This window comes from Alosa pseudoharengus, unplaced genomic scaffold (assembly GCF_046254945.1).
Source record: "Alosa pseudoharengus isolate Yale_2024_CS ecotype anadromous, Long Island Sound unplaced genomic scaffold, YU_APseudo_1.1 YU_APseudo_1.1_scf_12, whole genome shotgun sequence".
In the NCBI taxonomy this organism is placed as follows: Eukaryota; Metazoa; Chordata; class Actinopteri; order Clupeiformes; family Clupeidae; genus Alosa; species Alosa pseudoharengus.
The window spans coordinates 36,638,171-36,707,330 of record NW_027468587.1 but is presented as its reverse complement, the minus strand read 5'-3'; the positions used below and the strand labels follow the sequence as shown (position 1 = coordinate 36,707,330).

Sequence of the window (69,160 nt, the reverse complement as noted above, 5' to 3'; positions counted from 1 at the left end):
TGCTGGAGGAAATCGAATTAAGCATTTTACAGTAAAATCAACAAATGGAATCATTTCAAAGAACTTTGACATCCCTGATGTTTCAGAGTAAGATAGACTCTTTAATACTAAATTAAATTTAATACTAAATTACACTTTACACTTTTCTGCTTTTTTGCACTTCTGATTAGAGGCACAATGCATTTAGTTGTCTCTGTACTTGTACTCTGCACAATGACAATAAAGTTGAATCCAATCTAATCGAATTACATATAATATTATTTACAATGGCCTCAGATTATACTGCTGTTACACTTACTTGCACCAGTTAAACATGGGCATCTGTCAGCACGTGATGATCACACACACTCATTCTTATGTCCTCAACCCTAGGCCTGGAATATGGAGGATTAGTGCACACTATGAAGGGGATGAGAAAAAGGCTGCCACTCGAGAATTTAAGGTCCAGAAGTTTGGTAAGACGGAATTGCTGCTCTCACTATACTGTGATACAGACATCACATCACATCCAATTTGTTCTCTTTTTAAACACCTACATAAATAGACCACACTGTGAGCGAGAACCACAATTAAATGGTCTGGCACACAGAGTACTGATGGTCTAGAGAAGGTCTCAGTTTTGTCATATTTGCAATGCTGTGCAATACATCAAACAAGGTCAGGTGATCATTTCAAATACTTTCAAGAGTTTAAAGGTCTTAAGTAAACTGAATGGAAAAATGCATTACCTTCTCTTGCTTTATTCATTTCATTTTCTCTATTCAGTTCTTCCCAGCTTTGTTGCATCCATTAAACCAGAGAGAAACTTCTACCTGGCCAACTCTGAGAACTTCTTTTTTTCCATTGAGGCTAAGTAAGATGAGTTGTATTGGTCAAAATTATAATTACTGATGGCATTTAAAACTCTAAGCACTGCAAATCAGCATGCATGACTCATGATGTATCTTCTCCAAGGTATTCTTATGGGGAGAATGTGGACGGAGCTTTCCATTCCCGATTTGGATTGAAAGTCCGAGGAGAAGACGGGTCAAAAGAAGAGAAAAGTGGACAGAAAGAAATAGACTTTATCAAGGGCATGGAACAGACAGGGACGGTAAAAGCCTGATCATGTTCAACATTTGGTTCAGTGAAATCATGAGTTGAAGTAAAATCAACCAACCCCCTGGCTCCTGGCATCTCATTTCAGATTAAGAATGGGAAGGCGCAGGTTGTGATCCCAAATTTTGAAGAGCTCCTCAAGGCAAAGAACACGTCAACACGTCAACTGGCTGAAGCAGAGGCAAAGCTTTATATCGCCGTCACAGTCACTGATATAAAAAGTAAGAAAAGACAGTATGTTTGTGATTCTGATATTTCTCAAATGTATCATATATTTTTTAGAATAGATTGATTTTGCCATCTAGTTTCCTTGTGTAGTATGTTGATGCTCCAACTGGTTTCTCTGGCACTGCTTGAGGTGGCGAGCTCCAGGAGGCTGAGGCTACTCTTCCCATTGTTCTCCATCCATACTTGGTGGACCTGTCACGGGTCAACTCCCACTTCATCCCTGGGCACCCCTTTAAGCCAGCTGTAAGGAAATGTTAATACTATTAGGAAGCAACATTTGTGTTGAAACAAAGTCAGTCAACCCATTATGACTACAAAAGTAAATGTAGCCTAATGATAGCACATTGGCTTGATAAATTTAGTAAAGATATATTTATATTACCGGTACATTTAAAATATGGGATTTTAGAATATTCTTTGATGGAATAAACCCATGCTTTAGTGGCTTTCAAATGATTGTTTAGAGTTCCTTAACTAAGCATTTTGGCCTCTTATTTTGCAAGAATTTTACCATATTCATCTTTTTTTTTACTGATGTTTTTGTTTTTGGAAAGGTTGTTGTCCGGCTTCCAAACGGCTCTCCAGCACCTGGGATCCAAATGCAGATTGAAGTGTCAGAATCCCAAGAGAAACGATGTGAGATGAAAAGTAATAATGATGGAGTTGCATATTGTGCTTTTAACATCCTGCATAAAGCACATTCCATTACTATTAACGTAAGTAACTTATTTATTGTTTCAGAATATCAGTGACCTTTTAAAAAAAAATTCCTTAATGGTGTTAAATATTTTAACAATAATTGAGATACTAATAAAATCAACCCCCTGTAAGTATTTCAGTTGAAATGCACATGACATGCCTCTTTCTGTTGTGCCAGGTTACTGTAGAGGGCGCAGCTCATGAGAAGATTGTGGCGCGTGCCTCCTCTCCCAGTGGCAGTTTCCTGTATCTCAGTGCAGAAAACAGTGTTGTGAAGATGGGAGAGCCAGTTAAGTTTCTTTTCAAAGCTATCAATGCAGCCCCAGCAGATGGCTTTTTCTACTATCTGGTGAGTGGGTGCACATATCTGGTGGCTTTATAGGGTGGGACTATGCCTATTATCCATGATGTATCATGTCATGTCATGTCTTGCTGATTGAAGGCATTGCATCGCTGCTCAGAAGGCATTGCATTGCTGCTCATATCTTGCTCATAGAGGGCACTACAGTGGCATCTGAGAACAAGTCTGTTTGTGATGTTCCAGATTATCAGCAAAGGAGAACTCAGACGTTCAGGCTCAGAGAGGGCCACATTGCTAACGCAAGTACAGATATCGATCACCCACGACATGGTCCCATCGTTTCGTCTCGTCGGCTACTTTTACCACAGCAATGGTGAAATAATATCAAACTCAATATGGGTGGACGTTGAAGATGTGTGCCAAGGAACGGTGTGTAAAGCATTTTGATACTGTATGTATTAGTATGTTGATCCAACATGGATTTTACCGCATAACCAATCACCCAGTTGTCAATGACTGGAAGGTGTGTTGTACAAGGATACACCCTTGCATTAGCCAGAATTATGCTTTGAACGCTGAGCCAGTGTAAAAGGAATCAGTCAACAGTTGTGCAGCACTATTGAAAGCTAGTCTATGGTGAAGGAGGGTCATTCAGGGGATTGTGCATCTGTAAGACATTCTCCTCCCTTTACTTGGTTTGCACAGTACTCTTCTTTGATATTTGAACTTTACAACATAATTGTGGTGCTAGTTTATATGTTTATTCATTTCCAGATAAGCTATGGGTGTTCTTGGATAGTGTTTTCTTAATATTACTACTACTAATTGCTAATTAATAATATTACTATTTCTTTTGGCATCTTTAGATTGTATTGTCTCACAGTGGAAAAAAGGTAGAACCAGGTAGATCTACCAAAGTGAAGATTGATCTCGGGAACCAAAAGGCTACTGTAGCCCTGCTGGGGGTTGACAAAGCCATCTATGGCCTGAATTCACCCAATAAACTCACTCCCAAACAGGTAGTTCTTTTGAGTGATGATATCTGGTATTGCTCTGTGCTGTAACGCTAACTGCAGTAAGTTTAAACGTTAAATGGGCTTTGTCTTGTGGGAAGGTGTTTTCCTCTATGCAGTCCTATGACTTGGGATGCTCTTACGGTGGAGGTTCAGACACAGCTACGGTCTTCAATCAGGCTGGACTCTCCTTTATCTCCAGTGGCAACATGGCATCTCAGATGAGGATTGGTAGGATTACTGACCACACTCTGACCATTTCTGTGAGGCAGAATATTCCATCCCAGAGGTGTGGTTGAGAAGAACCGTTATTGTCTGCTATATTCCTCAGGGTTCAGCTGTGAATCAGGATTCAGGCGATACACACGTTCCCTGGACCTGCAGATGAAAATGTCAGAGAGAGGTACTCTCTAACCCTAACCATAAACCTACCTCTTTTGAAAAAGTAATGAAAGAAACCATACTGGCCTCAATCTATCTGCTTTGCATTTCTATGAAATAAATGAACTGATTTTACCCAGAACAGACAATTTGTGAACAGACCCTAACACTGTAAAAGATTGCTTCTGGACTACTGGAAATCAGGATGATGAAGATGGGTACATGGTTATAGCTGTGATTTAGGGATACTCTTTAAGCTGCAGCTTTATTTTATAGTTACAGTGCGTGAGTCCATTTCTGAATGATTTTCATTTGAATCATTAATGATATCACTCACCCTATCTTGATTTGTAGAACAGCGCTACAGCGACAAGAGGCTGCAGAAATGCTGCCACAGTGGGTTGGTGCAAATCCCCATGCAAATGTCATGTGAAGAGCGCGCCAAGAGGGTTGAACTGAGGCACGCTAAGGACTGTGTGGATGCCTTCCTTGACTGCTGCCGTGAGGGCAAAAGGCTAAGAGAGCAGAAGATACAGGAAGACAAGCGGAAAGGAATTGGCAGAAGTATGAACTGTTTGACTGACTAGAACGCAGTAGTGAGCAGTTTGAGGACAGTACACATAGATTCTAGAATTCAGTGCCCAGGGGGTCATTTGTTCATCTTTATGTAAAATTGTTAACTCAACCTAAAAACAAAAGAACACAGACACATTAGCTTCCATGGTCTCTGAAATTACATTTTCTGAGACTAAAATTCATACAAAATGTTTCACTGCTGATCTGTACATTTAATCATCTGTTCTAAATTTCTATTAATATATGATATGTTATATTTTTTTCACAGCTGCTAGTGTTGAAGATATTGAGGATTTCTTTGATAATGAGGTGCAAATGATTCGCCAGTACTTTCCTCCAAGCTTTGGCTTTGTTGAAATACCTGTGGATAAAGCGAAAGAGTAAGTTGATCACCTCATCCTATCAGTGGTGAATGCTATATGCTGTGCTGTCGTGCCCTGACTTGGCCTTGTCTGCTTCTCAGATATCTGTTGAATATGCCAGATTCTATCACAACATGGGAAATTCAGTCTGTCAGTCTTTCTCAAAGTGACGGTACCATCACACACAGTCTTCTTTACTCTCTCAGTGTATAATGTACACATATGTAGTATTCCTCAAACGGTATTACAATAGCACATTCTAAACGTTTCCTATATGTTTTGTTCATTACGTTTATAGGTATCTGTGTAGCAGAACCTTTGGACATCACGGTTTTCAAGGATGTGTTTCTTTCTTTGAGATTACCTTACTCAGTGAAGCGTTTTGAACAGTTGTCCATCCCAGTGGTGGTTTACAACTATGGAGAGACGTCTAGAGAAGTACATTGTACAATACCTCTTTATGCTTTTATGTGTGTTTTTGTACCATACCTCTTTATGCTTTTATGTGTGTTTTGGACTAAAACAGCCTTTGTTTACAAAGCCTGTTTGTCTTCCAATTCAGTTAGCTGTTCACATGAAGCAAGTGGATGGACTGTGTTCTCCTGCTGCCAAAACAGCCAACTCCTATCAGAACATTCGTGTGGAAAACGCATCTTCCCTCGTTGTCACGTTCACTGCGGTCCCAATGACACTGGGCTCAATTCCAATCATAATTCAGCTTTATGATCGAGAAGATGAGCTTGGTGTGGATGCCATTGAGAAGATGCTGTCAGTCAAGGTCATATACAGTAGAGCTTTGCTTCCTTTGCTTTGCTTCCTTCACTGTCATGGTCATATACAGTAGAGCTTTGCTTCCTTCACTGTCATGGTCATATACAGTAGAGCTTTGCTTCCTTTGCTTTGCTTCCTTCACTGTCATGGTCATATACAGTAGAGCTTTGCTTCCTTCACTGTCATGGTTCGCTTCACATTCTCCTTTTCTCTCTAGACAGAGGGATTGCTGAAGAGAGAGGAAGAGACATTTTACCTTAACTTAGATGGTGAGGTGACATCTATTGATTACAAACTGACATTTTCTCATGTAAATACTAAGTCAGTGATTAATCACATGACATGGTACAAAAATACTAGTAAAAACTATCCTTTTGTTTTAACTCTTTAATGTAGGGTGATGACAAAAGTTAAATTATTCCTGTGTAGTTTTTGCCCCATCTGGTGATGGTGATTGATCATTTTAAGCACTCCAGTAATGCGTTGTGGTGTAATGTTGTAAATGAGATCTGAGGCCTAGAGACTGGAAGATATTCTTGTGTTCAATTATAGCTACAGCTAAAACAAATGACCACGATATCCTTCTCCATTTCTAGGAACGTCCGAGAGGAGTTTGACCATTCCGGGGCATTTTCCAAACAGCACCATCCCTGACTCTGGCACCAATGTCTTTGTCAAGTTAGAAGGTTCTAGATTCCATTCTCCTTCCTAATGAAGTGTTGATGTTTCTGTGAGGCTGTTGTCTCTGATACGCCTGCATGGTCTTTGCTGCAGGAGAGGTGTTCGGCCAAGGCACCGCTGTGCCCATGCTCTCCGCCTCCAAAGTGAAGGACCTGATTAACGCCCCAATGGGGTGTGCTGAGCAGACCATGATGCTCATGTCCCCAACTGCCCTCTCTCTGCGCTACCTGGACCATGGCAACCATTGGGTTCAGCTACCACCAGGGAAAAGGGATAAGGCCATCGATTTTATTGAGAAGGGTAGAAATTGAGACATTGTAGTACATACCGGTACATACCTGGACATAATAATAAATGCTAATAAAGGGTTGGGCAGACAGTAGGTAGTGAAATCAGTGTTTCATCTTCTCAGGTTATGAAAGAATTCTGACTTACAAGAAACCGGATGGATCATACGGTGCATGGCTTCACCGTGAAAGCAGTACCTGGTGAGCTTTCTCTTATCTTCCACAATTCTAAATATAATACCCCCCCCCTTCATTTCAGCACTATATTTTCCACTTTTATTTGAAGGATCTAGGGACCTATGTATTGTGCTGTACATTTGACTGGGTATTTTCCAGTCTGTCTTTCCAAAGATTCCAATATAAATCAGAATAAATGTGGACATGGCGATATGACCTAGATGTGCTCTTATGCTGTAGGCTCACTGCCCTTGTGGTGAAAGTGTTGTCACTAGTGGCTGGGCGTCAGACAGACGTCACTGGAGAGCAGGGAAAACGAGAGAGAGTGATTACAGAAGAGGACATCCGGCTATCTGTTCAGTACCTGGTGGATGTGCAAAATCCAGCAGATGGCTCTTTTTCTGACCCTAAACCAGTTATTCATCGAGAAATGCAGGTGGGTAGCCATCTCTGATGCTAAATGTTAAATGCAGTGATATTCCGTTACGGTTCTATTCCAGTGACATAATAGACAGTATCCCTTGTGGGTGTTGTAAACGTGATTGTGTTCTCGGCCCACAGGGAGGGATTGGAGGTGTGGAGGAAGAGGTGTCACTGACTGCGTTCATCACCATCGCCATCAATCACTCTCTCCCTTTCCTGACAGGTACAGGAAAGGCAAAGGCGGTAAGAGGATAGAAATGGTCTTGCATAGTTTGTGATGAGTATTGGTTCAAAAGTACAAAACACAAAAGAGCTATACACATGGATTTGTAGTGGCTGCTCTCTTGTAGCTGAATTTTTTGTTCTCCTGAAATTCTGCAGGAGGCCAGCATCTCTGAATCTACAAATTACCTTGTGTCCCGTGTTGGTGACCTGAAGAGACCTTTTGCCCTGGCCATCACAACCTACTGTTTATCTACTTGTCTTCCTGACCGCACACTGTCACAGTCTGCTTGGGAGAGACTTAAGAGTATCGTCACAAAAGGCACGCTGTGTTATGCTTTGAAATCTGTCTGGAAACACACAATTATTCAGAAGCTAAAAATACAATTTAAGTTGAAGTCTTTGGTTGTTTGCTTGAAAAAGATGGATCTTACAAAATCATACATTTGTGGAATTCTTATTTTGTCATGAGAATGTGCTTTGTGTGATACATTCAGCAAATCTATGTTTTCATTCCATCAGAGGGAGAATGCAAAGTGTGGCGTGCAAATTTTGAGTTGGATGATAGAGGGCGCCGTTATATGTCTGCCGAGGCTCTGACTGTGGAGACCACTGCCTATGCACTAATGGCTGCTGTGGCGCAGAAGGACTTTTCATGGGCAGAAGATGCAGCCTGCTTTCTGGCAACCCGGGAGAAGTACAGTGGGGGCTGGAAATCCACACAGGTTTGCCAATCATTCATTCTGTTAATCTGACCCTAGTCGCTGGTCACCACTCTATGCCACACTGACCCCTCTGATAGATGCTTTAGCTCACAATCTCACAATCACCAGTAAAAAGATTTGTAAGACTGTGTCCAGTGCAATACATTTATTTTCTTCTTGTTGAAGAAAAAAAGGGAAACCTCTCATTGTTTTGTAGAAAATGGTGTCAGATATGTTCTTACTTGAATATGTATGAGCCAAAAGTACAAGGCTATGACTATCACGTCTTTTATTTGCTTCAGGACACCATCGTGGCCTTAGAGGCTCTTTCAATGTATGCTATGAGCAGGCCTGAGTCTCCCTACACTAAAATGGCAGTGTTCTTCCATGTCCCGGGAAAAAGTCAGACTGAGTCCCTTGCCATGAGTGGCAGTAGCCTTCCTGTAGAGGCAGACCTGAAGGTAACCCAGCATCAAACCCCTCACACACTCAAGTCCCTGCTATCATCTACCTTGTGAAAATCAAATTACCATATTTATCTTTCTGTCTGTCTCATTTTCTCATTTTCTGGCATTTTACTAGAGGTTAGTTGGACATAGAATAAGTGCAACGGTTAAAGGAGAGGGCCAAGCCAAAATGAAGGTCAGTATTCATGTGTGTTTCTTACACTCGACTCAGTGTTGTAGCACCCATACACTACAGTACTACATTCCTCCTCAACTTCCTCCTTATTGCTTGATGCATATAAAACAAGGTACATTATAAAACATATCATATAAAACAAGACCAGACACATTTTAAGACTCATGGTTTTGCATTCAAATCAAGGTTGTGAAGGTCTTTCATGTCTTGGATCAAGAGATGAGCTGTGATGATGTCTCTATCAGTGTGACTCTAACAGGCAAATTGGACTACACTGGTAAGACAGACTAATACAGCATTGTTAATATTCCATAATGGACAGCAATCATAAACAAAAGCTGACTAGGGAAAGGGAGTATGTCAAAGTTTGTCATTGTCATTGGCAATCAACTGTATTCTTATAATGGCATCTCCAGAGGAGGTTGTTCAGAATTACAACTATGAGTATGCAGACTATGGAGATGAGAGACGTGAAGAGGAGGATGTTCCCCGAACTGCAATTGAATGGTTTGATGCTCGCAGCAGACGGAAGAGGGACACGAAACAGAGTGTGAACTCACAAGAGAATGTTATGTACACTGTTTGTGTAAGGTCAGTAATCACTAAAATGTAAAAGATGAATGTTGTACCATTACTAGATAAACGTTATACCATTACTAGATAAACATTATACCATTACTAGATAAACATTATACTTTTACTAGATAAACATTATACCATTACTAGATAAATGTTATACCATTACTAGATAAACATTATACCATTACTAGATAAATGTTATACTATTACTAGATAAACATTATACCATTACTAGATAAACATTATACTTTTACTAGATAAACATTATACCATTACTAGATAAACGTTATACTTTTACTAGGTAAACATTATACCATTATTAGAGAAATATTATAATATTACTAGATAAACGTTATACCATTACTAGAATGAGGCTATGTAACTCTGCCAATAAACCACAGATGGTATTTATGACAGTGACATTTGAAAAAAATTGCATTCATAGAAGAACATAAAGTCATATGAATGGTGTATCTGATCAAAGTTACTTGCTTTGAATGAAATGGAATTTGTTCTCAGTTACAATTTGGAGCGGAACCTCACAGGAATGGCCATTGCTGATATTACACTACTAAGTGGCTTTGAAGTTGAGGTTGCAGATCTAGATAAGGTGACACCTAACCTATTCTTTTCTTTTTTGAAAACATTGCATTCATTTACACACAGTTCTAGACCTCTATTTGCAATGCTTTGTTTACCTTACAGCTAAAAGAAGGAACTGATCAATACATCTCTCATTACGAGGTCTCATACAACAGAGTGCTCTTGTATTTTAATGAGGTAAGATGGCCTTACAAAACCTGACCCTCATTTGTGTAAACTCATTTATTCTGGTAAAGACATATTCCATTGCATTCTAACTGGGGCACACAGCAAAATGGTCATTGCTAACTATATTTGTCGCATGGCATTATGAAGCTAAAGGGATACATGCGAGACGCCTTCGTCCTCATAATGCATCCAAATATCCAAGTTCTCAGTACATGCATTATTTTAAAGTCACACCATTTCAATGAAACAAATTGTCATTTAAAGTCAACCTGTTCATTGTGCATTGTTTGTCTGTAATGACGTAGATTCACGGTGGAAGGGAGTGTGTCTCATTTGGAGCCAGACAGGTAGTCCCCATAGGCCTGATCCAGCCTGCCCCAGCAACGTTCTATGACTACTATGAGCCTGGTAGGCCCTGTTTGGTTTCTTTATTATTGTGAAACATTCCATTGTTGTTATTGGTGATATTCATGAATTAGCTTGATTGTTATGCTTTTGTCTTTTACTTGACAAATAATCAATTCCCAGCAATGTGAGCATATGCATATATGAGGGAGTCATGGATTTACTTTTCTCACCTACAATTTGCTTGTCCAGAGATTTTACTATTTAATTACAAGGACAAAAATAAAGGGCACCAGGTCACGTTCAATGTTTATAAAGCAACACCAACATTTCCCACAAGTGTTGCTAAATTGGGAATTATGATATTCTACTTTATTGTGATTTGTGATTTTGTGATTCTACCACTGCATGAAAATCCACAAATTTCTCCTGTCATGTCTTGTCTTGTTTTTTGAACCTTGGTTGTGTCTTCTGTATTCCACAGATAGGAAATGTAACACATTCTACTCCGCACCAAAGAGAAGCAAGATGATATCCAAGCTCTGCTCTGAGGACGTCTGTGAATGTGCTGAAAGTAGGCGCTGAGATCCTTACAATAAGTCAGTCTGAATGGCAGGAATACAGTACAGTATACAGATTATCATCAGAAACTCTCAGATTGATTGATAGATTGACACGCTAAGATAAAATATACATTGTGATTTTGTTAATCACTTGGATAAGGATAGAGTGGGTAGATGCGTTGCAAATGACAGCTAAAATACCTAAACCATAACCATATTCAGAAACAGTTTGCTCACTAAGTAAAATGGTCATTTAGCATGTTTTTATGTATGAAAATTGTTTTCTCAGGACCATGTTTCAGAGAGAAGAAATTTTCAACAGAAAATGAGATCAAGAAGTCCCACCGTTTCGATCATGCTTGTTACAATCCAGTCGTGGAATATGGTTTGTGTGTTTCGCATATGCATGCATGCATTCCAAATAGGCAGATATAGCCTGCTGGATAGATGGAAAGATCATGATCAGGCCTATGCTTCTTATAACCTGTGTCTCTCAGTGTGAGCAGCACGGCTGTCTGAAACAGTGCAGTATGTTACAAGACCTACAGTGTACATCTAGCATTTGTCTGATTTGACTTGTTTTTTTTAGGTTACAAAGTCTTCATTAGTTCAACCACGCAGAAAAGCAATTTTGAGCTCTACAGTGGCATTGTAAAAAGCATTTTCAGAGCAAGTATGTACGCTTTTTATTTTATTTATTTATTTTTTTACTTTTTGAAAACTGTCCATGAACTCCTGTTCCGTGTTGTTTTGTAGCTGGGGACCTGTCAGTGGGTGTGGGAGGCACCCGTGTGTTTGCCAAGAGGATGCAGTGTAAAGGAAGCCTGGAAGTGGGGAAGACTTACCTCATCATGGGCTATGACGGGACCACCAAAAACGCACATGGCCAGTAAGAGCGCTCATTTCAGTGGATGAACAATTGTAATTGCATATAATTGTGCATGTGAACATTTAGATGTGTTTTCGATTTATAGTTCATTAGAATCCAATGCATACATCCAATACATGGATCATTTAAACATATAAAACAAGATACAGAATGTGAATATTACATGAATGTACTGCAGTGGCAGGTGATGGTTGCTGTCTTTCTGTCTTTCCTGCAGAATGCAGTACCTACTGGATTTTAGAACATGGGTTGAACAAGAGCCTAATGACTGCAGAGCAACAAAGAAAAGGCAGTATTGTAGGGAATTTAAGGAGTTCATAAAAGAATATGAGTTGGATGGTTGCACTCTGTAATCTGCCGAAGGACACAACCGTAATATCTTATTTGAGTTTTTGTTATTTGTTTTGATAATACTGTACATCAGTATCCTCCTAGGACAATATCCTACTTCAGCTACTTCCTACTACTTGTAATGTGCCATATAATATAGCCTACTTATAAAGAATGTACAATGGCAAAACATTATTGTCTTGATTTTTGGTCCACTCATAGCTAGTAGAATTGGTTACTTTGGTGTCTTTAACTTTTTTACTCACTGATGAGAGGGTCATTACCCTGACAAATAAGAATTTTGTCTTTATGCTGGGGTACATGCACATGGAAGCCCAACTAAGGGAGAGGCGCAAAAGTGCACATAGCTCTACAATGAAAGAGTTCCATCCAATTGAAATAATATTGACATGGAAATCATTGTGTGTTGGTCAATGTTGATATTGTGGTGGGCAGCCACAAATAAGTCCATGTATGGGAAACACTGGTGTCCCTGGACTGCCATACTGATGGACCTGAAAAGCACTTTCCCCATAATTTTATTTGTTGTAAAATGAATTCTCTCCAGCAAAACTGTCCCATAGATTGCTTAAGTTCTGCTCATAGTCTCAAGTTGCAATGATCAGGTCTCCATACCTTGGCACAAGTGAGTTTTCACCCTTAAAACACAATGGTGTTTCATGGCTATGAACTAATTTAAAGGAGATTTTATTTCTTCATAGTGATTGTGCTGATTAATGTCAGAATTAAAGTCCTAATATTTATATATTTACATGTTAATATGAAAGGTATCTGATCATATCAGATATAATTGTATCTGATCATATCTGATATTATCTGATATCTTGTAGTTTTTGGTTTTATATATTTGAAAGTGTGAAGGTCACTGTTTGTGAATGTTATACCCCCAAATCCAAATTGCACACACAATTAGTCTAATATGCTCCTGTGTGACAATAGATTCCTTTCGCTTGTTCAGTGTGTGAAGAACCACTTTTTACTGACCACACACATGTAAAGGAATACACACACACACACACAGGCGCACGTCGTGTGGCAGGGGGTCATGCATCTACCCACTCCATCGTTTTCAAGTCCGGCCAGCACTCAACTCCATTCCTTCAGTGGGGTGATTCAGTTTCTTCTGCCATACCTATTTATTTATTTTTTTTCTAATTTTTTATTTTTTTACGTTTCCCCCTTTTCCCCCCTGTGGCAGTTTGAGTCCTGAGAGAGGCCTCTGTGCTTTGAGTAAACTGCTTGACATCTGCAGGCCATCACTGGGGGAGGGGGAGCACAGGGTTAAAGCAGTGCATGTATGCTAACGGGACGGAGTCTGACCTGGCCTTCTCTCACACACAGTAGCTCTCTCTCTCTCTCTCTCTCTCTCTCTCCTGTTTTCTCCCTCTATTCTATACATGCAAGTATATGATCACTCACCTACAATATCTCTTACCTTTTAATATCTTTAATATCTCTGTTTCTCCCACCCAGCGTCAAAGACAGATTGGTCCATGACACACGTACACAAAGACCTTGTCAGGACTGACTGACTAAGAGAATAAAAGGGACAGTAGTGCCTGCTATCATGCAGATACGTTAGAGTGGGTGTGGGGCTGGTGGCACAGAGGGAGGAAAGGAGAAGAGAGGAGAGGAGAGGAGGGGGGGAGAGGAGAGGTGGGGCACGAGGAGAAATGGCAGTGGGGTGGAAAGGCGGAGAACAGACCTGGCCTTTATGTGCTTATATTATTTCAATCTGTGAAGAGAGGTCCAATGTAAGCAGCACAGGAGTACTGGCCATCACTTCAATCAGAGCCGAGTCAAAGGCGCCTCTGTTACTGCCATCACCATTAAACTTCTCATTAAGTTTGAATCAATGAAGGCCAAGCAAATATGAATACCCCTAAACTCAACATATTTTCGTTTAAAAAAAATAGCTTGTTTATGTAAATGTTTCTGCATTGCTTAACTGGCTGTGCAGCGTAAACCTTTAACATATCTCAGATTCTTGTATGTTTGCTGTTTTTTTTTTCCTCTGCAAATAGATTTGCAACTTCAGATTATTGCAAGCGTTCTTGTCTTGCTGTTGTCTCTGTGTGCCATGCTCAAAGCCCACCTCACTATGTTCTATTAAGGGCCATGCTTAAAGCCCACCTCACTTTGTTATATTAAGCACAAATTCAATATGGTGGGTGCCACAGAGGAGAGATTTGAAGATAGGATGACTTCACAGAGCTAATCCGCACAAATTTCACACTCTAAGGTATTTACATTGATTTAAATAAAGATCACTGAATTTGAATAAATATCTTTGGCATTAAGTAAGGCATGGGTAACGCCTTGAGATAAGGATTTTCCTTTTTAAGCTGGAGCTATGTTCAGTTGAGAGTTGCCTTTTTAAAAAAAAAAAAATAATAATAATTCTAGTATTGGTAGAATATTTGAACCATGTAATTTAACAAATAAGTCATATATGAGTTGGAAAACTTATAGAAGCAATGAAAATCCAGTCATCCAAGGGATCATCATTTGGTCATTTTCACCAACATGATTTAAATCATTCAAAGCAGGCACCAAAAAACTGTCCAACAGCACAACATGGTTGTTAGCACATCTTGGACTTAGTAACCCTAGAGCAGTGTTTCTCAAAGTGTGGTCCGGGGACCACTGGTGGTCCGCAAGCTATCCCAAGTGGTCCGCGGGCAGACGTGGTAAAATATAATATACTGTAGATGAGTTGTTTGCAATATTGAACCAACTTGTATGTAAATCCAAACAGTTCTGCAACACTGTGTAAGCTACGCCAGTTTAAATCATATGAGTCCTCTGACACAATAAGCAAGGTGCCAAGACAATAAGCAAGGTTGTTCAGTGATATGTCTATTGTGTAATATAGCTGAAGTAGGTCTACTGTTTTTTATTTTTAGCTAGGTGGTCCGTGAGGTTTCTATTTATTGGTTAAGTGGTCCTTGGTCTGAAAAGGTTTGAGAAACACTGCCCTAGAGCTATCAGAATTCAATTCATCACTATTGATAAAAACATTCAAACTAAAATCACTTCCCCATTCACTATGCTTGGCACTCAACAAGTCCCAGTGCTGCAGCGTTTGTAACCTGTGGCAGAGGTGTTGTGAGATGAGCCTGTGAGCTTTGCTGTTTGGTTAGGTGTCCGTAGGACCATAGCTGCTGAAGGCTTGGCATCCCTCTCGTCCAGAGGCCAAGGTCGGGTCAGCGGAGGGAGGGTGGTCCAGCAAACATGCAGCTTGCCCTCCGCGGTGGCCATATGGCACCATGTGGGGGCGCTACAGAGCACAGACCACCCATTGTGCAGCCCACCGCTGAGTGACAAGAAGCCTTTATTTCCATGTGCATCTGATGGTCACCACCAGCAGTCAGGCACGAACATCAAGGCCTTCAAAGGAAAAGTACTGAGCTACGTGCCCAGAAACCAGTCCACAGTTTAGCATTTTGACAGTGGCCACAAGCTTTTTGATCTCTGCTGCAATGTTTGAACTCTGCTGTAGGATGTATAGTTCATGGAGTTATCAGTTAGTTAATGCCAAATGAACAACTTTTAGCTTTGAGGCTTTAAGTGTTCAGTGTCTTGGTGTGGACAGAAGATGGACAGAGGGAACACATGTGGCTGTGTGAGGGACAAGATGCCCTGGTATAGTTTGCGTATAGTCAGCACATGTGGTTCCATAGCCCCAACAGAAAGGCCATTCATCTCCACCCACCTGAAGCACACACTACCTGTGGTTTTGCATACCTGTGGAGTCAACGGAACATCAGGTTTATCAACTAAGCACTTTTTTCAGGCACAATGCACAATGACAACAATAAACAATGACAGGAAAAGTATTATCAATCACAGTAATTTTTAATTAATTAACAATGTTGGACACATATTTTTTTTTTTAGGTTTTCATGGTATTATCAAAATAGCACACCAAAATGTCAACATAAACACATAAATTGTTGATCAAATTATCCAGATTTATACATACTACAGTAATACACTGTGAGCCATGTTTTGTCAAACTGGTCTTCTAAAGATCTTCTAAATGTTCAGGATTAACCTTGTTTCTGAACATGATTTGTTAATCCCACACCAGAGTCCAAGCAGGATCTGACAGGCAGGCAGGCAGGCTCCAGAGAGCAGCGCAGAGGAGAGGTGGGGTGAGGGGAGATCTTTAAGTATGGGTCCATTTGCCTTCTCCCCCTCTCCGTCTCTGCTCCCTCTCTCATCCACTTCTCTCCTCACCAGCACACTCCACTCTCTTGAAAGCCCATGGAGGCCACGGCACACTAACAGCACAGGGGAGAGTCCAAGCCTTGGTGAGTTCACACAGTCTCAGTCTTTTTATCAACTGTTGATATCTCATTTCTTTTTAGTTTTGTTTCTTTTTGTTTTGGTTTGGGTTTTTTATTTTAATTCTGTGTTTCATTCTGTTTTTCACTGTGTAGACTTTTTGATGTGACATGTATGACATGTATATTTGGTCATTCAGTAAAATGATTCAGTTGGAAGGCATACATACACACAAGACTTTAAATGGATAGTGGTAAATGGAAGGATTTCTCCTTCTTTATATTCATACTGATAATATATATGAGCAGCATTAAGTGTTTAAATGTTTCCCAAATTGCATTAGGGAAGCAAATATATATAAAAAATACCACATTATCACATATAGTCAACCAATATTTACCACTTTGGCATCACCGTTGCCAAATGCAGTGCATGCAAATAATGTTACCTTTTTAAACTGAATGTACAGCTCTTTGTCTATGTAACTCTATCTGCCTGTCTGCCTGCACTATATGCAACCGTGGGAGATTTTTAGACTAGGCTTTCAGTATTCTGTGGGCTAAAGTAAAGATTATGTAACTGTTAGCTGTAAGACATACAGTGTCTCTGAGCGGTGCACAGTGCTGCTCTGTGCAGACCCCAGGCTGAGGGGATTTTAGGGGGCATTCACACCAGAAAAAGCAAACCAGACTGAGGCAGGAGTGTACAAGTGGTTATGTGACGGCCGCTGGGTCTGCAGACTGAGGCAGGAGTGTACAAGTGGTTATGTGACAGCCGCTGGGTCTGCTCCACTGGGAATGAGTTTATTACTGGATCAGCAAAGCCTGCACATTCTGTCCCCTGGTTTACCGTCACAGAGACCACCTGATCAATATAGGTGTGAGCCCATCTCAGGACTGTACTTGTATTATATTATGCATATACCAGTGAAACATATAGTGTTTTGTAGTGAACTGACAAATCCCCCCCTTAGTTATTCTGTAGATAAACAACAGAGCATGTTTGACTGGTTTACTGATTGGTTGATTCATTTGAATATAATCAAATTCTTCTTCTTCTGCAGGAGCAAACCCACCTGGAATCACCACACTGAGACTTTCTAGTGCAACTAAAGGAGAGAGGAGACTTTCACAATTCAATTATTGTCATTGTTTCAGCTCATCTTATTGAACTGCATCAGTTGGTCCAGTCCCATCCTTGCTCAGACTCTTTAAACTAGACCTCCCAACATGCTCATCTCCATAGCTGTGCTCTTCCTTCTCTGCCCCCTCCCCTCCCTTCAGACCCCAACCAGTCTCAAGAGGAATACCACTGGCACCAGCCTGCCCAGTCCTGGGGTCACCCTCAGCCTCCCCAAACCCATCACCACAACTCTGAATGCCAAACAGAAAACCCAGAGTCCACCTTCACCGCCAAAGTCTAGCCCTGCCAAGGCTAATCAGACTCTCGTCTTGTCCTCCCCTGCTAAGACCACTCCAGCTCCTGTTGCTAAGGTCCTTAAAGAGAAGGCAGCTCCCCATTCACATCCCATTAAAGTGGTCATCACAGATGGCTGTGCCCAGAAGGACCAGAAAAAGGAGGCCAACAGGACCAGCGTGGCCCAGGAGAAAGAGCTGACGCTGAAGCCGGGCTCCCCGCTGGTCATGACCCACCACATCAGCCTGGTGCCCAGCACCTGCACCGGGGGCTGCGAGGCCGAGATGGCAGCACTGAAGGGCCGCGTGGAGTATCTGGAGAAGGAGATGGCAGCCATGAAGAAAATCTGTATGTCCTGCATCATCACACTTATGCTTACGTCTTTGGTCTGTTAGAGTATACATATCAAATCATTTCAGTTGAACCAGTCTGAACGCTCCTGTCTCTACCCCCCCCCCCCTCTCTCTCTTTCTCTCTCCTCTCTTTTCCTCTCTGTCTGCACATCTGTATCTGTGGATCCCTAGGCACTTCCTGCTCTGCTGGACGCTGTCCCAACAACTGCAGTGACCAAGGCAGATGTGAGGACGGGAAGTGTGTGTGTAACGCCGGCTTCAGCGGCGCAGACTGCAGCTCCTCGGCCTGCCCCTCCAACTGCAACAAGAAAGGGAAGTGTGTGAAGGGGAAGTGTGTGTGTAACCCTGGCTTCAGCGGGATGGACTGCAGCAAAGGTGAGGTGATACGCTGGTAAGTGCTGACCTCAGAATGACCAGAGGTGGATGCACTGACATCTCTTATGCCTCTGTTTCCCCCAGGGAGTGAGAAGAAGACCAAGGTGACCGTTGAAACAGTGACCATGAAGGTGACCCCAGACAGCAACGCCATCAAAGAGACCACAACTACAACTGTGAAAAAGACAAAGGCAGACAAAACGCTATTCGTGAAGAAAACTGAAGCTGACAAGGAGCAGATAAAGGTGTTGGTGGTGAAGAAGGAGGAACAAGGGAAAGGGAGTGATGCTAGCCAAACCAAAGCCAAAACAACTGTGAAGACAAGCATCCTGAAAACTGACATCGTCACCAAGGTCACTGCCAAAACCCCAGCACCCTCTAATGGTACTAAGACTGGGAAGACTGTGGTGAAGACTGTTGGCCAAGTGTTCCTGAAGCAGTCAGGAAGACGCCCTGAGCAAGCAACCAAAGGCAAAACAGAGGTGAAGAAGATAGATCCAAAGGTTAAGGTCACCACCAAACAAGACAACAAGTCCTCTCTGAAGAAGGTACAACTCAAAGATCAGCCTATCTTGAATGTAACTCAGGCCTCTGTGAAAAAAACGAATGGTTTGACACAGTTAGTGAAAGGCTCAAAAGCATCTGTGAATGGAACATCCTCGGAGAAGACTGTTCTCAAAACGACTAAAGATGTCAAAACCACAGGAACACAAGCAACCAACAGTACAGTCAAAGTAACAGTCAAGACTGGCTTGGTTAAATTGAAACCTACACTCACTAATGCCACAGCCACTGAAAAGGACAAGAAATTATTTCAAGCCAATGCCACTATAGTTCTCAAGGAAGGGCCAGTTGTGAAGAAAAAGGTGGAAAGTCAGTTGAACATGACTATTGAAGCCAAGTTGTACACAAAACAAACAAACAAGACCAGTTCAAAGTCAGCCAGTAGTGTGGTTACTGTTGTGGTCCAGAACATCACGTCCACTAGTTTTATTCTGACATGGGAAGCCTCCCAGGGCCTGTTCCGTAACTTCACCGTGTCGAGGAGAGAGCTCCCTGCAGGGGTTGAGGACAAAGAAGAGGAGGTGGTTGGAGAGGAGGCCGAGAAGGGCAAATTTGAGAAGCAAGATGTCACTGTCACTGGTAACTTGACTGAGCTCATCAAGCAGAGCCCCAACAAAACAGCCTCTTCCACCAAACTCCATGTCAGCTCCACAACCAAAGCTGAGGGAAAGAACGTGCGGAAGTTCACCCAAGTTCTCTCTGGCACTGCCCGCTCTTTCCAGTTCCGGAACCTGCGGCCTCAGACCCGCTATGCCCTCTCTCTCTTTGGAACGGCTCCTGGATTCCGGTCCAAAATTTACCGCGTCATTGTCACCACAGGTATTTGACCCTCAGCACTCAACACTCTTTCTATAAATCTATTGCTCACGCTGGACATCCCCCCTACTGGAATGTTCTCTAAAGAGTTCCTCTTATACTTACCTCAGTATGTGAAATTACTGAATGTGTCCTGTCAAAGCCAACCTGGTAGCTTTAAACATGCATGAATCTTTCATGAACGTGTGGAATACTTTCTTCTGTTTGCTCATTGAAAATATTGACTCTGGCTCGAAGAGGCACTTGCTGTAAGATTTGCTTGAAGTCAGGAAAACATCATAGACTGACTGATATATACAGTAGGTCAAAATGGATTTCTGGTGAACATTCCACTCCCCCTGATTTAGGAACTATACAATGAACTGTTGAATCCATGGGAAAAAATGATAAGATGACTAGCCTGTGTCTTTCCGTATTCGTTTTTTTTATTTGTAGTATATCTGAAGCGTGGAAAAGAGGTTTTGGTGAGGTTAACACTCATTTGGCTCCCTATAGTGGAAGAACTGGAGGGTTTATCTGTATGCCAGTATTTTAGACATTTCTTTCTTTATTCCAAGGTCCAGAGCCTCCATCTGAAATGGTGTTCACCAACATAACAGAGACCTCTGTTTCGGTGTCATGGACAAAACCAAAGAACACAGTAACAGGCTTCAAGGTCATCTACACAAACACTGCAACTGGTAAGAGTAATGAACTCTGTGTAATCTGAGCTGTGGCTGAATAAAACTCAGAGCCACTCAAGAGATCCACACAGAGGTGTGTCCCCTGGTTGGTGGCCAACTAAAGCTGAATGGAACATAACTGATCTCTTTCCTTTAGGGGCGAGTGGCTCCCTGACCATGGACTCCCAGCTGTCCACTGTTGTCATCTCCAAACTCTCCACTGGTTCCTCTTATGAGATCAGCGTGACCTCCACGCTGGAGTCCAGTGAGAGTGACGCGGTCACAGCCACGGTCATCACAGGTACACTAGGATTTGAGTCCGCACTACACGGCTGCATCTGCATCTATGAAATGCTGGCTTGGTTTGCAGTGGGCTGCTCAGTTAAATTAACTGACTGCATTGGTACAGTGGCTGCTGCATCAGTGTTTGTTGAAATGTGTTTTCTCTTCTTCTGCTCCAGCACCTGATTCACCCACAAATCTGCAGGCCGTTAATGTAACAGACACCAAAGCACTGTTGGCATGGAAACCTGCACAAGCCAAAGTGGACCGCTACATCCTCAGCTATGGCTCATCCAAATGTGAGTTATTCTGCTGCACCTTGCATGCAATTCTGCACATGTAAGTAAATGGCTAACCCAAGCTAAGAGACCTGTGGGCCTGTTTGCTGTCCAGCGCCCAATGTGACGGTGACGGTGATGCTGTCGGGCAGCACCATGGAGCACCAGTTGCGAGGCTTACACAGAGCCACACTCTACACAGTCAGACTTGTGAGCCAGCTCAACAGCCTCCAGAGCTCTCAAGTCAGCACCACCTTTACCACAGCCAGTGGTGAGAACACACACACGCATGCACACACACATTCACACACACACTCACATGCACACACACACACACACACACACACAAATACATATGCTCTCTCTCTCTTTTTCCGTCTCTTCTTTTCTTCTGCACACACATGCATGCACACAAGTGCACATTGCTTTATGCGTTTGAGCCATGTACATGGATGTGTGTTTGTAAGGTGTTAAAGTTCAGGCAGTGGCTCCCAGCACTGTCACCTCGCGCTCGGCTCTAATCACATGGAAAGCTCCGCATGTGGCCTTCAAAACCTACAAGCTGACTTACCAGGTCCCGGGAGAGGAGGCCAAGGTGAGAGACTTTTTCTGTTCAGGAATTGAACCCAGGCTGACCAATTGTGAGGTGGTGACATTACCACAGCTCCATCACACCTGTTAGTAAGAACAAAATAGTTTCCAGGCAAAGTATCTCTACTAGCTGTTTTGAGATGAATGCCTAGACTAGGCTGCCTCAGGACAGAACAAGGCCCATGTAATCAGTTGAGTTGGGCAAGACAGTTTCAGTGTTCTGATTGTTTTGCACCTGATACCTTCTCTGTTCATGCAAATATGACAGACACCATTTCTGTGCTAATTGATGGCATGCCTCTTGGTTTCCTTCCTCTGATTGGACAGGAGGTCCTCCTGAGCCCCACTGTAATCCAGTATGAGTTGACAGGCCTGCTGGCCGGCTCCAACTACTCTGTGAAAGTAGAGGGAGAGAAAGAGGGCTCTTATATCACTGTTGTGTCAACGGAATTCACCACAGGTAAGTCTGGGCTCGTTGAAATGTAAATCCCTTGACGGTCTTTGGGCCATAAAATGGCAGAAAGCTTCGTATTGTTGCTCTCTTCATATGCTGGATCAGTCACTGGACTCGTGGTCTTTGTCCTGCAGGGCCAGGCGCCGTTCGCTTCCCTCATCCCACCGACTGCTCCCAGGTGCAGCTGAACGGCGTGCAGGAGTCAGGCGAAGCAGAGATCTTCCCAGAGGGCCAAGAGGGGGAGGCAGTTTTGGTCTACTGTGACATGGAAACAGAAGGAGGTGGCTGGACGGTAAGAGGCTGTTTTAGATATACATACAGTACACACATACATACATACATACAGTACACACATACATACATACATACATACATACATACATACATACATACATACATACACACATACATACATACATACATACACACATACATACATACATACATACATACATACATACATACATACATACATACATACATACATACAGTACATACATACATACATACATACATAAATCCATACATCCATTCTAAGGCAGTCACCATGCAGCTGCCTGCCATATTGGTCTTCTGTTTAATTCCTTCAAAGCAAATAGTAGGTTTTCAGACCTACATGTCATCTTTAATTTCAGGTCTTCCAGAGAAGAGTTGATGGAAAGACTGACTTCTTTAGAGGCTGGAAGGATTACAGCAAAGGATTCGGTTTCCTCTCTGATGAATTCTGGCTCGGTAAGCTTTATTGACAGCAGAAATGATCAGAACATTTTTCGTCTACTGACAAATAATATCTAAACAAATAGCACAGCACGGGTCAATTCATGCACAGAATGTAACGATAGCTCCCTGCCCTCCCCAGGAAATGACCACCTCCACACCCTGACCAGAAGCACTCCCATGAGTCTGCGTGTGGACCTGCATTCAGGAAACGACACCGCATACGCTCACTATGCCAACTTCTCGATCGCCTCGGAGGAGAACAATTATACCATTTATGTGTCTGGTTACTCTGGCAATGCAGGTTAGCCAAACAAAAAAGCACTGAATTAATGTCTTTGTCAGTTGTAATAAAACTGTGGCAGGGCTAGAGCTAGAAGCGCCAATCATTTAATGACTAGAACTGCTGAAGCGGTCTGTGTTTTTTAAACAAAGTCTTTTTTTATTTTAAATGGTCAAAATGACCCATCGTGGCAGTTCCTCTGTTAAAGACATATTGTCCTTTATCTTCTCTATCTGTGCAGGGGATTCCTTGAGGTACCACAGTGGTCGGCCGTTCTCCACCAAGGACAAAGACCCTCATCCACTAAGCATCCACTGTGCCAAGGCCTACATGGGAGGATGGTGGTACAAAAACTGCTACAAGGCTAACCTTAATGGTCTCTATGCCACATTTTCTGAAAACCAGGTAATATATTGGGCACCTGTCATCATATACGCATAACACATATCACACTATGTTTCTCTTCACTCACTGAAACTTTTTTTTCAACACACTTTGGCTGCTCTGACCATCTGCAAACTCTGTGTTTTCTCTTCAGGGAGTGGTCTGGATAGACTGGAAGGGCAAGGACACATCCATCCCATTCACTGAAATGAAGCTCCGCCCAGCCTCCTTCCCCTCAGCAACCCAGGGTTAGAGGAGATAGCCAGCAAGAACACTAGGCTCCATTAAGATTGTGTGAGCATGAGAGAGAGAGAGAGAGAGAGAGAGAGAGAGAGAGAGAGAGAGAGAGAGAGAGAGAGAGAGAGAGAGAGAGAGAGAGAGATAGACAGAGACAGAGAGAGACAGAGAGAGACAGAGAGAGATGTGGGATGGATTGAGGAGGTTTGGACACTGGCTGTATACACTGTATGCTAGTATTCAATCACACACACACACTTGTACACACACACACACACACACACACACACACACACACACAAACCATTACATGGTCACACAGAACACATGGAAAATGGTGTACTATATCTGAACAAATTTAATTTAAGCCTATTAAGATCCTACCCATGCTTCATGATAAATCCCCTTTGTCCCTAGTTCTAGCTTATCATGAACTCCACTTCCCTCTGTGCACTCAGTGCAAGGTGTCAGAGCCATGTAATGAATCCTGAAGACCCATCTGAGTGTAATGGCCCAGGTCCCTCAGAGAAGTCGCTCTATGTTTAGGTGTTCTTCCCTCTGCTACTGAGACCAGCTGACTGCTCTACTGGGGGGGTACTAGGAGCAGATGTGGGGTGCAGGACATCAACCATGGTGTCTTTATTCCAGCTTATTCAGTGTTCATGTGGTTTCTGTTAACTTTACTCACACCCTTACTGGTTTAAGATTGCTCTCTGTGAATGTGAGTCAATTGACTGTTTTGGAGAAAAATATTAGACCAATAAAGCAATGTATGCCAGTAACTGTACTGAATGTTGTCCAGTTTTTCCTGAATATAATTATATGATTTGTGCTCAAATTATACAGTAACCGCACAAAGTGTAAATGCAACTCATATTTCAGCAGTCACAGAGTGCATATATTATTTTTATTCAACCATAGTAACAGTCTGTTAATGGAAACAGTCTGCAGAGTTAAATGAAGAGTGCAGGCTTTCAATAAAAACACAAATGATTCCTTGTCTGCGTTGCTTCTAAATGGCTAAAAGGTGGCTGTTCAACTCTACAAAAAAAGATAACTCATCTTGTTGACACAATTGGATTGGGAGTTGACACAATTTGGATGGTTGAAAATAAGAGTGTTTCAGATACTGTAAAAGGCATTTACTCACAGAGAGATTGGATGTGTATTGCTTTGATGATAGTACCAACATCAACCATTTTCACAATATCACCTTCCATGACCTCTGTGCAGAGTAAAAACGCAACCTAAAATGTTTTGCCTTGTAACAGAGGTCAGGTTAGTTTTCCAAAGGGACAGTCATCTCAATCATGTCCATTGGCATACACTATGATGTGGAGAGTTGTGACAATAATTGACTATGAATGAAAAGAGTAAATTTCTCTTTACTCTACAATTAAATATTTTACAATTTCCTATGCCAAAAAGGCAGCCTTTACATATGCCATCCAATATTCTGTTTTCTCTTCTGGGTGTTTTTCTTGGACTTGCTAAAGAATTATGGCATGCGGTCCAAAACGGCTAGTCACTACATCTACTCCCACATTGCCTCCTGAGTCTGGAATTCAAACAGCATTTCACAGAATCCAGTGCTGCTTCGGCATGGTCCCCACGTAGCGCTGATGAATGCACTATTTGTTTGTACATCTACGAGGGGGGGGGGGGGGGGGGATCGGAGCGTTTCAAGGCCGACACTAAAGGGGATGAAGTGGATATATTACATTCCAGACCGTCTTGCTCTGTTAGCCATTAAAAATGCCTGTGTTGAAATCTGTGGGACTGCTACGAGTTTTGCAAGACTGCTTAAATGGGACATTCATTTTTGCGGTTGCTCTTGGACCACAGAATTGGACTCTTGAGGGACTTTCCACAATCACCCCTCAAGTCCCAGTTATGTCCAGGAGTGCAATTGGTCTTGTTTATATATGCAAAATAATAACCATTTAAAGCAATTTTGTTGAACGTTGTAGATTTATTTTTCTTCTTGTCATCCTCTCTGCAGGAATCCAAAGAGGTTCTCTTTCAAAAACAACACCAAGCTTAGTGTCCTTGTCAGGAACCCTGACATAATGTGTGCTAATATATTTGACCACTTTGTCCCAAATTAAGCAATTCAGAAATTTATTTTTTATCTTTATGTATAAATATTTTCCTTTTTTTTTGTTTTTAGAGATTAAACAAGCTTGTACTTGAATTTTACCTGACCTATTGTTGCCATTTGTGTGTGCTACTTTACGATCGCTAATATTTCAGACCTGGGAAGGCCAGGAAAATATTTGTTTGGCCTCCATTTGAGAATAAAAAACAAGCCTTTGTGTGGGGGTAGGTTTAGGCCAAGACAATAAAAGCAGATAGTAGTGCCAGGATGACTTTTTAAAACATCTGTCCCTGCAGGCTTCCCCTCTGTGTCCACATCATGCAGGTCTGGTTAGAGAGTGCAGGAGTTGGGCTGCTTTTTGCTCTTTTGTTGCTGGTGGCCAGTCTCTTCAAACAGAGAGGATATCAGAACAATGACCAGACTAACCACGAGCCCAAAGGTAAGCTTTTTGCATCGACCGTTGAAATCATTAGGCACTTACCATATTCCAAGAATTTGTTTCAGATTGCTCCCCAGTGTTGTCCATACTTTCATTTATTGATCTCATGAGTCTTGGAACTATCTGCAATGATAGTGTGCTGTTGCGTGAGCGTGTGTGTCAGCTGCCTAGCCTCCTTTAAAACTCAGACTTGTTCCGTAAGTTTATTGTAGCTCTAAAATCCAAACAAAGCATTCATAATGATATCCTGTGTTACTATGATTGTATGGATAAAGTGGATGGATGGATAAATAAATTGTCACACTGTGTGTGTATGTCACTCTGCCGCTACTGAGCCGAGACCTCTCCTCTCTTTGTGCCCCAGGCTGTTTACAATCTCCCCCTCTATGTGCAACTCTACCTGGCCCTCCTTCTCTCCCTCTCCTTGGCAACATGTTGGAGCTCATGCAAGAGCACCTACCTAGTCATCTGACAACTTTGGCACGTCGCTATGGAAACATCTACCGTCTCAAATTTGGCAACAACAGTAAAGATTTAATCACTTTTATCTTTCTAAGCATATGATATATGACTCACTTCAGAATTGAGAGCAATCTTTGTTTTTGATGCAGCCATGGTGGTCCTAAGTGGAAGTGACATCATTAGAGAAGCTCTAGTGAAGAAATGGACAGACTTTGCTGGGAGACCACACTCTTTCACAGGTGTTGTGCTTCTTGTCAACATTCATTTGGTATGAGCATATGACATATGAGCACCGGCAAAAGTACCACAGTGGCTAATGGATGGTTCCTTTTTGACGAAGCACTTACCTGGTCTCTCCCTAACGTCCTCCTCTCAGGTGACATTGTTTCTGGAGGAGGCTGCTCCATCTCCCTGGGCGACTACAGTGATGAGTGGAAGCTGCACCGGCGCCTGGTCCACAGTGCCCTGCAGCGCTGCACAGCTGAGTCTCTTCACTCCCTCATTCAGCAGCAGGCTCTCAAACTGAGAAAAGTACATCACACACAAAAATAACACAAAGACAGTATCCTAGAGGCTAACTGCCAGAGGCGATTCAATTATACACATAGCCTAGCGGGAGCTAAGCGGGAGCTACAAAAACAGCTGAACAGGAGTTAAAGTCAAAGTCAAATGTAGTGAAAAAGTCGTTTTTTCTCATGAACTGTCTTCTTTGACATCCAGGTGCTGCTAGAATATAATGAAACTGCAGTTGATCTCTCTGAGGATTTCACTGTTGCTGCCAGTAATGTTATTACTACTCTTGCCTTTGGGAAACAGGTTAGTGCATGATACACCCTCACAGATACGACACAACACACTGAACAAAGTAAAAATATAGCCAGAATGTACATAAACATATGGACATAATAATTGAGGTACATGTGTGTTGCACATTCTCAGTGCGGTTCTAATGCTGTTCTTTTATGCTAGTACAACAAGACTTCCCCCGAGCTGCAGTGCCTCCACGGCTGTCTGAATGAGATCGTGGCACTGTGGGGCTCTTCTTGGATCTCAGCACTGGATTCCTTTCCCATTCTTCGAGTCTGTAACTCACCCATTCCATCCTTATATCAGAACCCATATTTTGTGTCACCGCTCTTCACTGACTGCATGCTCTCTTCTTATTCCATGTTGCTCTGTAGACTCAGTCATCCCATTTAGGAGGTAGCTTACTGTGGAGTTTTAGTATAAACACAGCAGGTTTGTCTGCTTGCTTCAGCATTATCATCTTTACCGTAATCATTTGATCTTTGTGGTCAATCAGAAACTGCCAAATCCTCCTTTCTCTCGTCTCCTGAAAGAAGTGTCAAGGAGAGATGACATCATTCGGACATACTTGGAAGAACTAAAGGTTGCAACAGAGAGATTGATTAACTGTACTATAACTATTTGTGTATAAAAAAAACAGTGTCAGATACTCATGTGTGTGTCTGTGTGTTTGTGTATATATATATATGTGTGTGTGTGTGTGTGTGTGCATGTTTGTGTGCTATCAGGTGGAAGATGATGCCATAAAAGAAAGGGGTGCTCTTACAGCCTTTCTGAGGAAACAGGAGAAGACAGAGGGAGAGTCTCAGAGGTCGGTAAGTCGTCATGCCACCACTGGTGGAACTGTGGAACCAGCACTCCCCAGAAATGGGCACTTCTTCTCTAAAGTCTGTTGCTATTTAGATAAGTAAGCTCTAAATAGGTTTGTTGTGAGAGTTAGGCCACACAATTATGGGTTAGTGTCAGTGGCTTTGTTCATTTTCCACAGACACTGACGGACACTCATGTGCACATGACCACAGTGGATCTGTTAATTGGTGGGACGGAGACCACAGCGGCCTGGCTGAGCTGGACTGTGGCTTTCCTCCTCCACAGACCAGAGGTACTGCATGATTAACAGATACCCACAACACATCACCAATACATACAACACATCACCAATACATAATACATCACCAACACATAATACATCACCAATACATACAACTCATCACCAATACATACAACACATCACCAATACATACAACACATCACCATCACCAACCTAAAATATACCAATTTAAAAAGAGTATGTGGTTCTATGATGTGCAGCTTACATATAGATATTACAGTAAATGGGCTAAACCAAAGCACAGAATTGTGGAGGCATCCTTTGTTTTATGGTTGTGTGGCCTATGGAGACAGGTCATGACCTTTACTGTAGCTGGGGTGTGTCTGCCACCTTTTGCCAGATCCAACACAAAGTGCATGAGGAGATGTGCTCGGTGCTGGAGGCCCGCTACCCAGACTACAAGGACCGGCACCGGCTGCCTCACCTGTCCGCTCTCATCAGTGAGGTGCTCAGACTGAGACCTGTAGCCCCACTGGCTGTGCCTCACAGAGCCATCAGGAATAGCAGGTGAGTCTACGGTCACTCATCTCCCTGTATATAGGGCACTAAAGGCAGAGGGGAATAGAAATAGAAACAGATAGTTACAGATGCTACATTAATGATAGAGAGCCATAGAGGAACTGGGGAAAGATAAGGAACTTAACTTGCACATGTCTATATTGCCTTTCTGTGTGTACTATTCCACACTTGTTGCTGTTAGAATTAGGAGATGTGTTGTTATTATACAATGACCTATGTTTACAGTATTGCAGGGTATTTCATACCAAAAGACACAGTGATCATTCCTAACCTTTTTGGAGCCCACCATGATCCTACAGTATGGAGAGACCCTTACAGCTTCAAACCAGGTTTTATTACAAATTATGTGTGTAACTACCTAGATAAGCCTTTGGCACCTAAGTACGCCTTTGGCAGTCATGGTAATAGCCTTCTCTGTTTCAGAGCGCTTTTTAGAGGCTGATGGAGCGTTGCTTCGTTCCCTTCTGCCGTTCAGTGGAGGAGCTCGGTTGTGTCTGGGAGAGTCTGTGGCAAAGATGGAGATCTTCCTGTTTACAGCTTACCTGCTGCGAGATTTTGAACTTCTTCATCCTGGCAATAAGGAATGTCTGCCCGATCTAAAAGGAGTGGCCAGTGTGGTGCTGAAGACCAAGCCATTCAAAGTTATTGTCCGCCCAAGGGCATAGAGTTCAATTTCCATTTATTTAAATATCACTGTATCCTTGGGTTATGGCAATAGTACATAACTGTTTTGGGGTGGGAGACAGATGTTATTTTCGATAGGTTTTTAAGTGAACACTACATCATGCATTTACTGTATGTCTTGGACTCTTAGTTGCTCCACAGTCATGTGCTGCTGGATCGAATGTGTCTGCATGACTACAATGAACAGAAACAGGTTGTAAATAAACTCTGACTGTAAGCTTATAGTATGTGCAGTTTTTTTCCCATTTTGACAATAATGGTAGATATAAATAATGTCCTAATAAATAATGTCCTATAAGGAGAATGTAATGGGGTTATGTAAAAGTGTTTATGATTATGATATTTAATTATGATTAAATGTCCTTACATGAACAGAAGTTTCGCTGAATTTTCTATACATAGGCTACATTTTGAGGAATACTCTCTGTAGGCCTAGTATTTTGTAATGTTTATAGCCAATAGCCTCTAGATGGCGCAAAACCTCCAAGATTCTTGATGCGAACCGTTATCAGAGACGTTGACGTTATCCAATCGCAGCTCAGAAGTCATAGTCTACTACTTCCTGTATGTGGTAGTAGACCTCTCCAGAATATATCCCGCCTCCTAACTTCCGTATCCATCCAACTTCCGGGCGTGGATTGTCTATGGGAAATAACATGGCGTTTTGAAAGATCGTACCTGTCAAACTCTGTAGGTGACAAAGTAGAAAAAGCTGCTGGGCAGATTGGCCTACTTCTGCCATCTAGTTTCCACTGGATTTTTTGATTTTCGGTGCCGTTTGAGTAGTATAGTCTATAGTATACTACTTAAACGGCACCGACAATCAAAAAATCCAGTGGAAACTATATGGCAGAAGTGTGTAGGCCAATCTGCCCACCAGCTTTTTCAACTTCGCTACCTACAGATGTTTTACCGGTATGATATTTCGAAACGCCATGTTATTCCCCATAGACAATCCACGCCCGGAAATTGGATGGATACGGAAGTTACGGAGGCGGGACTTATTCTGGAGAGGTCTGTTGCGGGACAACGTTGTCTCTCCCCTCTTCTTCACTTGTGTATGTTGACTTATTTTCATTTTGAAAGTTTGAAGTTCTAGTTTGTGTCCTTAATAAGTAGGTCACAGACGAACAGCGGGTATGACGTATGCGTGTAATGTTTAAGGATAGGCTAACTTCAGGTGTTCAGGACGTCAACGTTATAACATGTTGATTTTTATATGTAGGGACGTATTTTCGTTATGTTAAGATAGGATTTCCATACAAAGATAATGAATGACCACTTCATAACTGTTGGGAACATCGCCCTATGTCTCGTCGCCCTGCTCAACGCTCAAAGGCTATTTAAGGTGACTAGAAACTCTACAAACTTTAAACCGTTTGCAATGTTACTCCATAAAAACCAACTATCATCACTTTAATTCATCTTCTGTGCATTATCTAGTTGTGAACGATTTCCCCTTATCTCTGATTGACGCCACTTGGCAGCATTTGCTACCATCTATAATTAGCTTCTCCTATGCTTAAGACTTTTTGATAACATTCAGGGCAGGCCTATAGGCCTAGACCTACATGAGATCAAATAAGATATGAGATTTGCTCGTGTATCACACATGTATGGTATTTCAAAACAAAATGACATTTCTGCAGGTTCACAGAGCTCCAGCTGTTGGATTTTTCCTTGTGGCCTGTTCAGCTGGACTGTCTGCACTTCCTAGCAGTCCACTGTTAGGGTCTGTGCGGGAGGACCTTCAGTGGGTTGCAGAGGTACTGGGCCCAGCCATGGTCTCCTTTGGCTTCCTCTGGCTAAGTGATGACCACTCCACAGCATACGTGCTTCTGACTGGCTCGGCACTTCTCTCCACACTCACTGACTGGCTCTCTCGAGATGGCTTGACTGTGATGTCCCGCTGCATGGCCCTATCATCCCTCTCTTGCTCACTCACCGTGTGTCTCTTTGCGGGGAACATATTAGGGGTGTTAGGAAGTGTGGCCTTAAGTTTGCCCGCCATTGTGGCTCTCAATAGCACCAGTCCTCTCATACCTCCTGAGGCTGCTGGGGGCGTGCTGAAGTCTGTTTTGATTGGCACTACCGCTCTAGGTTGCTGGTCCATCAGGCAGTCACTAGAAAAATACTTTCAGGACCTGCAGGGCTGGGACAGAAATAACATACTTACTTGAATAACCCATTTGAAGTGCACGTGTTTACCAGTTACCAATTACCAGTGTAAAGTGAGAATGGATTGTTGGCTGATAATACCATTTTATTCATATTTATAATATGTATGTAAAGATCTAACTTGACTCATAGGATGCACTGTTTTACCCCAGTAACTTCCTTTTTTTTGCACATATCAATATGTATTATCTTAGTATGTAATGTCTATTTATAATGACACTTAATAAAGCAGATTGAAGTTGTGAAAACAAACATCCTCACACAAAATGAGACATGGCACCGTATCTTGTCATTGAATTTGCAATCGAAAAGTAGAGCAAAAGCCATTCATTCTTGTAGGGACCGGTATGGAACACATAACTTGCCTTTGTTTCTGGTAGTGGTACTATGACTGTTTTGTCAGCCTAATTACACACAACATATTTGTTCTTCATTGCTGTAGTGTTAGTTCAAATTATTTAGATAACAGGCTCCTACAGTAACCTACAGTAAGCTTAAGCCTGTGTCTATTTCAGTAAAGTCCTGATATTAGCAACAGTGCTGCAATATTCAATTATTTTGTTATTGTTCATTTATATGAAACAATTATTGAAAAAAAGGGATTTAATTAACTACAGTAATTATTGACAACACATATTTTGCAGAACTAATCTTTTGACAGGCTTTGTGTCACTGATACACAAGTTCCAAATGTCAGTGTCTCTGACAACTTTTACAGGCTGTAGCAGTGTGCGTTGCTCCACCTCTAAATAGGGGAAATAAATAAATAAAGTGCAAATGTAGGCTACTGTAGCTTACATTGGAAGTAGCCTGGCTCTCCACTTCCCTAAACTACTAGCATGGCAGGTGCACCAGCAGCAGAGGAAGTGTAACTGTCAAATGTCTTCACATAGAAATCGATCCTTGTAAATATTGTTGCCATTCACATACGAACTCTGCTTTCCCTCCAAATTTTTAAATAGTAAAAATTTCCGTCTTGAAAGTCCTTTCATTCATAAACGGCATCCATAAAGATATCCTGCATGGACCCATTTCAATTAAGTTTATTTGTGAGTTTACTTGAAAACTCTACAAACACTTGTATGACAGGTTATAGTGTAGGTAGGCCACATAGCCTAGGCTTGAGTAGGCTACCCTACCATCCATGTTACAAAGTTACTAACCTGTTGACCGTCTACGGCAACTCCAATTTGCAAGTTCTTAATTAGATACAATTAGGCTACTCTTAGCCTACTGGATTAAGACGCGTTTTTGGGGAATGAACTGGAGAAATATACTCTTTTCAGTTGTGAGGAAGACATTTCAGAAAATGTGATGCCACTTGCATGAAGGGTCTCACTGATGTAGTGGGTATTACAGCTGTTAACAGGAAGGACAGAACGCTCTAGCACTGCAGGATAAAGGAAAGAAGCCACTGAGTTAATTTGATGAGAAATTCGATTCAGACATGACATTTTGTTAGAATGGTTGTAACATTGGCCATGTAGGCTATACCCCCCCCCCCACACACACACACACACACACACCTAACCCCCATACACACACACACACACACACACAGGTACACCCCCCTCCCCCACACACTCCATTAATCCCCCCAACATATACACTAGGCTATCCCCCCTTTCCCCCAACACACACACCATTACACCCCACTCTCACACATCATTACACCATACACCCCCCCCCTACACAATTTCATCATCCCCCACACACAAACACCCTCACCATTTCATCATCCCCCTCCCACACACCCTATTACCCAACACCCCCCCCCCCCCCCCCCCACACGCACACACAATAGGCTATACATTTTTAATTGCTACTTTTAATTTATTCTTTAAAGTTGAGCTGGATCTTGAGCAAAATAATTGCATTACTTATAATTCCTTTTTGAGTAGACTGTACATGACAATAAACTACTTGAACTTGAACTAGGCCTACTGTAGAAAACGCAACCATCGAGCGTTTGATCGCTGGTTATGCTAGGCTAGTCTACTATAATTGACTGACACCAGATCACACCAGTTCTTAATAGCTGAAGCGTTGTGTTGTTGCAATGGCTCAGTTGGATGGGATAATTCTGAGAATGCGGTGTGTTGTGGAAAGTCACAATCGACATAAATTCTAGGATAGGCCTACAGCAGAAGACGTAAAGAAGAGTAAAGTGTTTACATTTGGTTCATAAAATGTGTTTGTAAAAAGCCTGCAGCAGAACATTGCTGGCACTGCATTTCAAATAACGTGTCATAGTCTATTCAGGCCACAACAGTAGGCTAAATGTCATTGTTTTTGAATTAGAATTAGCACTTACTCTTTCAAGAATGAATTATTACAAGGGAAGTTTGCAAAGCATATGGGATGTCCTCGATGTTGGTGATTGATATGGAACCATAATTAGGCAGGCATACCACCAGCTAAGCCATGGTCTGCTTTCATCATCTGGCCCACTGTGACCTAGTTCAACCCATGTGTCATGATGCCTCTCTTGAGAGCTAGCACTCAGCTGGGAGGCAGGAAGGTGTGAACCCAACCCAGGGCTCATCAGCAGGGCAGGAATGGGCTTGGGGAGGGAAGGGCTTCCTCCTACCTGTGGAGCTCACCGTGCTGTTACGACCAGCCCCCCCTCCCTGAGCGTGGAGAAGAATGGAATGTCACAAGAGTTGTTCTTGGCACAGGCTGTCGTAGGGAAACATCTGACGTAAGCGGCCACTGTGGGGCATGAGGGTGCCTTCCTCTGCTGCTCTCCAGCAACTCCCCCTTTTATGAGGAAAAAGTGAGCTGCACAGCGTGAGGCTCCACAATAAACACACAACGCTGGAAAAAGCAGCAAGCACGAGCGATAGTGGAAGATGTGTGGATGCCTGGAACCATAGCAAACACCTGGAGCTTAGTATGTAGCCTAGCCAGTGTAGCCTTGTTTTTTTTCTACTTGGTAAACAATAGCCTATTTTTCCCAATGTGAATGTGTGCGCTCTGTGATGACTGGACAGCTTCAGAGATGATTGACAGTTTTCTTCTTAAGGTGTTGTGTTCATCATGAGAATACACTCTGTCTCCAAAAGAGTTATGACGGGAAAACTCGTTTGGACCTCTCGGGGTACCTTGGCAAGTAATGTGTATGTATTACTTAGCCTACTATTCATTTGAGACAAATGATTCTATCCATAACAGCATTATTTCCGAGACCCAAGTAGAGTTGAATAGCCAACATTGTTTCTCAAAGGATTCCACTGTAGTTCCAGCAATTAAAACATACTGTGGAAACTGGGATCCCTCTTCTGTGGGATTTATGGGGGAGAGAATGGGAGGGATTAGCAGAGATGGGTCTTGTGTTGAAACCAAAGAAATGGTTGTGTTAGGATTACACTGGGAGCAGGCCCCCTCTTTTAAACTGACACTAAAATGCCTAATTGGATGCAGACACCATTGCACATGGGTTTTCTCTGACTATACCCCCTCCCCTCTCTTTTTCTCACTTGCACACATATGTCCGGCAGGAAGCACATTGTTTAAAAAGGGAAACTTTTCTTGATGTGCGAATAGATTGCTGGCTCATTTGAACTGATGTGCTCCCTGAGGTAAGAGCTCTCTCTGGTCATGCATGCAGGTGTCTTTTATAATGACCCAAATCACAAATATCTGTAGTGTGTTTTGGGGTAACAATGTGTCAGCTAAGAAAGCTTGCCAGTATATTAAGTTAGCATAAGATGTTCAACTATGAAGTTATATATGAATACAGCTTTTTCATTACTTTACACAAAATCCCTCTGGATTTATTGTGATTTGAAGTATGCTCTGGATGAGTGGGTTTGCAATTATGGAACTGATAGACAGAATTATTTGTACAGATATGTAAATAGCTCAAGAACTAACCAAACACCCTGGCTCTGTGCTTAAGGATTTTTTATTTTTTTATTATTGTAAAGACCAACACTGAGTAATGTATTGATTGATTGATTGATTTCCGGATCAAAGATCCGTAATCCAAAGGATGACATGCTAAAGTAACATACTTATTTCCAGCATGGTCCTAGGCTAGGCTATATATCTGTGTAGGCATAAACGGTTACCACTAATGCTAGACTTCACAGTGCACTCTAAACTATGTATCCTGAAATTGACTGTGAAATAGTTTCTATATACGGTTAATTTCAATCAGAAATGCATATGAATATGTATGAATATGCATATTCAATCAGAAATATACATTTTAATCTAAGATAACTGTGAAATGAGTGGTCACACTTCTCAGTAAGAGGTCAGATTGTCGTCCAATGCTTTCGAGCAGCTTGTGTGCAGCCCCTTAAACTTGCCATAAACTTGATCTACAGTGTATCAATGCTACTAATTACAGGCCCATCTCCGGTTCTCAGTCTTCTGGAGAAAATGTGTTGGAGCAGCTGTCTGGATCACGTTGGGCTTCCAGCAGCAGAATCATATTTAGTTATGGTGATTTTGATATAGTCCTAATTTCTGGCAGTGGGCTTTTCTATTTCTAGACAGTAGAGCAGGCAGTGAGTTGTTTTTTTCTGAGATGGCATTGAAGGGATTTGTCACAGCTGTTTATACTGTTTTGCTGATTTCATGTAATCTCTAGCTTATGTGAGGTGTGCTTCAAGTCTCTATTCTTTGGCTATTTTTTACTGTATGTTCATTAACCCTCCTTCACAAAGTATGACACCTGGTTACAGTGCTCCCATCTCTCCACTGAGTCATTGGGATTCATTGAGGACTCATGTTGTTGAGTGCAGTCCACTGACCCCAGAACATCTCCTGGGAAGTCACTGGTACTCACTTTCATTCTCACTCACTCACTGACTCTCTCTCTCTCTTTCTCTCTCTCTCTCACTCATATGCTGTACACACCTGCATACAATCACATCTCCCTCCCTCTCTCACGCATACAGTATGTGTGCAGGGATGGATCAAGCGGTCCGTTACATGTTTTTTTGAGTGTTTTTTTTTTAGTGTAGACTTAGTGTGAAGTTTTTGCAAACTCCCTCTAGTTCAGTTATTTTATGAGGATGATCTGAAGTTCAACTAGAACTTGTAATGAATGAATGAAATGTAATTTCAAGTGATCAGGATAAAATAATTACTACATTAAGAATTCACAAAATAGTTATTAGTTGCTGTTCTGATGTGTAGTGTGGTACATTGTGAACTGCAAGTGTAAACTGATCACAGCTGAGATTATTTTAGCACATGGTTCACAGCAAGGGAATTCATATCACTCACTTTTTATGAATGTCAAGCTTGCTGTGGTCTCATCCAAGCCATGCACCTGCCACCTTCCTGTATGATTTTTCTGGTGGATGGTGTGCATAACTCTGGAAATACACACTACCATCTTTGATTAAGTTAATTCCACCTAATCGTCTGTCCTTAAGCATACTTGGGAGAGCCCAGGATCGTGTGATTGTATGTCCTTAAACATACAGTACTTGGGAGAGCCCGGGATGGTGTGATCATCTGTCCTTAAGCATACTTGGGAGAGCCCGGGATGGTGTGACGGGAGGTAACGAGGTCAGAGGTGGAGAGATGGGAAAGGAAGAAGAGTGTTGCTGTGCTCTGGAACTTCCCCACACGCTGCAGCATGCAAAGCACAATTAAAGGAAGCCCTTCGGATGGGGGATTCCGTTGAGTTCCGCTGCCCAGCGCTTTAGTATGTGTTCACTCAGTTAAATTTTCATTTCCCAATTTGCTAATTGAGAGTTAAATATGGTGCAGGCGTCAGGTGTGGGATTAGGAAGAGCAATCCAGCTCATACAGGGGGAAGATGTGTTTGTCTTTAAGCGGTGAGGCTGGTTTCTCTCAAATGACTCAGAGGAAATGTGTTTGTCTAATGGAAGGTGGAAGTGTCTTTGTTAAGTGATTTTACAGCTGAGTTAGTCCTCACATACCCTACAGTGGCGGTGATGCTGAAGTATTTAGGAGAGTCTGTTCCCCAAAATAAGATCCACACTTGCAGCACACTGCTCTTGATGTGCCCAAGTCATAAAACTGAATTCTGCCTTTATGAGAATAAAGGTGCAGGGTTGTCTGTTTATGGATGTTGGGTAGGGAAAGGGTTATTTATAAGGGAAAGGCTAGCTTACACTGGAGTACAATTTACACCTCATGAATGGCACTTGGCTTTAGGCAATATACACTCAAGCAGATTGACCTTGACACACTGTTGCTAAATGCCCACTTTATGGGATGGGTCACATCTAACCAGCTGCCAGTTACCTGGACACAAGAATGCGTTTGTGTCCTTTACAGTGTTGTTTGAAGTTTAATGTCTTCATCGTACTAATCATCATTACATTTGTTCTGATGAAACTGCTGTGAGTGTGCGTAAATGCGCTAATACTTCCATATTTGAGCTTTGGGCAGATGTGTCCCTACCTGGTGCCAAAAGTGAGCCAAGCGAAGCTGCTTCAGCTCTCTGGCCACCTTGTTCTGCTTTACAAGGCGAACGCAGCCAAGCTTGTGGCTTCTCCTTAGTTCAGCTCAATTAAGCAGCCTGTCGCACTCACTGCAGTCTCTGGCAGGCCTGCTACATTCCATTTCTCCTCCATACATCTGGTGTCGTCTAATGAAAGCACAATGTGTAGGGTATCTCTCCCTCCTTCCAGTGACAAGATTATCAAATCTGATTCCTGAACACTGAACACACACACTGGACCTCTCACCATTATTTAGTTTACTTAGTATTCATCTCATGGCCAGATAAGATAACACAGATTATCTTACCCACATTAGATTCAGCCAGACAGGAAACAATAGGATGCACAGGACTTGCTGGACCCAAGCTCAATCTCTTGTAGTAATGGCAGCTATGACACAAATACTGTATTCATGCATACAAACAAACACATTATGGACTACTATGGCATGTGCACAGACATTTTAAAATGTAATCAAAGGAAGTTGTGATGGTCTGATTTTTATGGTCCATAAAAAAGATTTCATAAGTGTGTCCTGTAATTTCACCATAATAATGCACAAGATTCAAACTGATTCAAACTGTCACATGTGCTATTGTTTTTGTGGTTAAACTCTATGGAACTGTTCTCTTTTCCTGTTTTATGAGGGCAATTGGGATCGTTTGTGTTGGGAACATTTTGTCTGTGCCCCATTGTATGATGACATCATCTCAGAACCTGTCCAAGTTATGAAGGGTATGGATCAACTATGCAGCCATGTGACTTGGTGGGGAAAAGATGAGCTCATCTCTCTCGTGGAGCTTAGATTACTCATGTTCCTATTCGGCCAGATTAAAGTCAGGTCAAAGTGATGGGCAGGAAAGCATGACCAGGAAGGTTGAGAAGATTCCCCTTTCCATTTGACCCTCAAAGGTACTTTACAATTTAGAGATTGAGATTTTCTATGTTTTTGTGATCTTTTCTAGAGGATTGAGGTCTGGACCTATAGAATGGGTCTGATGAGGCAAAAAAAAGCCTTGGACATATTTGGTCTTAAAGCACAACATTTATCTATATGGTCTGATTGGACTAGAGGAAGGTCAACTTCTCCCGCCCTATCTATTTCAGTTCGTCAGCAGCTGATTTCATGGACAGCTGTCTACATCCCACCAGCAGGGGTCAGTAAAGAGCCATGATGCCAGTTTGACCAGGAAGAGTAGGCCTCTGTGTAGACACTTATGTAGTTTGACTTTTTTTCAGTGGGTGACTCAGTTCACCATGAATCACATGAACTGTCTTGTGCTCACCATTTTGCTAGTGCAATACATAAGAATGTTTAAGATGTCATTCTCTAACCATTGCAGTAAAGGACAACATTTACATCTGATATCATACATTACTCATGCAAAAAAAAATGAAAGGGCAGCAGTCAGTAGTTTATTATATTATATTTTGTATTAACTTCATAAATTGTAGCATAACAAGGTGAATGGTAGTGCTGTATGATCAAGGCCTCTTCACTCCCTGCAGATCTAGATCCATGTCTTTGCTGTTGTGTAACACGTCTTCAAGTTATCAGATGCCTCTAGGGTTTCTCCTTCCACATTTCCATGTTTGTTTTTGTCCCTGTGACCTTCTTGCTGATCATAACACCTTGTGCATTCAGTGGCTGTCCTTATCAGTCATCTTTATGGGGTCAGTCTCTCCTTTGCGTTTTTTTATATATTTATTTTTATATACTAATATACTTATTTTTATACATCTAATCAGTATGGCTGTTAAGAAAATTATGCTTGCAGATTTTTCTAAGAGGAATTATACCATATCAAGTAACATGTAACAAATTGTGTTCTGTAGAACTTCCCAGCACTATTAATTAAAAAATCAGACCCATGAACTTTTATTTTACTCCTCGGTTGAACTTGGAGAGGTAGCATGTATTAAAATGAAATGAAAAACAGGTATGAACCTTTTTACTGTCAGTCAGCAAAACATATCTGTGCACAAGTCTCTAATTAATGGCAAATTATCAGTTTGAAGTTTGAATGACCACACATCTCCATTGAACAGCCTTTAGTATTTACTGCAGGTGAATTTTTTAACTTGTTCCAGCCATATATAGACAGCCAAATATCTTTGATATCAACCTCATGTCAGGGACCTGTTGCTAGAAAGTCTAGTTTATTCCATTAAATTCACTGAACATCAAAATTTTAGAGCATTAATATGAACATAATTGATTATACTCTGGCTGATTGCTTTTATCTTGTTTGTAGGAAGACATTCAATTCTGCGTGACTTTTACTTTTTAAGAGGGTCCTCCTCTGGTTTCAAAACAACTGCCCCCAGCTCAGCCTGTCCTCAGGTCCTTGGAGGGTGGCGATGGCCCTCTGCATGGCAGCGCCAGCTAAATTTACTGCGTGGCAGCTGCAGCGGGTAAATATAGCTCACAGGTGGCCCTGAGAGGCCTGCCTCCCTGGCCGACACACAGTCAAGTGGCACGAGTGCTAGGCCAAAACAATGCAGGCCAGACCAGCACAGCTCTGCAGACTTCAAATTCAGGTTCAACCTTGGGGGGCGGAACGGGGACACACAGACCGTTGTGCTTAGCAACCATTCATCTTTTTGATTTAGAGTAGGATAGGATGAAATGGAGAAATAATGATTTTCATATCTACCATTACATATGTTATCTTTTTTAGTATATGCAAATACGCTACGGGTGGGCCTGGATGGGCCTAGGCCCACCCACTTTTCAACAGGCCCACCCAAAACTTTTCTTAAAAAAAAAAAAACTTTTCATATAGTCGTTGTTTAGGTACCTTAAACTTGCACAAACGGTCTCGTTGTATCGCTGCAACCAGGAGATGAAGGATAGCTGAGATCCATAACACCTAGCACATCTCTATGGCTTAATAATGGCTTCTGAAATGTTTTTTTTTTGCAATGCAGCTTGTTGATATTGTGATCGTTGATCCGATTTGCATTAAAGGGCCTAATGGGTGTGATTGATCTTTATGAGCTCTCTTGGAGCATGTTTTACATGACAGATGACGTTGTCAATGAACAAGTTCTGTGCCCGAGGGGTAGGCCTAGTAGGGGAGAACCGGCACAATTGTAACACTTCAATTCAATTCAATTCAAACTCGATTTACACAAAGACGATAGACTTGAGAGCTGTGAAATTTGACCAGAACAGAGTCGTACATGTCTACTCCATGAAAGTTGAAACAGAATTTAAAAAAGATGTTATAGTTTGTCAATAATTTAACTTAACCGCGACATGTACCTTTGTTACAACCTTGACGCAGCCATAAAAAAGTGCGGTACAGTTGTAACAGTATAGCGTCATGAATGTAACAGTGCTAAAATCGTGAATCCTATAACATATTTTAACACAAAACAGTGCTGGGTTAAACAAAGAGCATCTGTTTTCATATAAAATCAAGAAAAAAAGTCCAAATGTATGACTGTTAAAGCTAATTTATTGCATTATTGATTAGCCATTGCAGACCATATGTTACGGTGTTATGCTAGCTCACAATAACCTTTAAATATGCTTATTTTGGCCATATCCACTTGATAAAACCAGTAAATATAGTTGATAAATTGCTTATTTCTTACATGTCTGAAGCATTTGGTCCAACAGTGATATTTCAAGTTGCTGTGTTAACTTTAATTGGGTGATGGCGGCACAAAAATCATAATCCATAACTCGCAATGAGAATGTTCGCGCATGCGCGATAAAATCAGTTCATTTTGCCATAGAGACTGGTGTTACAAGTTAACTGACCCGCACAGGTCATGTTTTTATTTTCATTTAATTGCATTTGCTGTGACTATATAAATCAAATGGCACTCATGTTAACTTGAAACAGAGGGACTGAAGATATGAATGACATGTGATTGAAGTCCACACGCTCAAATTTCACGAAGCAAACTTAAACAAACAGTTGCGGTTAAAAAATAAATAAAAAATCGCGATGCTTGAATTTTGCACCTTTTTGCTTAATATCTCTGGTCGTATTTATAGTAGACCATTCATATTTGGATGGCTGTAAGATTAAACATAATTACATGATATGTGTCTGTTTACGTTTCCGTAGCTACACCATATCTTGAGAATAAAACACTGTTACATTTGTACCGCTGTTACAATTGTACCAGTTCTCCCCTAGCCAGCTGATTTTGCCAGGGCTTCAGCCCCGAATGTATTTTGTACAGTTGACTAACAAATATGAAACCATTATTCCGATCGCGCATTGAAACTTTGAGGTGAGATGGACGTATTTAACATACAAGCGGACACGGGTGAACTCACTCTTCTTCATGCAGCAGATTTAACATGAACGTTACCTTCCATAACACATAATTTGGAACGTAGGCTACGTGCGCGCTCGAGGTTGGGCATGTCATTGTTTGCATTTAATATTTGGTATAGGCCTACGTTACAAGGAAATCATTAAGTCTTCAATAACAAGGTGGTGGTGGAGTTATCCTGTTCTCGTCATTTAAACTAGCCTACAAGTTCAGGTTTGTTATCAGCCTCTAGCCTACAGTCTCGAGCTGGCCAAACAGTGGTGGCCTGCTTTGCCTAGTTCGAATTAGTGAGTCTTTAATGTTCCCTTCTCCCTAAGCTAAGCATAACAAACCATATAATGCATATTGCTATTTAAAAGCCACTCTGCTAGGTGGCTATATAGTTCGTTTCTAGCAAACAGAAAATGTCAAGATAGCTAAATGTCATTACATCCTCTAATTGTCAAAATGTTATTGTCCATAATATTTAATAAATGTAGTGCAAATGAGGCTTGAGTCAGTGGATTCATTTATGAAAAGTGAGCAGCAAGTCAGGCAAAATGGGAATTATGAAAACCGTTTAGACTCTATGGGCTAAGCCCCGAATGTTTTCAACTGCCCTGCATATTGATTGAAACTATCGGGCAGTGTGATTGATCTGTATTGTTGAAAACCTAAAACAAATGAAATATTCGACCATGTTATACAAGCAGAACTAAACTTTGTTTGGGGGAAATATTAGATTCCCACTTTTACAGCCTATAGGCCTTAGGTCTATTCGAGAGATGCGCTAAAGCACAGCCAGCAGGTATGGTGCGTAATGGAGATTCCAAAGCGCTCTTATTTGGTCAGAACCAAGGACAGTGATCGAGGATGGTACGTCCGTCCTTTTTACAATGCAACAAACTATTTAAAGAGCATCAAGCTATTCAAATCTCTATTATGTAAGCACAAATAATATAACAGTATATTAGTCAGTCATTTTTATTAGGTTAAACAGTGATTTGATAAAGTTTTTTTTTAAGGCCCACCCACAATTGGTCTGGCCCATCCAAAACTGGAATCCTGGCGCCGTGCCTGTTCTGAACTAGTTCAAGTTCAGTTCATACATGCTCAAAGTGAACAGTTCACGTTCAAAGTTCACAATTTTAATTCTGAACTAGTTCAAAGTTCAGTTCATTTTACTTTTTTCGTGAGATATTCAAATAAATAGCCTACTTTTTATTGACACTACGAGCTAGAAATCACTATACGTTCTTTGAAGCTGCTCATTGTAGACATTTGCTCATGACACTGCTTACCAGGTGATGAAACTTGCAGCAGTTCAGACAAGGTAGACCAGTCTCCGTGCCATCACTTCCACTAGCCATTTTTTTTTTAAAAAATTGCAGCGCTTTCTCTCACTCTCATCATTGGTCTGTCTCTCTCTCGCTCCTCCAGCCCTCCACGCTCTCGTCGTTGCCTGCTACGCGGCGTTGCTATGCCTACCCCGCTCTGCATCACGGGTAACGTTGTGCGGAAGCCAGTATGCTGTCAAAGAGTATAGAAGTAACGATGCTATTCAACTATTCTCAGCCGGACACTACGTTGCCCGCAATGCATTGCGCACACAATGTCAAAACCATTTCTGTCTGGTGATACATGATTTAAGCGGCACCAGCGAGAATACAGGAGGGAGGAACTTTCTCTCGTTGCGTTTCAAAAGAGAAAACAGATGTCACTCAGTTTTCAATGGAAAACAAATTCCAACGTTCATTTACAGTGATGTCTGCCGTTCATGACACATAATGTGAACTAATTCACGTTCAAGTTCTTTATTAAAAAATGTGTTGCGTTCAGTTCAACGTTCACGAAAAGATGAGCGTGTTCAATGAACGCGTTCTTTTGAACTCGTTCACGCACAACACTGTACAAATGTGAAGATGGGGGAGTGAATACAGGCTTGTATTCAGACTTGATACAGGATGTAATAGATTCAGGCTTGATCATTTTCAGGACTATTCCTCCTAAAAGTGTAATGAACTACTGTACTTCAGTTACTTCAGTGTTATGTAGCCTACTTTATGTTCAGATCTCAACAAGGTGTAATCATATAACTTAACTTGCATTTATATCAAATACTTTACAAACACACTTCAGGAGAGATTGCAATTTGCAGTTGCCTCTTAATGGGGCTAGTATTTGAAAGCATGAATCATTTGGGATTGTTAGGAAGCAGTTCATCCATAACATTTGCATTGTGATTAGAGTGTGTTTACAGCAGGAAAATTGCAGTTATCATTTCCACAGTGCCTCTCTCAACCTGCCACCTTCCGCTAGGCTACTATGTGGCGGTTTACTCCAGCAGCCCCTGGGCCCACCTCCTAATAATGGATCTTCTTACTATCTCTAGTACCTAAAGCCACGGGCCAGTGGCCTTCTTACCCACTTTCCCTTGAGAGCTCACCACCTGGCTGGTGCAAATTTGGGAAGCAGCTTGTTTTTGTTTGGGTTGTTGGCTCTTGGAGTAGTAGTGGACAGTGAACAGTGCAAGTGAAGATTACATTATGTTTACATGCACTCTGTGTGGTTAAGCTTATTGGAAAAACAATCAAGAGGCCAATCAGCCAAGGTCATAGTATGTTGCTGTAAGCATGTGATGCCGTTCGTGGGCTGGAGTGCCATTGCGTGATGTTTACAGGGCTCCCTCGTAAACATGTTCCAGTCTCGTCTCTCGCTCATCCCGCTGCCTGCGGCTCAGCGATGTCACCCTTTGTGTAATCTCCCAATTAAGACTCCTGTTTGATGGCAGTGGCTGCGCGACATTTCCGGGAATGCAGGCCCAGGCACGTTGTCTATTAACCTGGCAGCATCCATCCGTGGGTTCTTCAGATTGCTCAGGGATTCATTGAGGTGATTTACCTTTAAATACTGCTGCACAGATCAGATGTCTATAAATGTATTTTATTCAGTATCCACATTGTGACACTTCGTAATAATAATCAAAGGGGGATCATTTTGTATAATGTGGTTTTAGATCAAAGCGCTATGACGGACACCTGAGAAACATGGGAATAAATTGTACAGCCCAAAAAAAAACCAGGTTGGGTCCCATTTAGAAGGCAGTGCCACTATATTTACAAGCTGGCAGAGGTTTAGTCACACACGGCTGACTCTCCTTTCACTTGACCAATGTGTAAAAGGATTAGGGCACTCAGGAGAGGTGACCGCCAGCTAGAGGGGGAGGCCATTAGACTTGGGTGCAAGGCCTCAAGGTTTTAGCCGGCAGTTGTAGAGTTGTAGTGAAGCCGAATCTATTGGGTGTTGTTTTAACATCAACATCTTTGATGTTGCATTGTTTCTGGCTTGGTACTGCTGACTAATAATAGATAGATAGATAGATAGATAGATAGATAGATAGATTAGATACTTAGATACTTTGTTGATCCCCAAGGGGAAATTCAAGGTCTCAGTAGCATACAGACATCACACACAACATGCACTTACAGCGGAAAGGGTAAATATAAGTATATACATATAACAAAACTCCACTGTACAATAGAGACAGTAGAAGATAAGAAAAACTAACAAAACTAAATACTAAATATACTATATAAATTACATTTAAAAAAAATTAAAAATCCACAGTGTGCTTGAGGGTGATCAAGCATGAGACGCTTGCAGTGACAGGGTCGGGGCTGGCCTGTAGTTCTGTGTGCATGGTAAGGTGCTCAAGAGAGTGAATGTCATGTAATACATCATGAGCATAAACAATATTTATTAGCTTAATTCTAGTTTTGATAGAATATGTGTTATTGTTGACGTCCTGAAATTTGTGATTTAGGGCAAATGATGAAGCTGTTCCTTGATGGGCAAGTGTTAGTTTTGTTAAAGCCTTTTCTTGACTTTGACTCACTGCTCTTTCTTGACTCAATGCTCAGGATTAAACTTGCATGACCTTAAATAACTATCACCTTGGTTGTATTGTAGCTTTTAATGCACACGACACCAACGTTGTTCAATGGCAGCTTTATTGGCTCACGAACGAGGGCAAGGACTCAGACTAGGTTACAATACACACAGGCCACGTCAAGGAAACACACATACTACACCAACAGGGGAGGTCCAGCCCCCCACACGAAAAGGAACACACATGAGGGATAACTAAAAAGGGAAACAGGTTACGATAAAAACACCAACTTTACACTTCTAACTTAGGGGAATAACGACATAAACCCCCCGATTGTTCACCCTCGTGTCCCAGCATGCCTTTCGCTGGAGAACGCTAACACAGTCTTTATGCGCCGACGCTACAGTATGTTTATGTGCATGGCAATGCTGGAGATTGCTATAGAACCAGGTTTAGCTCAAATGCTTCCAAACGCTGATTAATACGCATTATTGATTCCTATTTGTGGCAATACTTTCCCCCTTCCAAAGTCATCCACACATGATGAGAATAGACTTGTTAGTATGACCTAGATTTTATGGATTATTAGGTAAGCATATTGATGAAGTAGAGCACTGGAAAGGAAAGTAATCTAATCCTTTCAGGTGACTGGTGAACCAACCAAAAGAGTTTTACTAACATTGCCTAGTGAGTATGTAAATAAATATTTTCCTGTTGGCAGCTTTTAATTTTGATTTGAGGCTTTGATTAAATCTGTTTCAGATTACCAATAAATTACGGAGCCCGGGAGGTGACATTGGAAGATATTTTTGTACATTGAGAGAATGTTACTCATTTGAGTAAATTTGTGCTCATTTTACTAAATTGTGGTCTCATTTTACTCGATTGTGTGCACAATTAAGTATATTTTGCTTGTTTCACTACATAGTGCCCTCGTTTTACTATATTGTGCGCACAATTGACTAAATCGTGCACACGTTTTACTAAATTGTGCGTTCATTTTACAAAAACTAAAATGAGACAACAATTTAGTAAAATGATCGCACTATTTAGTAGGCTAACACGTGTGCACGTTTTAGTAAATTCAATTGTGCGCGCGATTTACTTATAGCAAAATGAGCGCACTGTAGTAAAACGCACAATTTAGTACAATGAGTAGGCTACACAATTTAATCAAATAGAGGACGTTTTCTGGATACTGTATACACCAAAAAATCTTGCAAGGACCCCTCTAGGGTTCTGTAAACAATGGCCAAGGTCTCTCTTTTTTGTGGGCAAATGACATATGATTGTATTATGAATGAAGCATGTTCATCTGGTACAATCTGGTACCTCTCATGACATTTTGCCACAAAGATAAGATTACCTAAGTGACAAGCCATTAATACACCTGTCACTATAGAGCACATTTTATGAAGAATGCATACTTTCCTTTTACTCTTATCCTTGTCATTTTGCATGCAAATGTCTTGAGAGTATTTGTGATAGACTGTATGTGGAAAGTCAAGGTTACACATAGCGTCCCCTTAGAATTATAGGGTTCTATCTACGTTCTGAGTAGTTCTGAGATATTGAGCTTCAAAGTTCATAGAATTCCATAGAGTTATATTGATAAGTGGAACAAACCTCTTCAGATATAATGTCCAAAAATGCATACAACTACAAGAAACACCTCACCTCATCTTCTTATGGTGTCACAGAATAAGAATATGTCAATAACTCAATTTTGACAAAAATGTCAGATAGAACCTTATAATTCTAAGGGGACGAATTAGGTCTAGCTGTATCCTCCCTCTGTGTGCAGGAGCCTATGGTATTAAACGTAAACTATTTATTCATCACATGACATTTACGTTCTGAATTAGAGTGGAGTACATTATTGGCGTTACCAAAGAATGACTTCTCTTCACGGTAGCTTACAACGTTACCTATTTGGCTCAGTTGCTGGTCTATTTTTATAGTGGGGCCGGGAGAGAGGGAGGGGCTGCTCTACTCGCAGCCTAAGAGCATTAAGTGTGCATTTGTTTGTGACATTAGCGGTTGAGTGCTGTCAGTGTCATATGGCAAGCCAAGGCAGCTTCAACTGGTTCAGAGCAGAGACAGTTATTAGTATTAACCATAGCGTCCGTTTACTGGGCGTTATTCCTTCTAGAGACTTGTGCGTAATACTGAACGGAGCTCAGCCCAACACCGAGGTAAGAGTCGCACGAGTTCGAGGAGCACTCAATGACCAGTGGTGGTTGATGGGAGGATTTGTGGATATTATGGTTCCGTTAGATATGTCGGTGCTCAGATAAATGTGCGGACATTTGACGCGGAGCACATTTAGCGTTTGGCAAGTGACTCGTTGGCTCGTCTATGGAATATAAGTAGGCTATACGTCGCGGTTGAGTTCATTTAGAACTTGATATCACGCTGATTTTTTCCACCTGAGAACATGTGTCTGAGAAGTTTGCACAGGTGAGCGGTAGGTAGCCTACTCTCAGCTTGCGTTTAGGCTGCTTCTGGAACGTTTCATGTTGTTGGAGACCTCTCATTACTGACTGATTCCAGGGGCGGACTGACACTGGACGTTCTGGAAAAGTCTGCTAGCTTTCATATGCCATTGTGCAGGCCAAATTTTAAAATATCCAAATTTCAGTTGGTGGGCAGGAACTAGGAATACTAAACAATGAGTGACCCCATGTGAGGACTAATAGGCGTGATAACAGAAATAGCTGTATTTCAGTAATAAGGAGTTACATGTCATGGATTCAAGAGAAGTTGAATTTTCAGAATATGTGTGTTAAAATTTGTATCATCCCAAATGATTGTTGAACTTGTTTTTGTGATTGCTACTGCTACTGCTTGTCCAGGCTACTGATTATGTATGTCATGATAAATAATAGCAATCACACATTTTAGTTTTGTCCCAAGAGGCATCACACAAAATGTCATGTTCCTGCCTCTGAAATAAAGAAAGTAGTCCTTTTCCTTAACATATTGTCTTTAGTCACATAGTAGTTAAAACATTAACGATACCACCATAGCCCAGACATACATAGTAGCTTATACAAAAATAAATAGCATATGTAAAAGATTGTTTAGGATTAGAATCTGTTGCATGCATACTCATCCCCAACTGGATTTTCTCTCTCTTCTTTTCACAGTATTGTATCCCAGCCTTGTTGATGGAGTTCTTGCAAAGGAGTGGAGATTACTGCCACGCCCAACATCTCATCGCTTAGGTCGCAGGGCAGTATGCCCATCTCTGCCCTTTGAATGCCCAAAGTGATCGCAGCCTGCCGTCCACACCGCTGTCTTTCTGACTGGCGATCACAAAGCAGACCAATGGGTTAAGGAGAGACGGGGGATCCAGGACAGTGTCACTCAACTGCGAGCACTCTACTCCCCACCGACCCTCCGCTCAGTCTCCCACGGCTGGCCGCTGCACCACAGAGACCAGCCGAACTCTGGTCCTGCTCAGGCTGTTGACTGCTGGGGGGGTGATGGTCTGAGGGCTTTCTCTGTTGGCTCTCCAAGGCTGCTGACGGGAGAACATTGCATAGCGTGGAGGAGTACTCGGCTGTTTGCTTGCACACGGAGGGGTCTCGTTGGGTTCCGTGGAGGCTGGCCCGGCCTGGGTGTGCGTTTCTCCAGGAAGTGAGCTCCAGGGCATGGCCAGGATGAACCGGCCGGACCCTGTTGAGCTCTGCTACAAAAACATGCGCTTTCTCATCACGCACAACCCCACCAATGCCACTCTCAGCACGTTCATTGAGGTGAGATGCTCATTCACATGCAAGCAGGATGGACGTACATAACTTGCCAGCAATGTCAGCCCTAACCATATACTCAGAACTGATATGTTGTGACTTTAATACATGAATTCATGACATGAAAAGCATGTTCACCATATTGTTGTAGTCATCTTAAATGTTGTCCGTCAGATGCGTAGCACAAATTATATTTGCAAATGTAATAATTGTTTTTTTTAAAAGTCTAACATTCACATGCAACATGATATGCATAGCCTACACTACTTCTGGAACTGTTGAATGACCTTCAGTGACCTAAGAAAATCTGTTTACTTTCTGCTTTCTGTTTTGCAGGACTTGAAGAAGTATGGTGCAACGACAGTTGTGCGAGTGTGTGAGGTCACCTATGACAAAACACCCCTGGAGAAGGATGGGATTACAGTGATGGTAAAGGACTGCCCACCCACAAGCTCATCATACACATGATGTGTGTTTTTTGACTGGACATTTTTAACAGTTGCTAAGGTGTTGAGATCTGATCTGCTTTAGTAAAACTCTGGCGACCTCCTAAATATGGAGATTTGGAATTGAATTTGTTTTGGTTGATGATGTGACTTCTGTATCCCATCCTCTCTGCTCTGAGGAAGTGCATGCATGTGTATGTGGGTGTCTCTCAAAACTGCACATAGACGGTTATTTCTTGGAAGCATGTGATAATAATTTTGCTGCATCTGAAATGGCCCTCCTGTTATTGTCCAGGGAACCTCATAGGTGGCTGCTTCTCAAGCATGAGCACATTTCTCTATGATACGGGCTCTTTCATCAGAATGATGTCGTTTCCATGGTGAGGGATTGTGATTGCTCTTTGGTTTCCAGGGATTTGTCTGCAACAATTGAAGCTCTGACATGGTGTCCCCTTTTGATGTTGATGAAGAAGCTGGCCCTCAGGAGTAAGCAGTGCTAGCGGGAGGACACTCAGGACATTCCCCCCCTTGTCCCCCTGTTTATTGTCAACCTGCTCCCGCTCTGTGTCCAGGAGTCACATGTGTTTTCAATTTGGCATGTCAACATTTCCCCGTTGCCATGGGGGCTGGAGTGTTTGACAAGGGGGCTTGACCACTCCCCTCCGTACTATAGGCTGTCTAACTCTCTGCCATCCAGTGCTAAGGTCATGTCAGAAGCTATTGGTCAAGGATAAGAGTTAGACATTTGGTTGATGGTTAAGAGAGAGGTAAGCAAGGTTTGTGTTGGTGTCCCACAGTATTGATTGGGCTCACTGATTAACATTGACACAAAATATTTGGCAGTAATCAGAAGTTCACATTTTGTAGTGGAGTGGAGAGGGTGACAGCCATCTCTTAAGACTTAGTCATGGTTTTAGTTGCCATGTTGTCAGTTGTCCATGGTTTCAGTGCCATGTTGACAACTAAGCTTACAGTTTCATTCATAGTCTTCCCTTAAATAAACAAAGAAGTTGCCAGCTTGACCTCTTTAATGCAGTTTACTTGGGCACCCAGTGTGTCACTTGTGGCTTTACCTGGCAGTGAAGACCATCACATAAGGACCATGTGACTCTTGGGGAAACTCCACTGATCTCTGAGTAGATGTGAACGTTCTAGTTTGGCAGCTGTTATCTTTGGACACTGAAAATTGCTGGGCCATGCTGGTGAATAGTGTTCATAGTGAATAGTGTTGACTGCTGAGGTAATGTTTTTAATGTGTGCAGCCAGTCACACCGTCCATTGAACTCCTGCACAGATAGAACAAAAATAAGGTGTAAGTGATAGTAAGTGTTTGTTGACCGGAAACAGGTGCAGCCATCATCTGACCACCGTAGTGCTAAGTTGCCGGATGTACAGTAATTGCAAGTATGTATCTCAATGAATGTCTGCCGACATTAGACACATTTAGACCAAGGCAGTACTGCAGTCACCCAGCTGACGATAGTGCAGACTCCAAGGGACCTCTTGGAATTAATAGCTTACGGTGAACATTCCAGACAGGAGCAAGGCCTGTTAACCTCTTAGTGGATTTAAATGTTATATTTAACCTGCAGAGATTCTTGACTGCTTCAGCTGGAGGAGACGGCTCTTACGATGGTTGTTTGTGGTTCATCTTTGCCTGATTAAGGCAGAGGTTTAGCTTGTGTGGTGTCTGAATGGACAGGGTAGTAGAATATTTACTAGATATGTTGTTAAAATACTTTGTGTAACCTCAATGATATTGCTGTGTGGAATTATCATTGTGATATCACAGTGACAACCTATGTTAACAATCTACATACGTCTAAAGTAAATGGAGTCAGGTTTCTTGAAAGTAGCTGTCACTAAAGAGAAACTCCAACATTTCATTAAATCAGCATTTTATGACACCGTAGTTAACTCAGGGGCAGGACTGTCTTTGTACGTCACATGGAAGTGCAAAATTGTGATGTTTGGTTGTAGTTGGGTTGCCATTTTATTATGTTGCACCACTACTTTGACATGCAGAGGAATTGGTGAGAATGCAGATGGTGACATAGTGTCAAAGCTAGGTCTGCTGGCGGTGTTGCCATGGTAATGGCCTGATGTTCTTGAGAAGCACATGATCTGTCTCAGGCGGTTTTCATTTGCACACCTGCATATTAACTCATATACTCATGCGTGTACTTATACCCAGTCAAAAACACATGCATGTGTGGATGCAATTCCTTTGAAATGGACAGAATCCATAAAATGTTATATCGATCATTTAATGGTAAATAAGTATATGTTAGTTGGTGAATTCAGATGACTCTCAGAGACAAAGCAAATTTACCATTCATCATTAACAGGCTTAGGCTTGAGCCTCTTAAACTCTTTCACTTTTGAGATGAGGCAGGTGGAAGCAGCTGTTCACTCTCTCTTTGTCTCCTTTGCAGGATTGGCCCTTTGATGATGGTGCTCCACCACCTACTAAGATAGTGGATGACTGGTTGTCCTTGCTGAAGAACAAGTTCTGTGAGGATCCTGGCAGCTGTGTGGCTGTTCACTGTGTCGCTGGACTGGGTCGGTGAGTAGGATCTTGTCGCACTAAAACAGGGAAACATTGATATCCTTTTGAAAACTTGGCAGTACAGATGTGGCATCCTGAAGTAACGTTTCACTGTTTCTCAGCTGAATGGCACTGGTTGCCATGGGAAGGCAGATCTTATAGCTACCGTAGCGTTTGTAAGGCTGGTAAGCCCCCCCAGTCCTTAGCAGTCAGTGTCCTCTGCCTGTGAAAATGTGACCAGACGCTCAGTAAGTAGGAGCTTTAAGCTCTGATCAGGGTTTGCCCGTCCACTGGTAGTGTTAAGCTAAAGGCGTCCTTCCCTCTGTGGCCCCTCAGCTGACCCCTGACCCAGGCTTCCCTCTGATGGGTGAGGCACCAGACTCTCTGACGTACTTCTGGGCCTCCCCAGGGAATGCTTGACAAGGTGCCAGTGTTTGTTTTAGCCAGTGCAGTTTGTTTTGGAATTTAAATGGAGATCATGCTGGCCCTCTGGTGTTCTCAAAAAAGCATTTCAAGAGGGGTATGAATGGCTGTCTTTGGAGGTCACATTCAATGAGCCACTTGCTGTGCTCACGTCCATGACGGTATATCCACAATACACAGTTTCTCCATGCATTCCTTTTTTTAATCCTTGGAGTTGAAGCTGAAGTTTGTTTGAGCCCTATGTCATCTTGTACTTCACTGCCCTGCCTATGTGCTGTTTCTTACATTTTGCATAAAATGTAGCATATGCTTTTTGAATATAAGCCAAGTTAATAGCAGAAAGTAGTTTGCAGGGTAAAAACTGTATTTACATCAGATCATCTAGCACATCATCCATCAATCATCTCATATTGAGGACAAACTGCCCATCACTTTGAAGACTTGGAGATTATTTCATATAGGGTAGATGGATAAGATATGCAGGGTAGATGGATAGGGTAGATGGATAAGATATGCATATGCAATTTGGAGAAGACATACAAGGATACAAGGAAGTTTATTGTCACATGCATATAGTATATAGAAATATAGTGAAATTATGTCTGGTGTCAGCCTATGTGTGCATTAATGGGGGGGGGGGTAAAAAGTGCAGTAGAAGAGGGGTTTAGTAGATTAAGTGGCAAGGGCTGCATAAGAAAGGTGGGGGAGGATTGGGATTGGGGGGGGGGGCACCAACAAGGAGCACCCAAGAGCAACAGGGGCAAGGAAATGGACATGTAGGACATGGCGCTTTTGAATCGTCTATTTGCTTTGATGACAGTAAGCAGGGGTCTCCTGACTAAAGATCACATGGATGACCGAGAACACTTGTATTAGTTTTCTTCCCATGTTGTGAGACAGACAAAGCTTAAACTAGGCAACACGGCTCACTTGACTGGTACCAGGAGACCGTTTGTCAACATCAATATTTTGATGGTGGCAAACTTATATCATTGCAGTGTCTGCCATGGCTGCAGTGACTGGACTAATGTCTGTGAGTGCTGAAATATACACAGAAAAGATTAGTCCACATTAGATGTATCGGGCACAGCCGTGTTGGGTTCAGTACAACCTTCTGAGGCTTTTAGATGCATTTGAAGGGAGGGGAAAGACATTCTAAATCCATTCCCAAATGCTCACACTAGGTGGTACGCTTGTTTAGACGTCTTAAGTTATCCTGGAAAGCCTTTTCCTGGAAATGTTTTGCACAGGGGGAGCATGGGCTGGTCTTTCTCAGAGCTCATTCTGTTCCCTGCAGAGCGCCTGTACTGGTTGCCTTGGCACTGATCGAGAGCGGGATGAAGTACGAGGATGCCATACAGTTCATCAGACAGTGAGTCAATCTTGAAACTGCACCCACAACACCACGCTCCCCACCCCCCATCACTTGCTTTGTTTATTTATTTCTACCCTTTTACGGGGCTGTAGAAAGTCACACTAAGACCATATTCATACACACTGAGCCCATAGAAAAATCAAGTGCATTTAAATTCATATACCGGTACTTGTAATTACATGGGTACTGTTCTTTGTTTATGCCCACAGGAAGCGCCGAGGAGCCATCAATAGCAAACAGCTGACGTATTTAGAGAAGTACAGGTCCAAGCAGAGACTGCGCTTCAAAGACCCACAAAACCACAAGAACAAATGCTCCATCATGTAATCCCAAGCCTTTCAATCAACACTGTGAAATGGACAGATGGCTAGGCCACAAAATCAATGCATTTAACTCATTAATCAAAGGACTGACTGACTTCCTCACTTTTACTGTGGGATACCTGATTCACTGGGACTTCTCAATCTCAGGGCTGCTACAGACAAGCAACCATAATGTAGTAATATGAACTCAAGATTCTTTAATATAAAAAGGATTTACCCACCCTAATTGTTCCCTTTCAACTCCAGATCAATCACTGCACACTCTGATGGTTCACCCAGTCACCACTGTTGACTGCATTAACCTTATGAAAATCCTTTCATCATGAGTCATTTACTCAGAGGACACAGAATGGTTATTTATATGTTTGTCTCAAGGCTTGTTTATGATTCTGATTTAGTCAATGTATCTTAACATCAGTGCTTGTCAATTATGCTTTGTCCTCCCGTTTTTTTTGTATGTAATTGTGTTGTTTCACATTGCATGTCACACCTTCAGCCTCCTTTCTTCAGCACCACTGAAACAATAATGGGGGGATATACCACAAAGAGTGGCTCGTCCTTTAACAGAGCCATATTTTTGTACATTGTGATAATATAATACTCTGGGAACTGGGATGCCTCACCTCTAGCTGCTTCTGGAAGAGATGTGGGGGTGAGTTGGGATGAGTTTGTGGTGATGGTGCTGATATTACAGTAGCTCTGTATTCAGATGGCTCCCCTTGTTTGTGTGTGTGCGTAAGAGAGTCACAATGCTGTGAGGCTGGAATTGGACAACAACTCTTTCTCTGGGATTCTGCATATCAGTCTGACTTCTGAAATAAAGGCCACAGTGAATGAAATGGACTCAATAAAGTGTTTAAGATGTGATGTTTTAAGATTGCCATGTAGAATATGCACAAACATAACCCCTGAGAACAGCCTCTTCGTGTCACAGAAACAAAGCCATGAAAAGGATGCTGCTTTTTTTTGGATGTTTTTAAAACTGATGTTCTTATTTGGAGGTACCTTAACCCTAAAAACAAAACACATTGTTGCCATAATGACCACAGACCTGTATGAGCCATATGAAGTGTACTGGTGTGAGTGTGACAATGGAATGTGTCATAGCTACAGTTTATGCTTTGGTTGTGACCTTAGTGTTGATTAACTGAAGTGAATACTGTGAAGCACTAAACACCTATGCATTAGATTGAGATTCAGTTTGTGTGTCTTCTTTTGCAACTGAAGCTGGTTTCAATGCTGCAGACGGACTAATACGATATCACTGTGCTGTTTTGAAAAAGTGTACTTAACATGACTGAGACAACATTTTGACACTCTGGGCTTGTGGTGATGCTGCAGCTGCACATCTGCCCAGTGCCTATCAAACATTAGTTAGGACCAACAGGTATTCTAATGTTAGTCAAGGCGACTTCACACGTTTAAACTGAAGCTGCAACTGAAATCTACCATCAATTTGGGTCCATAAGCCTCTGGTCAAACGAGGAGATCCCCGACTTTTTTTTTTAGGCCAAATAGGCAATACCGGAAATGGTACCCCTTCCAGCAACAGGCTAGCCCTAGCTTATGGTATCGTCTACATCTGCGGGGTCCGCCATATTGTCAGCCGGGAGAGGCCGAGAGGTAATGTGGTTTAAAATCCTAAACCGTAAAACCTTTGAAAGGCCTCTTGGTTTTATTTTAATAGTTACAGACATCCCGAATCCATATTTACTAGTTGTGTGAGGTGAACGCCTTGGTATATCGTTTGACGAACTGGCCCACTAGCTAGCTAGCGATAGCTAACAAAATTCTAGACGGTGGAGCCATTGCTTGCTAGCTGTCTTATCCCGGCCAATTGTTAGTTAGCTATGGGTCATACAAAAGCCTTAACGTTAAACCTTAACTCTAAATTTCGTTGTGCAAAATGAGACTTTGTCATTGTGTTGGTGTGCATTAATGCATTTTCTGAGCGACGCGTAGTTATTTTATGAGAATGTATGTTTCTTCATACTATTGCCTGCTAGGTATGCTTAGCTGGCTAACTCTTCCTAAACTAGCGGTAACGTTAGTGTGTCTGGCTTTCACCCGGCGTTGATGTAGTATGCAACACGACATTATGAGCATTTTAGTCGAATTGTAAAACTAACAAAAACAATTTTTTTGTTTATTTAGGTTGTTTATTTTGTCAGAGAAGAAGTAAATATACCGAACCAGTAATATCGCCGATATTTTATTCAAGGTATGGCTAAGGCGTGGCAGACCATTTTACCTACAGCTTGTGCGATGGCTTCACTAGAAACGTTAGTTCTATGCTATTTCGTCAGCTAACATCGGCTAGCACTAGCGAAACGGATTACTGATAGCCATAGATATATATCTATGACTGATAGCTAGCTTGCCAAACGATAGCTAACGTTAACCAAGTGAAGTGAGGATTTCTTGCTAACTAACATAGCCGGTCCTTCAAGAAGACAAGTTCTGTTTTATTCTGTGGGTTCATTTACACGTGTTTTTATGACAATAGTGGGTTTAAAGGATTAACATGGCTTACCCTTAAATTCAGGCCAACGCCTCTGTGTCAACAATATTAAGGTTAGCTTATCTTACGTTAGCTAGCCGGTTGCCGCACGTTATCTGTGCAACCTTGTTAACTTGCTTAAAAGACAGTCAAGTGACATTAGTCGATTAATGTGTAGTCAAAAGTGGTTTGGTTGATAACGATGCTTTAAATGTATGTGTGTGAAACGCAACCATGTCATATAGAGGCACCTCCTCCGATCCTTGACGAGACCAATTTGATGGCTCTTCTTTCCGCAGTGCTGGATAATTCTAGCCAGCTCGCTAACGTTAGTATTCTAGTTGGGACCTATGGTTGGGACACTAGCTGCTAGAAGCCATTGGTCCTGTCTCGGATAAAGATGTTGTTCTTATATTGTTATGATGACGTTGCTCATTGAATGTAGATGGAAAGTATTGTTGGACATAAGGTTACTAAGGTGCATGGCCCCTGACTTAATCGGCTATGGTGAATCTCTAATGGACACCCATGCCCATAACCATAACACCGAAAATGGCTTACTAGCTAACTTAACATTTTGTTAAACATCCATGCATAGAATAGAAGGTTAGAGGAGGCTGCTTGATCTTATGATGACCGATAACATTAGGTCCAGAGGATAGAAGATGCAATTAGCTCTGTCGTGTCCATACTTAACATTTGCCATTGCATATTTACATATTGATTAGCTGCATGCTGCCTGACCAGATAGCCAAGTACCTTTGACCTGACAGACACTGCTATACCAGACCATACCTTTGCCAGTACCCCTAACATGACACCTTGTGCCCTGGATAATAGGCATGGTTTGAAAATTCACATCATGTGCTTCAGAGTAGAGAGAATCTGCATTTGAATTTGAATAAATAAATAATAATATAAAATAGAGTCTGTATACTGAGGTGTGATGGCTTGTTTCTGCATTGCTCCAGGTACTCAGGCATGAGAGAAGTGATGACCGTTTTAAAGCACTAAGCCCTGCGCCTAGACTGTTTGGATGTCCTCTTTTGTATCAAACAAGATCAGGTGAGCATCTAAACTTGACCCCTACACAACATGTTTTAAACACATGACTGTGTAAGTGTGTATAGTATGTATTTGATTGTAATATTGGACTTCCCCCCCCCCCCCCAGTAGCCTATGCGACTCCATAAAGCCATCTCATCTCCTCCACCTGCCATCAGCTGTTCAGAGGAAATTGCTAAGGTAAAGCTGACTCGGCCTAAAGGCTTTGTTTATTGTTGCAGAAGTGACGGCTGGTGAAGAGACTTGAAATGATATTTTTGTGAAAAAATGTCTCCCCAGCCTTTAGATTCTATTAATTTAGATAGAGATGCACCAATACTGCATTTTGTTGTCTTTGTACTTGTACTCTGCACAATGACGATAAAGTTGAATCGAATCTAATCTAAATATAGAATTTTTAGGGTCGATATCGATAACCAATATTTATTGGTTTGTTGTGGCCGATACCGATACGATAACAATACGATACCGATACGATAATATTACTCTTGGAAAACAAATTGTGAAAAGTGAAGGGGACAGCATTTAATTGCAGTCATTTTACCTACCACCAACGACGGACAGAACTCATAGTCCTCAATGGTACAGCAGTGAACAACATACGTGGCTACCTTAAAGTGAACGTGACATCAGTGAGTTGCTAGTGAGTGGCCAGGGAGGGTGTCTGAACCGTTTTCATATCTATGTAGTAAACGCTCAATGCAGATAAACGGCTAGAAGCTGGGAAAAAGCTAGTGACCAAATCAGAGTTTGTGAAGGAAACTTATGCATAGTTTCAACTACTGGTAATTGAATAAAGCTGCAACTCCTCGGACTGTATCTTGAGTCTGTCTACTCTGTTGAGCACAACGTGAGCACAACGTGCTGCAACAGAAGTGAAGGGGGTTAGTCCCGAAGGTTTTCATAACTTATATTGACCAGTCTGGAACTGAAGCAGGATTATGGTTAGCATATTTCTCGGTAATATTACAAAACCCAAGCCAACAAAATGCAAATATGATACTAAAATGATCTTTATCTCCTGATAGAGAAGACAAACCATTTTGTGGAATGATGCATCATCGTATGAAATTTGCAACGGTGTGACTCAAAAACCGCTTGTGACATGTCGCTGTCTGCCACTCGTTGTCTAGCTGTGTGGCATTCTGAGACGTCCTTAATTCGAGACCATTAACCTATCCCTCGTTTCGATTTGGGACCTTGCAGTCGGATTTATCATTTGTTTATTCAAAGTCTCACGGCCAAAGTAGCCTGATTCGAAGTTTAGTTCGAATCTTGACCCGCGCTGTGCCCTGATTCAGTGCTGCCAAAACTCCGCTTACCCTCTCTGTCTGGGGTCCTGTGCGGTGCGCTGTGTGAGAGGGGGAGTGGCTACAGTAGAGTGGAGAAAGTCAATGTGTGCTTCTTCTACCAATATATTTAACTATATATTTTGCATTACTTATCCAAACAACGTCAAACGTGTGGCACTCGTACCAGTAGCAAGACACCTACCACGTTTGAAATCAATTGGACGAACGGTTCAAGAGATATGCGAATAACAGACACACAGATAAAGACAGACAGATGTTCCTGTCATTTATAGATAGATGACCAATTGGGAAGGTGGTTTCTTTCCTTATTATTTAAATGATTTGGAGTGTTGCTCTATGTTGGATTTGAAAACTGAGCAAACTGGCAGTGTCATCATTGACCTTAGCTGTGTCTTGAACTGTGTAGCCTTCTCTCTCTCCCCTCTCCCCAGCTTGTGAAATCTCGAGTGGAACATGTCCGGCCCTGTGCCCAGCCGCTCCCGAGTTTACCCTGATGTAAATACACAGAGGCCCCGCGAGTACTGGGATTATGAGTCCCATGTGGTGGAATGGGGGTACGCAGCATCACTGCACCATTCATCTGCTTTTTAATTCAACTCACAGATCATGTTATGTTCTACATATTGCTGTTTCATGAGATCATATTTTTACTCTGCAGGAATCAAGATGACTACCAGCTGGTCCGGAAGCTTGGCCGTGGGAAATACAGTGAAGTGTTTGAGGCTATAAACATTACAAACAATGAGAAGGTCGTAGTCAAAATTCTCAAGGTAGGCCTCTACTCAAGGCATTTACTGTAGATGTGACTGTTCTACTGAGTGCAGCCTGTTTCTCTGTGTATCCATATTCCAGTTTATCATTGCTACTGTCCCTATGCCTTATAGTTCAACACTGTTTTGTCTGTCTTTTTCTCCTACAGCCAGTAAAAAAGAAGAAAATCAAGCGTGAGATTAAGATTCTTGAGAACCTGCGAGGAGGTCCCAACATAATCACACTTTTAGACATCGTCAAGGACCCTGTGGTGGGTATCTGTATGATTCATGTGTTCCTCAGTCTGTAGTGATTTAGAATATGTAGGCTTTAAATACACACCACTACATTAACAGTTATACTAGCAGCTGTATTTCCACTCTGATAGCTTACATTTCTTCAAGGTACAATCTCATTCAACTTTCCTCTAGCAGAAATCTGGCCTTAAGCAAAAATGGTCCTCACATATTGTGCCTCAATGTATACGAAGTCCGCTCATGTGTCTCACGTCTTCTGAACCTGCCTTATTCTCCATTCTCTGGGTCTGGCTTTTTTCTTTCCTACTTTCCGCACCCTCCCTCAGTCCTTACTTTGGGACAGCACCTTGTAGACTTAACTTTTTTATGTAGAACTTGTCAGTTAAATTTGTGTGGAATGCTCAGTAGACTCACTTGAGTATTGAGTTATGTGGTAGTGGAATCATTTAACCGTTTTTCCCCTTTATTCCCGAACCCTATAGTCCCGAACTCCAGCCCTGGTTTTTGAGCATGTGAACAACACAGACTTTAAGGTAAGACTCCAGTACACATTGAAGTCTGGATGATTACTGTATGTGTGCTTACTAAGGATGTGTTGATGCAGCTTGGGTCCCACTTTGGTCCCATTCATTACAACGTCTTTGGTCCCATTCTTTACAACTTTACATTCTTTACCACTTAGACTTAGGGAAAAACTGTCGAAGCATAGAAGTTTTCTTTTTCTAGACAGAAAACTACCATTTAACTTCATGAGTAACCGCTACTTAATACATGAAAAATTATGGTTCGAGTTACGTTGTGATACACTTTGATCAGTTGTTATCAGTCGTTTATTATGTATGATGATAACACTGTTTACATTTCAAATGAAAGTATTTAAATGATAACTTCAAAACTATTGTGTAAACAAAGATAAAACTCATAGAAATAAGCAAGTTTTTATCATTATGCACAACATTTGAAAATGAGTCAAGAGCATTATTTCCTTTAACAATGCCAGCATGTCCACCCTGCTCTACATGCAGACTGATCTCTTAACATGTTACCTTAGCTGTGCCTCAGGCAGTTACATTTTATTGATTTCTTTTTTCTTTCCCTTGCAGCAATTGTATCAAACGTTATCAGACTACGACATTCGTTTCTACATGTATGAAATCTTAAAGGTAAGTCATGCTTGAATTGGCTTCAAACACTTTTATACTGGAGTTGAATTTTGAAGTTTAGTCATGTTTGTGTCTCGTAAAAAAGGGAGAAGATGCGATTCAGTTTCAGTTAGCTCATTTAGTTTTATATCATGAGAAAATAAGTACATTTGTGGTTTCAGTATTGTTGAGATTGTTGAGTTGTTATTGTTGTGATGTCTGAATGTACAGGCCCTGGACTACTGTCACAGTATGGGAATCATGCACAGAGATGTGAAGCCACACAATGTCATGATCGATCATGAGCACAGAAAGGTGAGCACCAACCTAGGGTGTTTAAGTTGCCTTTTTAAGCTGCATCTATGTTAATTGGGGGTTTAATGCTGTATGTAGGTAGGGTGATTGTGGAGTGTTAAGGTATTTTGTATTTATAGGATTCCATATGTTATTGCATGGATATAATAAATTCTGACCATCCTGTCGTTACTTTTTTATTTACTGTGGTAATTACTCTTCAGCTTCGTCTGATTGACTGGGGCTTGGCGGAATTCTACCACCCAAACCAAGAGTACAACGTGCGGGTGGCATCTAGGTACTTCAAAGGTCCTGAGCTTCTGGTGGACTACCAGGTGAGGATGGTCTGGGGTGCTTGTGATCTATGTTTGACAAGTTAACATTGCGGTGGCTTGTATTAGCTTCAGTGTTTTTCTGAGCTTATGTGTGAAACAGAACCATTCATTTTGTAATGTCATGTTTCAATGGGCATTTGTGATGAGGTTTTCTTTTCATTCGTTTTCAGATGTACGACTACAGTCTGGACATGTGGAGTCTGGGGTGTATGCTGGCCAGTATGATTTTCCGCAAGGAGCCCTTTTTCCATGGCCATGACAATTATGATCAGGTATGACTTGTCCTGTTGTCCTCTTGTGCTACAGATGTTTTTGTTGTGAAAATGATATATTTATTGAGCTCGTCTTGTTCTTTTTTATAATGCATGGTCATTCTATTCTCAGCTGGTCCGCATTGCAAAGGTGCTGGGCACTGAGGACCTGTATGACTACATTGATAAATACAACATCGAGTTAGACCCACGGTTCAATGACATTCTGGGCAGGTACGAGTCGTCATGTTTGATATGGCATATGGGGTGTTTGTTTGCTTGCTCCTTATGTGAGTAAAGATGCTAGCAATTGGTTTCCTCAATATTTATATGTCTCAAGATAACATTCCTTCAGCTCTTTTGACTACAAAGTAAACATGGTTAGTTTACCCTGCAGCTCAGATATTTTGATGGTTTGTCGGTGGCAGGCATTCGCGCAAGAGATGGGAGCGCTTTGTGCACAGTGAGAACCAGCATCTGGTGAGCACTGAGGCCCTGGACTTCCTCGACAAGCTGCTACGCTACGATCACCAGGCGCGCCTCACTGCCAGAGAGGCCATGGATCATCCTTACTTCTGTAGGCCTCCCTTTCACACAGACAACATGACACATTCTCACATTCTGTCAATTATACTGGATGTTTAGAAGCTTCGTTAAGATGACTTGTGTATGCATAATGTTTATATTTGGACTAGACTGGCTGTGCAAGGCAAGGGGTTGTTCAAGGATGACCGCAACTGTTGCTGACCACTGTTTGTTTGCTTGACTGTTTGTTTGCAGACCCCATAGTAAAAGACCAGGGCAGGGGTGCTGCCACCACCAACATGGCTGCCAGCTCCACTCCAGTCAGCTCCTCCAGTATGATGGCCGGTAAGGGGGGTGACTGACCAGAGACTTTCTAATGAGGAGACACAGCACTCAAAAAATCCTCCATAGAAATGTATGGGGTTAGTTTGTAACGCCAATATGGCAGTTGTCTACACATATCACACCCCTTCCTCGGCAAAACGTCGACATGTGAATACATTGAGCCAATCATGTGGTGTGTTGTGAAGACATCGTGCCAATCATGTGTTGTGATCTCGCTGCTGGAGCAAGATTGATGTTGTGAAGCCTTGCGCACACACATTTCTGCTGAAATAGATGCCCAATAAGTGCCCAAAAAGCATTGCAATATGGCCGCCGAGTGGAGGGACTTGCCTAAAAGGACTTTGACTTAGCAGAGCTCTCTAATGTTACTGCCCAAGGTCATCATAAAGGATGTGCCAGTCGTGTGCTAGTGTAACCCTGTAATGTATGGAGCACTTGGTGCCTTTGTTTCTGTGCTAAGCTGGACCTTCTCTTCTCTCAGGCATCACCTCTATGACCTCCACCACACAACCGATGGCCAACATCGCCGGCTCTCCCGTGATCTCCGCCCCCAACACGCTGGCCACGCAGGTCCCTGCTGCCACCGGAGCACAGCCCTGAGGGACCCTCCCCACAGACAGACACCCACCCACCCACCCATCCTCCCACCTGGCCATCTCTGTCTCTTAACCTCTGAACCCTCCCCTCCTAGGCACAGTGACTGGCCCACGCTCCTTCTTCTGATTATGTTGAGAATTTCCCCTGAATTAATGTTCCCTACAGTCACCTTGCCCTCCGTTCAGTTTAACCAGGGTTGTGGACTCCAAAAGAAATATACTGCTGCACCTGCCTGGATGTGTTAGAGTTCCGGGCACTCACTCTTATAACAACTCTAGGAACGCAATTACAATGTAGACCTGACGAAGGATAATAAAATTTATTTTATATGTCCCAGACGTACATTCTTGTCTGCAACTAGGTGAATCCTCTCGTTTGTGCATTTGTTTATTTTCTTTTTTTTTTTATAATTATTATTATTATTATTATTATTATTTGTTTGTTTTGGCTTTTATTTTTCCTCTCCTGTAGTGTTTCTATCGGGCGTTTCTACACTGTGAACCTGGACATAAGCGCAGCAGCACACATACCACTGATCAGGACGTGTGCCCCCTCCCCAACTCCAGTGGTGTGCAGGCGCGCGTGCGGCACGCTGCTGCAGTGCGCTGGGGGGAGCGGGAAGCTGGAGCTGTGTGCTGTACAAGCACACCTGCATATGGAGGCCTGGCCCACACCCTCCACTTACTGTTCAAATGTGTTTGCCCAGTGCTGGGCTCACAGGGTCAATAATAATATGCCAATTTTTGCGTTCCTTTCACTCTCGGTGTGTATGTCAATGGGAGTGTGGGAGTGTGTGTGTGTTTTCTTTTTAAGGTTTTAAGCTGACATTTATAACCATGAAGAATTTTTTTTGTAACCATTTTTGTTCTTGAGAGGATGCAATCCAGTGCTAAACATTTTCTTTTGGTGTGAGAAATAAACCCTTAAAAAGGTGAAGCACCCTTTTACAATTTGCATGTGGTGTATTTACTGTAAACTGCACAGACTGACCGACTGAACGAACGACACAAGCAATTCTGTAGGTTTTATTTAACTCCAGTGCTACTACATGCTTAGGCTTTCTATAGGTTATTATTCATTTAAATGGTTCATAAAATTGTACTTATTTTGGTCTTGTCATTTGTGAAATATTTGATGTGAAAGAGTAGTTCTAGAATGGACTGAACAAAGGTTCAAACCTGCCTGTGATCAGTGTGAGAATTTAAAAGCTAATGAAATAACTTAATGTATTGTAAATTAAATCATTTAAGGTTTGCAATAGATCTTTTGCAGTTAAAATATTTTCTTGTTTTATAAATCATTTCAATGAAAAAATATATTGTTTTAAGAAAAAGAACTGTCTTGATTTTTCCACTGAATCCACCATAAATGTTTTTTTTTTTAAGTGGTTTTATTTAAGTAGTCTTAAAGTTGGATAATCTCATTGGGTGAACATGGTGTTGGGAGCCATGCTTTCTCTCCTGATGCTAAAGGCCTGAATGTAATTAATTTAGTGGCTTAAAAGAAGCTTGGGGTTGTCCATCCTAGAGTTAGATAGCCAATACAATGATCCGATCGAGATGAAATGTGCAGTGCAAGTTACTCTACTGACATCTAGTGGTTCATTGAAGCCTCAGTATGTACAAGTAATCCATACATGGCATCGATTGAAAAGTTGGTTAAAACGTTTTCAGTCTCATGGAAAGGTTCAAGATGATTCTGCCCATACGCTCTTGATCTAATATGAAAATAGAATATTGTGGCAGCATAGGTTGGTGAAATGAGTTAATAGCTTGGGTTTTATTATTCAATAAGCGGTACAGTGCTCCCATTGATTTTTTTGTGCAAGTGGTTGCCAAGCTGTCCTAGTTTTTGACGTAACTGAAGCAATCTCTAAGAACCTCTTAAAATGAAATTGATTTTTCCTCACATTTTTGATTTTCACAAGTTCTATTCTGTACAATGGTCTACTTGTAAGTTGTTTCAAATGTATCAGGTTATTCAGAGAAGAACACAGCTGTGTTGGCGAAGCAGGCTGGTACCAGCATTTTTTTACTTAACATTCTTAACAACCTGGGTCTCTTCTCAACTCTTAATTCCCTTCCCTGCACTCAGAGAAAGATGGATGACAAACCTGCTACTTCTGCCTTGTTTTGTGATCAACATAACATCAACACAGTAAAATAATTGGATTAGAGGCATGTAAGTTTTATGGTAAAACCATAAGGATCTGCTTCTGTATAAGATCAATTATAGATGAAGGATAAGTGGGAGTCGATATTCTACTATAACACTAGTTTGCTGAGAAAGTAAGCTCAGATCGTTTTGCATTTTGTTTCAGCAATTCAAATGGCAGCATCCCACCTGAGGGATTGCTATAGATCAGTGCCCTGACGTGGGTTCCTGAACCACATGAAATAGTCCCACGGTTTCCTATCTGGGCAGAGGGCTGCTCCATGGATAGACAGACATAGATGTTCTATTGACCAGCCCGTCATGTGAACTACGTCTGTGCTGTGACATGCGACCAGTGAGCTCCTGTGGTCATGTTTCCTCAGGTCATTGTGCTCGGGAGGAGAACAGAAACCCCTTTTCTCCCAGCTGCTCCCAGACTGACCAGAGCGAGGGAGAGCTAGAGAGAGCCAGAGGCATGGCCACTCATGCGTCTCCTGGTCTGGTAGCTGTGCCCCTGTAATTTAGGATGAATGGAGAGTGGGGTGCCTTGTTTCTGCCTGCTGCCTGCTTCCATGGATGTAGGGTTTCGTCTTACACAGTGGTAAGCATGGCAACTGCACACACAATAGTGATGCTGTGGAAACTGAAGCAACACTTGTTTGAATGGAGCTTTATATGTTGAGTCGTGTATGCAAAAATATAGTGTCTTGTAACATTATGATCATCATGAGGCAAGACCAGGACACAAGATCCAGAATTGTAGAATCTGCAGTATTGCGTCCTGAGGGTGCTGAAGCTGTATTACACCACAGACTATGCACTGTGAAAGGGCTTGATGTGCCCCAAAGGACTGCTGCTGAATGCATAAATGCAACAGTGGATGGGTTGGCCCACTTATTGTGTGAGCGTAACCCTAGCAGCTCATCTGTGAGGCTATTGTCCTTTTCATCCCCATGTGCTTCTAAGTGACGGACTACAGGTATAAAACCTTCATAGACTCAGGACTCGCATGATCCTCTGCATGTTATATGCCTAAACCATCTGCACCCAACATGAAAAGGTAAGTGGCTGACTTATGCTATCCCCAAGATGTAATGATGTAATGTTGACAATATGCATATCCCCTGGTCTATGAATTACTTTTTGGCCAAAGTGGAAGAAGTCAGAATGGAAAAGCTTCAGCGAGCACTTCAATTAATTACAGTGTTTCTTTGTGTAGGATTTTGTTATTTCCGCTGCCATTTCTGCTTCTTGTGACAGTAGTCACCTCTGCAACAATTAAAGGTAACACATTTCCTGTTTTTAAATGTGTTCTAAAATATGGCCAAATATTCAACCCTGTACTGTGAATATTTAATAGAAAGTATGCATGTAAAATCTGTTCACTGTGTCCTCACAGCCTTTTCTACTTTCACAGACAGCGGTCATGAGTTTCTTAGCTTTTTAAATGGTAAAGTTTGTCTTTTCCCCCTTTGCATACTTTATTTTTTATTTTTGACTGCCTGTTGCCTGCCTTTTAAAATACATTTGGGCAGTATACAACCTCAATTTTAAGACATTCTAGTCTATATATGCTATTAACACTCTTTTACTTTACCAAATGCTTTACTACTATAGGTGCCTTTGATATGAATCATCCTTCTGTCCACAACCCAGAGGAATTCACAGGTGTTGATTTCCCCACTACCTTTACAAACATATATGCAGTCTAATTCTACCACCTGACTAGAACGGTCACTTGACTGTATGGAGGTGGAACTCACTGCTGCACTAACTTGTCCTTATCGTACTTTACCATGATTGTTTCCCTCGTTGGGTGTCGCTTTGGGTTAAAAAGCGTCAGCCAAATGTAATGTAATGTCTTTGGAAAATGCAATTCTTTCTACTCTGAACACAGTGCTAAAGCTTTAGACTGAGCGTCCTAATAGCTGTGCATAGCTGTACAGGGTGAGGAGAGTGAGTTCCAAGTCTGCTCTCTGCTGGTTAGCTATAGTAATGTTTCCTCATCCATACATGCTGTTGTCGACATGCAACATCTTCCTCTGCCCTGTAGGTCCAGAGGACCCACCTGAACCCTCAGATGCACCTGCAGGTCAGT

General features: G+C 41.9%; 5 protein-coding genes across 9 annotated transcripts in view; all 5 read left to right on the top strand.

Moving 5' to 3' along the window:
• c4b (complement C4B (Chido/Rodgers blood group)) overlaps positions 1 to 12,232 on the top strand; it is a 13,494-nt gene extending 1,262 nt beyond the window's left edge. The window contains exons 5-41 of the mRNA XM_076281311.1: positions 1 to 87; positions 373 to 455; positions 766 to 853; positions 955 to 1,093; positions 1,187 to 1,319; positions 1,457 to 1,569; positions 1,881 to 2,042; positions 2,204 to 2,374; positions 2,570 to 2,755; positions 3,193 to 3,345; positions 3,441 to 3,570; positions 3,671 to 3,742; positions 4,075 to 4,284; positions 4,565 to 4,676; positions 4,760 to 4,830; positions 4,957 to 5,096; positions 5,221 to 5,436; positions 5,647 to 5,698; positions 6,026 to 6,115; positions 6,204 to 6,410; positions 6,523 to 6,598; positions 6,815 to 7,010; positions 7,136 to 7,240; positions 7,379 to 7,624; positions 7,717 to 7,944; positions 8,226 to 8,384; positions 8,506 to 8,565; positions 8,752 to 8,842; positions 8,982 to 9,156; positions 9,664 to 9,754; positions 9,850 to 9,924; positions 10,221 to 10,323; positions 10,745 to 10,834; positions 11,113 to 11,208; positions 11,413 to 11,496; positions 11,580 to 11,712; positions 11,930 to 12,232. The exon at positions 1 to 87 is cut by the window's left edge and continues 2 nt beyond it. Of these exons, the coding sequence (XP_076137426.1) occupies positions 1 to 87; positions 373 to 455; positions 766 to 853; positions 955 to 1,093; positions 1,187 to 1,319; positions 1,457 to 1,569; positions 1,881 to 2,042; positions 2,204 to 2,374; positions 2,570 to 2,755; positions 3,193 to 3,345; positions 3,441 to 3,570; positions 3,671 to 3,742; positions 4,075 to 4,284; positions 4,565 to 4,676; positions 4,760 to 4,830; positions 4,957 to 5,096; positions 5,221 to 5,436; positions 5,647 to 5,698; positions 6,026 to 6,115; positions 6,204 to 6,410; positions 6,523 to 6,598; positions 6,815 to 7,010; positions 7,136 to 7,240; positions 7,379 to 7,624; positions 7,717 to 7,944; positions 8,226 to 8,384; positions 8,506 to 8,565; positions 8,752 to 8,842; positions 8,982 to 9,156; positions 9,664 to 9,754; positions 9,850 to 9,924; positions 10,221 to 10,323; positions 10,745 to 10,834; positions 11,113 to 11,208; positions 11,413 to 11,496; positions 11,580 to 11,712; positions 11,930 to 12,065 (4,759 nt within the window). The 3' untranslated portion in view covers positions 12,066 to 12,232. The remainder of the gene's footprint in view (positions 88 to 372; positions 456 to 765; positions 854 to 954; positions 1,094 to 1,186; positions 1,320 to 1,456; positions 1,570 to 1,880; positions 2,043 to 2,203; positions 2,375 to 2,569; positions 2,756 to 3,192; positions 3,346 to 3,440; positions 3,571 to 3,670; positions 3,743 to 4,074; positions 4,285 to 4,564; positions 4,677 to 4,759; positions 4,831 to 4,956; positions 5,097 to 5,220; positions 5,437 to 5,646; positions 5,699 to 6,025; positions 6,116 to 6,203; positions 6,411 to 6,522; positions 6,599 to 6,814; positions 7,011 to 7,135; positions 7,241 to 7,378; positions 7,625 to 7,716; positions 7,945 to 8,225; positions 8,385 to 8,505; positions 8,566 to 8,751; positions 8,843 to 8,981; positions 9,157 to 9,663; positions 9,755 to 9,849; positions 9,925 to 10,220; positions 10,324 to 10,744; positions 10,835 to 11,112; positions 11,209 to 11,412; positions 11,497 to 11,579; positions 11,713 to 11,929) is intronic.
• Positions 12,233 to 16,301: 4,069 nt separating this feature from the next.
• tnxba (tenascin XBa) lies at positions 16,302 to 23,890 on the top strand. The gene is made up of 15 exons (XM_076281310.1): positions 16,302 to 16,379; positions 17,417 to 18,117; positions 18,294 to 18,497; positions 18,582 to 19,880; positions 20,435 to 20,557; positions 20,697 to 20,840; positions 21,001 to 21,120; positions 21,215 to 21,370; positions 21,576 to 21,694; positions 22,018 to 22,150; positions 22,285 to 22,436; positions 22,780 to 22,876; positions 23,004 to 23,165; positions 23,386 to 23,549; positions 23,683 to 23,890. Exons 2-15 carry the CDS (start codon positions 17,583 to 17,585, stop codon positions 23,779 to 23,781), a joined length of 3,507 nt encoding a protein of 1,168 aa, XP_076137425.1. The 5' UTR covers positions 16,302 to 16,379; positions 17,417 to 17,582; the 3' UTR covers positions 23,782 to 23,890.
• A 2,844-nt stretch (positions 23,891 to 26,734) lies between these two features.
• On the top strand, positions 26,735 to 29,866 carry cyp21a2 (cytochrome P450, family 21, subfamily A, polypeptide 2). Its single transcript, XM_076281309.1, has 11 exons — positions 26,735 to 26,828; positions 26,914 to 27,003; positions 27,141 to 27,295; positions 27,485 to 27,580; positions 27,734 to 27,844; positions 28,068 to 28,154; positions 28,300 to 28,386; positions 28,560 to 28,673; positions 29,023 to 29,189; positions 29,418 to 29,530; positions 29,625 to 29,866. Exons 1-11 carry the CDS (start codon positions 26,735 to 26,737, stop codon positions 29,864 to 29,866), a joined length of 1,356 nt encoding a protein of 451 aa, XP_076137424.1.
• An 18,851-nt stretch (positions 29,867 to 48,717) lies between these two features.
• ptp4a3b (protein tyrosine phosphatase 4A3b) lies at positions 48,718 to 56,723 on the top strand. Of its 2 annotated transcripts, none has more exons than XM_076281166.1 (6): positions 48,718 to 48,859; positions 49,814 to 50,425; positions 50,756 to 50,848; positions 53,301 to 53,431; positions 55,134 to 55,208; positions 55,421 to 56,723. In XM_076281166.1, exons 2-6 carry the CDS (start codon positions 50,321 to 50,323, stop codon positions 55,536 to 55,538), a joined length of 522 nt encoding a protein of 173 aa, XP_076137281.1. In that variant the 5' UTR covers positions 48,718 to 48,859; positions 49,814 to 50,320; the 3' UTR covers positions 55,539 to 56,723. The 2 variants fall into 2 exon arrangements, with proteins under 2 accessions (XP_076137281.1, XP_076137282.1); XM_076281167.1 differs by lacking the exon at positions 48,718 to 48,859 and adding an exon at positions 49,092 to 49,124.
• A 329-nt stretch (positions 56,724 to 57,052) lies between these two features.
• Positions 57,053 to 65,862, top strand: csnk2a1 (casein kinase 2, alpha 1 polypeptide). 4 transcript variants are annotated; one of them, XR_012986301.1, is made up of 15 exons: positions 57,053 to 57,157; positions 59,006 to 59,099; positions 59,208 to 59,279; positions 60,844 to 60,966; positions 61,071 to 61,182; positions 61,332 to 61,433; positions 61,902 to 61,952; positions 62,523 to 62,582; positions 62,793 to 62,876; positions 63,080 to 63,190; positions 63,361 to 63,462; positions 63,575 to 63,675; positions 63,870 to 64,018; positions 64,222 to 64,381; positions 64,793 to 64,865. XR_012986301.1 is itself a non-coding variant. In XM_076281165.1 (15 exons), exons 4-15 carry the CDS (start codon positions 60,866 to 60,868, stop codon positions 64,909 to 64,911), a joined length of 1,182 nt encoding a protein of 393 aa, XP_076137280.1. In that variant the 5' UTR covers positions 57,053 to 57,157; positions 59,006 to 59,099; positions 59,211 to 59,279; positions 60,844 to 60,865; the 3' UTR covers positions 64,912 to 65,862. The 4 variants fall into 4 exon arrangements, 3 of the variants coding, with proteins under 3 accessions (XP_076137280.1, XP_076137278.1, XP_076137279.1); XM_076281165.1 differs by having other exon boundaries at positions 59,211 to 59,279; positions 64,222 to 64,311; positions 64,793 to 65,862; XM_076281163.1 differs by having other exon boundaries at positions 64,222 to 64,311; positions 64,793 to 65,862.
• Positions 65,863 to 69,160: the final 3,298 nt, after the last annotated feature.

Bases quoted from the DNA above. Each gene is read 5' to 3' on its own strand.
- csnk2a1 (XM_076281165.1), top strand. From the start codon at position 60,866: ATGTCCGGCCCTGTGCCCAGCCGCTCCCGAGTTTACCCTGATGTAAAT. The intron at 61,183-61,331 runs GTAGGCCTCTAC...TTTCTCCTACAG, and splicing joins TCGTAGTCAAAATTCTCAAG to CCAGTAAAAAAGAAGAAAAT. The intron at 64,019-64,221 runs GTAGGCCTCCCT...GTTTGTTTGCAG, and splicing joins CATGGATCATCCTTACTTCT to ACCCCATAGTAAAAGACCAG.
- tnxba (XM_076281310.1), top strand. From the start codon at position 17,583: ATGCTCATCTCCATAGCTGTGCTCTTCCTTCTCTGCCCCCTCCCCTCC. The intron at 20,558-20,696 runs GTAAGAGTAATG...TCTTTCCTTTAG, and splicing joins CTACACAAACACTGCAACTG to GGGCGAGTGGCTCCCTGACC. The intron at 22,437-22,779 runs GTAAGAGGCTGT...CTTTAATTTCAG, and splicing joins CAGAAGGAGGTGGCTGGACG to GTCTTCCAGAGAAGAGTTGA.
- ptp4a3b (XM_076281166.1), top strand. From the start codon at position 50,321: ATGGCCAGGATGAACCGGCCGGACCCTGTTGAGCTCTGCTACAAAAAC. The intron at 50,849-53,300 runs GTAAAGGACTGC...TCTCCTTTGCAG, and splicing joins AGGATGGGATTACAGTGATG to GATTGGCCCTTTGATGATGG. The intron at 53,432-55,133 runs GTGAGTAGGATC...TGTTCCCTGCAG, and splicing joins TGTGTCGCTGGACTGGGTCG to AGCGCCTGTACTGGTTGCCT.
- cyp21a2 (XM_076281309.1), top strand. From the start codon at position 26,735: ATGTTGGAGCTCATGCAAGAGCACCTACCTAGTCATCTGACAACTTTG. The intron at 27,296-27,484 runs GTACATCACACA...TTTGACATCCAG, and splicing joins AGGCTCTCAAACTGAGAAAA to GTGCTGCTAGAATATAATGA. The intron at 28,155-28,299 runs GTTGCAACAGAG...GTGTGCTATCAG, and splicing joins CATACTTGGAAGAACTAAAG to GTGGAAGATGATGCCATAAA.